General features: G+C 40.6%; 1 protein-coding gene and 1 long non-coding RNA gene across 2 annotated transcripts; one reads left to right on the forward strand and one right to left on the reverse strand.

The window, feature by feature from the left end:
* Positions 1–99: 99 nt before the first annotated feature.
* On the forward strand, positions 100–3,756 carry LOC117555335. Its single transcript, XR_004570385.1, has 4 exons — positions 100–819; positions 955–1,111; positions 1,336–1,428; positions 2,752–3,756. It is a non-coding gene; the product is annotated as an uncharacterized LOC117555335 (long non-coding RNA).
* A 12,120-nt stretch (positions 3,757–15,876) lies between these two features.
* On the reverse strand, positions 15,877–22,169 carry LOC117555334 (neuropeptide Y receptor type 4-like). Its single transcript, XM_034230198.1, has 4 exons — positions 21,877–22,169; positions 21,318–21,397; positions 20,092–20,954; positions 15,877–18,927 (listed from the first exon to the last, which is right to left on the reverse strand). Exons 3-4 carry the CDS (start codon positions 20,946–20,948, stop codon positions 17,931–17,933), a joined length of 1,854 nt encoding a protein of 617 aa, XP_034086089.1. The 5' UTR covers positions 20,949–20,954; positions 21,318–21,397; positions 21,877–22,169; the 3' UTR covers positions 15,877–17,930.
* Between the last annotated feature and the right edge of the window lie 49,920 nt (positions 22,170–72,089).

Genomic DNA, 72,089 nt, shown 5'->3' on the forward strand with positions numbered 1-72,089 from the left:
ACAATTCAGTGAAAAGACGGACATTATAACGGCGGGGGGCGGGGGGTTTGTGTCTACAGAAGGTCCAGTTGTGATAGACACGGTTCGCCACTGGGTTTGATAAATCATTGTTAAAATTCTAGCTCAGTTACAGTATGTTTGCTAACCCCGCATCCATCCCCTGAAGCTCAGGCCTCACAATTGTTATCCTGGCCCACAGTTTTTGTGGTTCCTAAGCTCACCTACGAGGCTGAATTTGAGCTTCATCTAAAGAATGCAGAGTTTGAGACAACTGGTACATACTTCCAGCCTGGCCTAAAGCTGAAAGGAGTCATTCTTGATGGCCTAGCCGAAGAAATGATCAAATTCACAAAATATCCAAAAGACTATCAGTGTGAAGAGGTAGCTGCAGCGTTGACGAGGGCCCACCCTTGTTTGGGGCAGCTAGGATCCAAGATAGGATTTGGGGGGTGGAAACAGTCTCTTAAGTACAAAATGCAAAACTATCGTACAAAGCTTGGCCGTCTTGGACATCCTGAAATCCTTGTGAACTCCTTAAAGCACAAGAAAACAGGCCAAGGCAAAGCTGCAGCAAACATAACAAAACCAAGAAAAGCTGAAGTAAACTACATTCCTCTGCACCCAAAAGGCGAAACCACAGAAAGCTTGGAGAACGAGAGAATTGCCTTATTGTCAGAACTGAAAAAGCGTGACAATGAAGTGGTGATAAAAGCAAAAATGGAAAAAACCTTCTCCCACAGACGCCTTGAGATTGTGGAGCAAAGGCCTTTGATAGGGGACTTCAAATGCAGATGGCCTGCTCTGTTTCAGCAGAGTGAAGTAAGTAAATATTTGTATTTGTTGACAGTCTTTTATTATTGTCCTTTGTGATTCATGTCTACATCCTTGCATGGTTGTGATTCTAATAAACAAGTAACAATTGGTTGTATTGTGCTTGTTAATAATATTTTTAAGGTGAATGCGGAGTTTTTGAGGATCACAACATCACCACTTCAATCAAAGTTCATGTGGCAGCTGGACCACTTCTCAGACAAGCTCTTGAAGATCTTCAAGATCAAAGGAGGACTAAAGGGCCAGAAAAATCAAGGAAGCCCTTGCAATATCAGATTTGGTTAGTATAAATGCAGAGAACCTCGTTTTTCACTGTATTGTTTTTGTCCATGCTCATATGAACACATTTAAGAAATTGTCTGCTTTTATAGTGTTTTTAAGGATGTAGGGGTAAGGAGTCCTGCTTAGGGACACACACGACAGATACAGCCCTCTACTTTGTAGACCTGCTCTGTTGCACATGCATTGTGCTTAATTGTCTTTGATTTATCGCCCCTGCTTTAGTTTGAAAACATCCACATCAAGAGGGGGTGCATCCTGCGAAGCATCGCGATCTACCTCAACGAGGATCCAGACTCTTTTTTTAAGGAGTATCAGGTATGTTTATCACAATATGTTTTCAATGTATTGGTTAACAGTGTTACCCACAATTATAACCACCATTACTTACATTTATAATAAGAATATTCTATGGCACATAACCCTATCCCTGCTTACATCTAGATATCTTATCACATATCATAAATACATGCAGAAATAAATAAATGTATACATTAATATAGGAATGAATATATGTAAGAATGAATAAATACAGAAATAAAAAAATAATAATAAATAGATACAGAAGTAATTTCATCGGGCAAGTGTTAAAATAAATATAGAAAAAAGTGAATTAATACATGTATACAGATATAAATACATCTATAAATTAACATAGGAATACAATTGATAAATACAAATGTGAATTAAAACATGAATATATCTGGAAATAAATACAAATAATAAATGAATGCTGAAATAAATATTTACATTTATATATAAATACATCTATAAATGAATAAATAAATATGGACATGAATACATATGTAAGAACTTATAAATAATTGAATAAATACATAAATAAAATAATAAATAAATGCTGAAATACAGAAATATATTAATCAATAGATTCATGTTTAAAAAGGTATGTGAATGCAGCAATTACTAAATTGTTAAAAGAATAATTACATAATCACATAAATCAAGGAAATAAATTATTAAATAATAAATAATCAAATACATATCAAAATAAGTAGGTAAATGCATAATTAACTACAGGAATAACAACAAATTACATGATTAAGTAGGGATGTAAACAAATAACTTAATACCTGAATTAATAAATAAGATAAAGTTGATAATCAAACAGAACATACAGGAATATATCTTTATAATTTATTTATGTAAACATTTTCTTACAAGCTTAATTGAGTTCTGTGTTGGAGGTCCTAACCTTCTCTGGTATCACTCAGGACATTTTTGTGCAAATTGGTAATTTTTCACATCAGATTTGGCTATAATGATTTTGTGTTTTTTCTAGATACTTTTTGGAATTTCAATTTTTCTAATCGGTCTCGAATACACTGTGTACAAATTACCCTAATTGTCCATTTAAAAAATGTCCCCACACTTCCCAAAAAGTGTGGGGGAAAAATATTTAAATATAATATTGTTATCATATCATTTTATCATTCAAGTTTTTGAAAGTGGACATTTTTATATTGAGTGGCCAGATTGGGAGTACATTTGAGTGATACCAGAGGGTTAGTCTAAAACTGTTTTGATCAATGAGGAGAGCCACATAAGTAAATCTGCTTCTATAAAATGTAGTAATTCAGGTTTTAGTTAACACATGTGTTGTATGTTTGTGTCTTTGTTCAGGCCTCTGCCTCTGAAGATGCCAAGAGGGACATGGCAAACACAGTCATGGGCATATACACACTTCAAAGAGATGTGGATGGGCAGCCAGAGGACGTGGGAATTGTCATCGAAGGCAATATAGTCATGGACAACTTGGGCAGCATGATTGTGGGGTTTGTCATGCTATTGGGACTTATTTATGCCCTGGATTTGAGCTTTCCGGACAACCTCAAACACACCTTCGAGTTCATGCAGAAGGTAGTGATGAATCTGGATGGGCACAAGCTGAATGGTAAAATCGAAAGTCTGAAGATCAAGTTGTTCGATTGAAATGTGAAAAAGAAGTGACTCATGAGTTCATTGTTGTCATTTTATTCACGAGTTTCCTAATCAGAGCAGATTGAGCCGTTATATCAATCATTTGTTCTGTGCTTTTCTGTATTTGTTTCAACACACTGTAACACTATTTCCATATGTTGGTGTTTGCAGTGCACTCTTCATGTTATGTGTTATTGTCCTGTTAGAAGAGCAGTGCATACCCCTGTTATATTGTATTCATTGTATTTGGCAAAGGGAGATTTGTAAGTTAATTATAGGAGTTCCATTTCTCTGCCATTTTAAAAATGGTATTATCTTTCAGAAATGTTTTTCATCTTTCAGTGTGAATTCATTCATTTTTAAAACACTGTATTGAATGGAATGGAGGATTGTTTTGAATAATGTGAATTTAAAAATAAAAAAAACTAAACCATGTTTTCTATCATGTGTAACACATTTTTATTAAATTATATTTAACCTCATTATTTCATTTTCAATTAATTAAATAGGATTTAGGTGGACTAGCATTATCTAAATTCATAAAGGTAATGTTATCATTTTACTTAAACTCTATTTGAAAAATTTGAGTTGGACTAACTCATTTACATTATACTGCATGGATGCCATTAGTTTGAGTTTGTGCCACATATATTTATTGGATGGAAAACCTGCCAACAATAAAATTGAGTTAATCCAATGAGTTATTTCTTTGAGTGTACAGCAGAAAAGTGCAAGGTCGAACAAACTTAAAGCCGCTTACTAATCACTTTTCTTACTTAAAAGAAAAAATAGAAACCATCACAGCCTGGAAGCCAGAACATAAAAAGTTTAGATGGCACAATAAACTGTATTTTAGTTGGAGACACATTATCTGCTATTGGCCTGCTAATGTTTTCTTCTGCCACCCTGTTTTCTCAAAATAAAACACCTAAACTAGAGACACAGCTTGGGTTGCGACACAATCAAAGGAGGATGTATTTTACAGCTTGCTCTCAGAGGTCCCATAGCAGCCATGCTATTAGTGCGGCTCTAGGGGTGAGCTTTTTGTTTACCACTTTACAGACCAAAATACCTCAACAACTATGAGATGGATGCCATGACTTCCGAAACAGATATTAATGGTGCCCAGAGGTAAATTAATGTTGTTATTCCCTGATTGTTCCTGAAGCACTTTGAAATATCACAACTGAAAGGCCTGCCTCTCATCTTTAACTGTAGCCCATTGACTGTTTGTTAATTAGCAATAAGCATGCTAATATGCTAAAATAAGATTATGAACACTGCTAAACATCAGCATGTTAGTATTGTCCTTGCTAAATTAAGACGATAAACATGGTAAACATACCTGCTATACAGCATGTTAGCATTGCCAGTTTTAGTATGTTAGCATGCTGACATTAGCATTAGGCTCACTGCCATAGCTAAGTTTAGCCTCATAGTGCTGTTAGCGGCTAGGTTGTACTAGAGTAGGCATTTTGTTGGTATTTCTGGATATGCTCACATGTTGACAACTTAGTTACCAAAAAGAGGGATTTACTGAGCTGATTTGTCACTGGATTAGTATCGGCTTTGCTAATCAGTTCGAAAGTTAGCTCCAAAACTTTTTAAAGTTGGAAAAATATGTTAATATACAACCACCATGTTTTTTTGCATCAGCTTTTTCAGACTAAGCAATTATTCGTTTTTGAGGATTTCTTTTTAACTTCAAAGATGAAATAATTATAGAAGCAGCAGGGAATATCTGATGATGGTCGATTCACCTACACAGGCTAGCATCATTATGATATTCAGATCCTGAGCTATGATTGCATTTCATTTAACAATCCATTTCTTGAGGGTGATAGATTACATGCAAAGCTGCCAACTGGCGAATGCTATTTTCACAAGCTGCAATTAAAGCCCAGCTTTCTAAGAGCTGGCTGCACGGCTGAGCCAACAGAATGCTCTCCATATTTGAATCGTTTGTAATTACACTCGTAATAGTCCTGTGTAATTACAACCTATTTTTCAGCAGTGACAAAATTGTTAAACACATCATACACTCTGATCGCTCTTTACACACAAATACAAATAAAAGGGATTCAACAATTGACTCTGATTCAACAATTGACTCTGATTCAACAATTGACTCTGATTCAACAATTGACTCTGATTCAACAATTGACTCTGATTCAACAATTGACTGATTCAACAATTGAGCCATGAATAAAAATGTTTTAATAAAATGAACATTTTATCTCTGCCAGACTACGAGGCTTTTTGAATTAACCCTCCTGTTATCCTTGGGGTCAATTTGACCCCATTCAATGTTTAATGTATCAAAAAAGATGGTTCACATTATTTTTTTGCTTAGTATTTCATGACTTTTCCTAATGTAGTGAGGACTAATGGTTAAGCATAAAATGAACATGAAGATGTTTTTGAAATGTCCTGTACGCACTTTGTACGCATCGGTGTTCCTTGGGGTCAATTTGATCCCAGGCTGTTTTACGGCCCGTCCACACAGCGGCGTGCGTTGAAGCTTCCAACGCTTCTGCCCATTCACTTTGAATGGGGTGACGTCACTTTTAGCCGAACTGCATTTTGGGAAGCGACGTGGAGCGTTGCTGGCTTCAAAAGTTGAGCAATGTTCAACTTTTGACGCCTCGACGGAGGCGTCAGCCAATGAAATCCCGTTTATGCAAATCTGCCAGTACAAGCGCTAGCCAATCAAACCGCGTGTATGCTGGGAGAGACTACGCAGGTCATTTCCTCATATTCCAAAAAATGGAGGGAAAATTCATTATAGCGGTAGTGAATCACCCGGTGCTGTATGATCAGTCTCTGTTCATCTACCGGGATACAAACCGGAGGAGCGAGGCATGGAGGGAGGTGGCAGAGACAGTGGGTGAAACTGGTAGGTTTTCGCCTGTTTGGGGATTTTATATCCAGTTTACTTCGTTTTAACATTGCTATTGCTTTGTATGTCGGGGGCGGGAGATTCATGTGATTGGTTGTTGGTCGCGTTGCTCGCAAAAAATCCCCAAGCTTCAGACACGCCCACCGCCAAGCATCAACGCACGCCGCTGTGTGGACGGGCCGTAAGTAGTTTAAAACATATACAAATTTCAATATTTTGCACATATTTGTGTTGATTGTGTAGGATGATATTGAGGTGACTATTACATGCAAATGTATCATTGTAAAAAAGAATACCCTCTGCTTTAGTTATTGGTCCTTTAACAACATCAAAAAGATCTTACTTTAACATTTTATTTCAATCAGTGAGATTTGATGGTGATTTATATATTTTTCGATAGTCACATTCTGGATGTATAAAGGGGTCTGTGGGGGGAAGGTTGGGGTAATGTTTTATTTAAATGGTTATTTAGGTAGTCAACTAAGATACCTAAAGCACCAGAGACATACATGTTGGTTAACATTTGGAATATGATCATTGTCTTGAGTTTTAAACTACTGGTGTCAAATTGACTCCAGAGGATAAAGGGTGTAAAGTAAATCTGAGGATAACAGGAGGGTTAAGAAAGATTATGTCGTCTGCTTTTTTGCTAAATTACATTTTGAAGAACAGTGACCTCCTGCTCGTCTGGTCAGATCTGGAGTGTCTCGGTCGTGGCTGATTAAATCTGGAGATGATATGATTGTGGAAAGACAGTACAGAGTTAGATTTTTTAAGAAAGTATTTTCCTGTGGATGTTATCGGCCTGCTGTGAGCCTCCCAGGGTTTGATGAAGTTCTCGTTAAATCTGGTGAGCTGATTCACTCACTATGCACTGCTGTTTTTGTTTATGCATTGGACTGAATCAATATCACAGCAGTACTTCCTTTATCTAAGAGAGAGTGTGCAAAAACACTTCAGAAAAAGAAACACAACCAAACAAATCAAAGGCAGTTGACATTATCTTCAGTTGGCCAGGGAAACTGAGTTCCCATGAATAACAAAGTCTGAATATGTTCTGCATTTGGCAAAAAGGCAGCAATTGTATTTATAAAAAGCAAACGTTCTGGCTTCTTTATACTTTAGCACTGCAAAACAGTTGGTCATTAATTTATTTTACAGAACTTTTATAAACAACTATCTTTTGTAGGTTGGACTAAAAAAGGGTATTTTAGAGCCAATGATTATCAAGGAAAGAATCAGCAGAAATAATCAGTCAGTTTTAGAGAGGCACTCTGATGGCTTGTGGTTTACGGTGCGGACCATTAACTTTGAGGCTGTCCAGGGACCTTTTAGATGCCCCTAAAATGTATGCTTGGGTCAAATAGGCTTTAACATATCTGCAGACAATGATTGCCGTGTATAAATGTGCATTAAATGAAAATGTGGCCTTGAATAAACAGGCAGACATCTTTAATTAGATGGTCTTCTCTTAAGAAGAAACTGTGGAGAGGAACATCATTTCACTGACTCTTATCAATGTTTGATGTGTTAGGGAATAGCAAATTGAAGTTGTCAATATCACAGTTGAACAAAAAGCAATTTCCCTTCTGAAAACCACCTTGTAAAATATAAGCTATGTTTTATTCTTTACAACAGAGATCTCATTATTCTTCACACTATTTTTCAGCTTTTTCAGGTCACGCTTTCCGTGCCTTTAGATTGCATTGCACATCACTCTGCTCTTGAGTCAAGTTTCTGTTGTCTCATTGCAAAAATGAATAATAGAAATATGAAGATGCTAGAGAAGGAGGAAGGGAAAAGAAAGGACAGGATATTGTTAAAAAATAAATGTGTGACAGTGATATAGCAGTGACGCAAGAAGAAAGGAGATGGCCAAAATCAGAGGAAAGGAAAGAGTGGTAAGGAGAAAGAGTACAATACAGATTGATGAGACGATGCGGGAAAAAAAGATCTGGGATTAGAAAAAGGACTAAATATCTGGAACATTTAAAGCAATCATGAGGTGAAGTGTCTCTGTCACGGCTAGGCAAACCAGTATGAACCCAAAAGCACGACTCGACAAACAAAGTACAAATGAAAGTCTTTACTGAAAAAATAGTGACACTGTGAGCTCTCTGTAGAGGTACAGGTTTCGATAACAAAAAACACTCTTACGAGGAAAAGGTTAACATAGTATCAAAAGTCAAAAAGATAAAGTAAATTCCAAAACCTCGGTTCTTAGCTCTTAGCAGATAACATGGACTTTACGCTGGCAGTCAGGCACATGGAACGAAACGAACTGGCAACAAGACAAGGGAGACAGAAACTATATATGGCAGGCTAAGGGGGAACAGGTGCAGACAATTAGGGCGGAGTCGACAATCACAGTGGAGGGAAAACACACAAGGGGAGGAAGTGAGGTAATCTGCAAAAAGAAGGAAAGGTTATTACAAAATAAAACAGAATACAAGACTGAACTTAAAACATTAACTTAACAGATTTTACGAGATATAACAGTCCCAGCATGAGACCTCAGGGCATTTGAAATTGTGTAATGAAGATGAGTTTGCACATTCATCACATCCCTGTGAGTGCTGAAAGAACCAGATGGCAGTTCACAAACAGGTTTGTCTAAAATCAATGATGGCTGAAATGCATTTATTTTCCTCAGCTTAAGGATCCTGTTATCGCTCAGGCCGGTTCACTGTCACACCGTCATGGCTCACGGGTAAACACTCGGATAGTGCAGGGCTATCATTACTGTCACTGGTAACATCTCAACTTTTTTTTTTCAAGTAAAAAAACTGTCTTTATTTCTGATGTCAAAAATACCTATCACCTCCTCCAAACCTCACAAATTAAAACACAAAGTAAAAACTGCGACAGTTTATAAACACTGAAACAGCATTTATGCACTGCAAAAATGTAAAATCTTGCCAAGTATATTTGTCAAATTTCTAGCCAGAATATGTCGTTACACTTGATATAAGTCTTGTTTTTAGACAAAGCATCTTAAGCATCTTTTTAAGTCAAAGTCTCATAAAAACAACTTATTTTATAGGAAAATCTCCAACTAACATCAGAAAACAGAAAAGGTCTAAGCATTTCTGGCTTTTTTTGTGAAGCCCCTGTCACACTGTTCCGAAATTGACACCAGATGGACACACGAATATGGAATTGTGAATTTCGCACGAAGATGGCCCCGAACCACACACGAAGGCAACATTTACATTACATTCAAGACATACAACTGCAACGAAAGTAACAAAACCATTTATGTTAAAGTATTATGATACTGCACTGATATTTTCAGACTTTGTTCTTTACTTTCTCCGTCTTTATATGTAGAAGATATTAAGTTTTCTCCGTCACGTTATTTCCATAGCAACAACAACTTCCTGTCAATTTGCCTTCAAAATAAAAGCATCTAAATAAACCAGGAAGTTAACCTAAATTACATTTAAGACATACAACTGTAACGAAAGTAACAAAAACAATGTAATATCCTTTTCAGTTTCACAGAACACAAATTGGGTTATTTACATAATATGTTTACATGATTTTGTTGTGCAATAAAACAACCAGATGGACACACGACACGATAAAGGAAATGTTCAAATTCGGCTCTGATCATAACAACATCAGGCCATTCGTGAGGGCATCTTAGCCATCGTATGACCGCCGGTGGAGGTTCTCAGGCTCCGGCGGCAACTTCGCGAGCGGTGGCAAAATCTTTGGCATGCCAAAAGATTGCCGAAGGACGTTGCGAAGGTTCATTTTCGTGTTGAATGTGTGTGTCCATTTTGCCCTTCGTAAGGCCCCCGTGAGGGCATCTTGTCAAATCGTGTCATCTTCGTCTGATCATTGGTTCCATCGGGCATTGTTCGCCCCGATGGAACCGTTGATCGGGCGAAGATGACTTGACAAGATTTCGGGACAGTGTGACAGGGACTTTACAAATTCCCTAATTCTGGTCAAATATATTTCAAAATAAGTTTTCCCAGCTAAATACAAGATCTCATCTAATTATCTTTACTTCAAGAAATGTTACCAAGCCATTTTGTACTTGTTCTATGGAAGATTTGTTCACTTAAAAAACACCTTTTTTATTATATATTTACTCCTTTTTGGAGCAGCATTTCTTCCTGTGTGTCAATGTTCTATTCTGTAGAATAGGCTACATTAATCAGGGCTGAACATTGTAAATGAAAACCTAGCGAGCCAGATAACAGTTAAATCAGGAGAGACTTCATTTCGGCGGGGCGTGTGGCGTAGTGGGTTGTCCTTAAGTGTTCGGATCAGGGGGTCACAGCAGGTTCAAACCCCACTGCAGTCAGCATGTCGTTGTGTCCCTGGGCAAGACACTTCACCCCAAATTGCTCCTGTGGGGATTGTCCACAGTATTGAGTATGTAAGTCGCTTTGGATAAAAGCGTCTAACAAATAACATGTCATGTAATGATGTGCAAATTCATGGGCTTGTCTGGAGGAACGGGCTGACGACAACGAGGGGGAAGAGAAGAGCTGCAGGAGAAGGGTGATTCTCAAACACAACATAGCCTGGTGTACAACTTAAATTACATACTTAAAGGTTATAATATAATTTTTTTTGCCCCACATGCCCAAAATAAACTGCCTCCTCCAGAGGAAGATGTGGCAAGAAAACATCATTGCACAGTCTGCTAAGTAAAAGCTGTTCAAGGTTATGTTGATGCAGAACATCGTTTCTGTGCAATCCATTTCTCTTCTGTAATTAACATCTTCAATAAAATATAAGTTGTGATTTGTGGTCTTGGCAGTTACCTCTTCATAATGCAGATCATTTCATAGCATTTTCGGTTCATGGTTTCTGTGCCTTTTGTGCATTTCACTAGACTGGATTCGCTCTCTTGTGTTAAATGGCCCTTGTCCTTTGCCAAAATAAGAAAAGATAAACAGGCTATTGTTAGCACATTATTCTGACACTGGAGCAGAATTACGCATGGAGTAAGGCCATGGCCAAAACACAAAGGAACTAGAAGGGAAGAGGCAGAGAATTGGGGTGAGTGCAAAGAAAAATACATTGATGAGAGGATTTGGCCAAAAAAAGACAGGAGAGAATCAAATAACCTGGATGTCTGAAGAAAGGAAAGCAATCATGAGGTAAAGTGCCTCATCATAAGTCCTCAGGATACCTCAAATCAAATTGTATTTATATAGCACATTTTTAAACGATTTTTGGTCGAGCCAAAGTGCTGTACATATAATAAAAATAGCCTATAGAGACACTTTACAGCAAATACAACAGCACAGATTGTTCAGAATATCAGTATGAGAAAAACGACACCCTACCTGAGATGAAGTGTGTGTGTGTGTGTGTGTGTGTGTGTGTGTGTGTGTGTGTGTGTGTGTGTGTGTGTGTGTGTGTGTGTGTGTGTGTGTGTGTGTGTGTGTGTGTGTGTGTGTGTGTGTTCACCAGATCGTTCTGAGTGCTTCAAAAACCAGATTGAAACTTCCAAACTGATGCAATGTCTGCGGTGCTCTCAGGTCCCTGCAAGTTATACATTACTGGCAAGCTGAATTGTCATCAAACAAGCTATTTGTTTTATTGTAAAAAAATAAATAGAGAGTTTGTATTATATGACAAATATAAATTGAATATTCTACAGAGGTAGAAACAAACAAAATCAAGCTCTTCGATACTGACTGGAGAAAGAGAAGATATTACCAAAAAAGGAATTTCTTTTAACCATAAATATTTGTCAACCCATGAAAGTGGCTGGACCGTGAATGCCCGATGTAAATGATCCACATCATTTCCACTGCATCAAACATTCAGTGTCCCCCAGGGATGAACATGTTGTTTAGAATAAAGTGACCAGTCGGAGAAACGTTGCATTGACTCATATCAACACCTCCGTATGGTGGGTCAAATGTGACACTGTTGCAAAAAGAGGATATTCTTAGCCTTCCAATGATATCCTTATTGTTGTTGTTCTTAAAATATTCAGCAAAATATGTCACAAAATGCAATGACTGTTACCAAGACAAGATTTTAAGAGAAAGGCCTTAAACGTTTGCTGACAATTTTGTATCCAGTATTTAAAGAGGAGGATCCAGGCTTTTTTGTTTTGTAATGCCTCAGTAGTTAAGTTGCTCTGCTCACCACTCGTTAACGTTGTATTAATCATCTGAATTTGGGAATAATATTGTTATATTCTAAAAGCAAAGTAGTTTTATTTATTTTATTTTTTTAAGGTTAAATGGAAACCCCGCCCCAGACCCTGCCGTTTTAATTAGAGCCTGTCATCCATTATTTCAGGGAGGCGTTTGGAGCAAGGTGATCAGACTGAGAGGAGAAGGTGAACTCTGAAGGGGACACCTTGTCTTTCACAGCTTCAAACATGCAATCATCGTCTGAACAAGACAAATTGTTATTCGTAAAGCAATTTGATTAAAATCAACGAAAACCCTAAAATGACCAAAACACAGAAAGTTTGTGACATAAATCCACGTCTATCTAGGGATGAGCTGTTGCGATCCGACTGATTCTGATAAAGCGGAACTCTTTGTGCCAATGACGCGCAACGACTTCCCAAGAAAATGGCAGCTTCAGTGATTTGCTCAATAAAAACATATGTTTATGTTCAAATCGCTAACCTTGTTATTGTTGTTCCAGAACCTACCTTTCCAAAGCCATATCGGAATATTTTTTTGGAGTTGACTGTTACCAAATTCTCTTCACCAAAGTTAGGGTTAGGGTTTTCCTTCTGTGATGTCCATTTCATAAACTCGATGAGACTGGCTTGGAACTGCTCCCTCCTCCAACCTCTTTGAAACTTTTATCTGTCTATTTCACGCCTTTCACCCTTAATTAAGATCTTATTAGCAAAGGACCAATTCTAAAATCCTCAAGCTGAATTTATATAATATTAAAGGGGACCTATCATGCAAAATGCACTTTGTGATGTCTTTTATACATACATATGTGTCCCCGGTGTGTCAGGGAACTCACGCAGCGTCAGAAAATAAAACCCTCTCTCTTTTCCTCCGTACCCAAATCTTTTAAAAACGGGTGTACAACGAGCGGATACAGATTCCATCCGAACTGACGTCAAATCGGCGGCGGACCCACAGAAAGTTGCTATCAGAAACAATGCCTGACGTGTTTTGGACGTAATCTCATCTTTGTTTACATCAGCAAGCCTGGCTAACACTCAGAACTAACCTGTACTGGAGAGCACATGTGTTTAAAAAGCAGGAAATAAAAAAATAACTTACATTGTAATAAACCTGCAAGAGAAAAATCATTTGAGCTCCATACTGTTTCAGAAATAATCCTTGATGTGGTTTAGAACAGGATGGCGTTTTATCACAGCAGAATTTAACTTTATCTCCGGTAGAATTCTGATCAGGCATTAGCTCCGCCTCCTCTTCTTTCTTTTTTTCAAGTTAAGGACCCAAGATCCACGTTTTTCTAACAGGGCTGCAAAAGAGGGGTATGAGCAGTATGAGGCATGGCTACAATGGGTGATCTGTTTGGTATTTTGAAAAAAAAACTTCACAGACATGTTTTGTATAGGTATGGCCCTACAATATATGTTTCAAATATAGCATGATAGGTCCACTTTAAGTAAAGTTTTGTTCTTGCTCATGTTCTTTAAAAATATGGGTTAGGGTTAGCACATGATTCTGATCCTGGAGCAGCAATGACGCATGGAGTAAGGCCATGGCCAAAACACAAAGGAACTAGAAGGGAAGAGGCAGATAATTGAGGTGAGTGCAATGAAAAATACATTGATGAGAGGATTTGGCCAAAAAAAGACCTGAGAGAACAAATAACCTGGATGCCTGAAGAAAGGAAAGCAATCATGAGGTAAAGTGCCTCATCATAAGTCCTCAGGATACCTGAGATGAAGTGTGTGTGTGTACAAAATGTCCTAATATGATATTTTTGGTATTACTCCATTTTCAAAAACAGGTTTGTTGCTTAAAATATCCCACCATGTCTTTGAGGATGAAAGAGACGGAGATGAAGAAATATCAGAGAAATATGAAAAGCCTTGTGTGATAGCTCGACCTATCTCACATAAAAGGCCTCTAACATTAGCAGAGGGGTGTGTGTGTGTGTGTGTGTGTGTGTGTGTGTGTGTGTGTGTGTGTGTGTGTGTGTGTGTGTGTGTGTGTGTGTGTGTGTGTGTGTGTGTGTGTGTGTGTGTGTGTGTGTGTGTGTGTGTTCACCAGATCGTTCTGAGTGCTTCAAAAACCAGATTGAAACTTACAAACTGATGCAATGTCTGCGGTGCTCTCAGGTCCCTGCAAGTTTACTGGCATCCTGAATTGTCATCAAACAAGCTATTTGTTTTATTGTAAAAAAAAATAGAGAGTTTGAATTATATGACAAATATAAATTGAATATTCTACAGAGGTAGAAACAAACAAAATCAAGCTCTTCGATACTGACTGGAGAAAGAGAAGACATTACCAAAAAAGGAGTTTCTTTTAACCATAAATATTTGTCAACCCATGAAATTGGCTGGACTGTGAATGCCCGATGTAAATGATCCACATCATTTCCACTGCATCAAACATTCAGTGTCCCCCAGGGATGAACATGTTGTTTAGAATAAAGTGACCAGTCGGAGAAACGTTGCATTGACTCATATCAACACCTCCGTATGGTGGGTCAAATGTGACAGTTGCAAAAAGAGGATATTCTTAGCCTTCCAATGATATCCTTATTGTTGTTGTTCTTAAAATATTCAGTAAAATATGTCACAAAATGCAATGACTGTTACCAAGACAAGATTTTGAGGAAGATGCCTTTACATTTTGCTGATTTTTTTTTTTCATAGGTATTTAAAAAGGGAGGATCCAGGCTTAATACTATGGGGGCGTATATAGCACAGTAGCACCACCTGTTGTAATGCCTCACCAGTTAAGTTGCTCCGGTCGCCACTCGTCAACGTTGTATTAATCATCTGAATTTGGCAATACAATTTTAATATTCTAAAAGCAAAGACTTCATTTTTATTTTAAGGTTAGATAGAAACCCTGTCCTGTAATTAGAGCCTAACATCCATTATTTCGAGAGGCGTAGGGAGGAAGGGGGAGCAAGGTGATCAGACTGAGAGGAGAAGGTGAACTCTGAAGGGGACACCTTGTCTTTTACAGCTTCAGACATGCAATCATCGTCTGAACAAGACAAAAAAAGTTTTAAGCAATTTGTTTAAAATCAACGAAAACACAGAACGTTTTTTTTCATAAATCCACCTTTTATCTCGAGATGCGCCGTTGCGATCCGACTGATTCCGATAAAGCGGAACTCTTTGTGTCAATCACACGCAAAAGAAAATGGCAGCTTCAGTCATTTACTCAGAAAAAACACATGTTTATGTTCAAATCGCTAACCTTGTTATTGTTGTTCCTGAACCTACCTTTCCAAAGCCATATCAGAATAATTTTTTGCAGATGTGATTTTTAACAGAAGTATCGGACACATAATGTCACCCTGCGGAGAGTAGCGTCCAATCAGGAAACCCCTTTTAATATGTTTTTCTGATACAATGTTGTTGTTTGCTTGAAGATAGAATAGAAACGGTTGACTGTTGCCAAATTCTCTTCATCAAAGTTAGGGTTAGGGTTTTCCTTCTGTGATGTCCATTTCATAAACTCGATGAGACTGGCTCTGAACTGCTCCCTCCTCCAACCTCTTTGAAATGTTTCTCATAAAGCAATGAGAGCTACTAATAACTTAATTCAGATCCCATTAAGATTTAATCAAGGCTGGCGGAAGAGAAGATTTGACAAAATAACTGTGCCGAAAACTTGTATTCGTCTATTTCAGGCCTATTAGCAAAGGACCAATTATAAGATCATCAAGCTGAATTCTGAAGTAAAGCTTTGTTCTTGCTCATGTTCTGCATATGAGAAAATTAATCGCAGTTAAACGGACAAAATGTTAGCTTTTTTAATGAAACACCAAATGCACAATTTTAATTACACATGTCCTCAGTCAACAAAGTGCAAAACTGATAAAGAGAGAGGTAGATGAAAGTAAAGCGAGAAGGAGAGATGAAAGACACGGTCACAGATTATGGCATAGAGATGTTCTAAGGTACAAAGCAACGTTATCCAATGACATAAATAGGACAGTCTCAACACAATTTGCTGCCTTAAGTGTTGCACCGCTTCACTTTTGCTGTGATTAGCAGCTTGATGTCACAGCAGTTCATGCTATTCACCACCTCTGTCCTGCAAACAACTGGAAGCAGCCTGAGGGCAGATGGTGTTGTCCGTGTATATGTGTGTGTGTGTGTGTTTGTTGTATTTCTTTAACCTTTAAAGCTATTACTGCGTGTCAGTCCTTTACTCAACAAGGCATTTACCGGTGTAACAGGCAGCGAATCCAGCGAGCCGACCACTATCCACTATGTTATTAATTCCTAAAACTGTTATACGGATATTCATGGTACAGCCAGTTTGATATATCACATTTCAAGGTCAGCTCCCTTACATTGCAACCATGTTTGACTAACCTTTAGTGGTATCTAGACATGTTTAATTTGTCTTGGTTTTGAGATTTCTTTTTCGTGTGTGTCTCACAGGTTTACACTGATTTACGGTTAGCATAACACACCTAAACACACATCAACGTGCAGGTTTTATCAAGAAAGAAAAAGACCACTGGGACACTGCGGTAACTCCTGTGGTAGATTGCATGCATGCTGATAAAGCAGAAATGGCAGAATATATTTTCAAAGAAACAGTGTGCTAGTAAATAAACGTGGATGTAAACAATGTAGGATCTGGTTTGCAGATGGATTTTATAAGCCAATTTGTAAGGCTTCAAAAAGACAGTGTTTTTTGGGGGGACTTTAAAGTGGCATACTTCTTAAATCCGCATGAAAACAACTTCTTCCTGCAAACACTACTCCACTGCTGACTGCAGGACAGATATCTAATTATCAACTGATTAGTTTGGGTAAAATTATCCCCAGACACAGCAGGCAGAAAAAGACTATTATGAACAGTGTCAGACTGAATGATGAGGTGAAATTGAGACAGGACACTGATTTTGGAAATGATTAAATCCTCTGAGAACCATAACGACAATTGCATTCATCAAAATTAGAGAAACGTTATCTCAACACCAGGTCAAATGAATCCTCATGATTAGAAACCACTTGAGGCGAAGGAGACATTTAGTTGTTTTGGTTTACTAGGGTTAACTGACCCTTAAAACTTCCTTTGAATTATGAAAACTAGCTTGTCATCTAGCTTTGGAAATCCGTTGCACGTTTTTTTATACCCTCCTGCCTATAATAGCAATATCACAGTTCATAAGAAAATAAAAACACACATTATAAGGTAGGTTTAAGATGATCTGATTAATATACTATTTCATTCAAATCGCCTGTATGACTGCACGCATGAACAACTGCTGCTAAAGAACACATCATCACAGACTGCAGAAGATGATGGTGACAGTATCCTGCAAAGACGAGAATTGTCAGAATCTCCGATACAGTATTTTCCTTCTTTATCATTAAGAAAGACAGAGAAGCAAATAAACTCCTTACACTGATATGTCCTGCTGGGTTATGGTCTTGAGCCAATGTTAGACACGACTGTGACTTGCAGCTCAATCATTTATGGTATGACTTGTGTGTAATGACGCACTGCTTCAATTATATATGTTTAATGATAACCTGCTTCCCAGCCGGAGGCTATTAAAACATGGCTCTTCCCCCGGAGGCTTCTCTCGTTCCACCTGCCATCGTCAGCATGAGCTCATTGGTCGAAGCATTGATCCTAAAGCCCCTGTGCTTTGGTGGTACGAGGAGAATACTGCACAATGAAAGAAGTAGTGTGCAGACCAGATCAGTTTATTCACCATACAAACAGTGGCTTTTGCAAGGGATTAACCAACACGGTCTACTGCAGAATGAATCAGAAGTTGTGTGTGTTTTGCATCCTACAGGACGGACAAATCAATCATATTTCCCTGCTGATACTAGCCTTCAAAGGTTGGTCATAGTGGTTGTTTCATCCTCCCTTTCTTCGACTTGAAAGTAGGTTTGTGATGTTTTGCTTCTGTGATGCCCAGAAAAACCGAGAACGTCCCTGTCCATGGTAATGATGTCTTTGTTATCAGCTGACGGACCATATATTCTCTCACCCGAATGCCTCCTCAAAGGCAGGAAACCTATTTCCACAGACTCGATTCCCAAAGGTAATGATCCTGCGTTCTCATTCACGGAGTGTCTTCTTGTGGGCAGGAAGTCCGCTCTTTCTACAGAGAGATGTGGTATTTGGAGCTGACACGGGAACAAGGAGCTGTCACACACGGTGGGACTGGAGCGACACCAGTCTGAGATGCTGTGGTCAGATCCCGCTCGGCTGTCTGAACTGTCTCCGACCCTCTGCCCGAGCCCTTGGCCTCGAGCCAAGCTCAACATCCTTGGGATCGCAACAATGGATGCAGACGCCGCCACAGCAGCAGCGGCAATATGGCGGCGCTCAGCAGAAGTCCCTTTAGAGTCTGTGATCACCGTGGAAGGAGACGCCACCGCCGCTGAGCTGGAGAACGTGGAGGAGCCGAAGAAAGACGCCACTTTCTGGTAGTACCGCGTCCGCATCCCTTTGGCCGAGCGGTACAGATCCCCGATGAAACAGTAGCAGATGGGGTTCAGGCTGGAGTTTGTCAGGCCGAGCCACTGGGCAAACGGCCGCGTCTGCAGGAGCCAAGATGGTGGCTTTTGTTCGCAGTCGATCCAAAGGTCAGCCAAGTAGAGCGGCAGCCACGACACGGCGAATAACAGCACCAGACACACCACCATCTTGGCGATCTTCTGGCGCATCTTGAGGCGTGAGGCGTGCAGAGCTTTGCTGCGAGGATCCAGATCAGCGAACGTGGATTTTTTTCCTCCCCAAAGTCGCCTGCCAGTCAGGAAGCCTATAGTGAGGTTAAATGTCACAGGCAGACAGTAGAGCATCACGAACAGCAGCACGTTGTATCTGAGGAAGAAAAGTAAAAAAAAATGTAGGGAAAGCTCTTTAAAAACATAAATATTCATAAATGAAGTCGGTTCTCTCTATTTCTACTTATAAGATCTATCTGTATGTGGTAAAACACTTAAGGTGTAGTTATTTTCCGTTGCTGAATATGCTCTTCTCTACTGTTTAGAAATGCATGATGAGTCAAGAATATTTAATTCAACATCCTTCCTCTGAAGTTATGGATGGATCGCAGCTTAAACTCATTAGTGTTTTTGAAAGGAGCTCATTCATTGACATAACAATGAGCTCCTTTCAGAACCATGCATGTGCTTCTCTTTTCACCAACAAAATACAAGGTCAATATGACAGTATTGAAAACAACAGCATTGTCTTGAAACTCCCATAAGGTTCAAGGGTATCTGTGGATAATCAACACTATACCCACAGTTGCCAGCACACAGTTGCAAAGTGAGTGGCAGACAATGAAGCTGGAATGGCATATGAAGAAAAAGCTGAGTTCACACAATAGAGATGACTCATAATTAGGGAAAACAACACGGGAACATTCTGACAAAAGGTCTCTAAACCTGTTTTAATTCAAATAGCACTGAAAAGCAAAGAAAATTGGTTGTGGACCAAACTGATTACATATTGACATTAAGTTACTTTAAGTTGGAAAGACTAAAAACAGCTGACAGCCAAACTCCACGTATCACGTTTGTGATCCAAAAAACTATCACAGAAAACATCTACTTGATAAAAGTCTAATAGTATCCTCAAAACACCAAGGAACATATTGCTGGGTAAAAGTTGCATCTAGCTGAGTAAAGTCAAAATATCTTTGCTTTGGTTTCGATGAAGAAAAGGAATGAGAAAAAATATGTAATGCGACAGATCACTGATTTATTTTTACGGAGCAGCTCATCAGTGAGCACTCTCTTAGTGACAGCGGTCCTCAGATTCCACATGCTAAATTGGCCATTGAGAGAACTGCTGGACACACAAGAATTGCTAATGCTTGATGAAGTAACTTTAGCCAAGTAGCATCTAATGACTCACTGTAAACTGAGTGTGTCAGGCTGCATCATGGTTTGTAAGTACACAAAAGATCTAAAATTCGTTGGAGGCCAGAGCGGCTGAGATTAGATCACAGACTAGATTTGAGTCTGTTGGAGAACCTACCCTTGTTTAAGGCGATGCTGAGGCCACTTCTCCTCACAGACCAAGATGGCAAACGTCTCAAAGCTGATCTCCCGGCGCCGGTTCATCACGGCAATAGGAGCGCACATGATCGAAGACACCGTCCACACCACGGCGACGGTTGCCAAGATTCGACAGCGGGTAAACATGGAACGAGCTCTCAGTGGAGAGCGAACACTGTAGTAGCGATTCACGCTGATCACAGTTAGCGTTAACACACTAGCAGAGACCGAAACAGCCTGCGTGAAGGGCACCGCCCGGCAGAGCAGATCCCCGTAGACCCAGACCGAGTAGATCTGGCTCCCCAGGGTGATGGGCATGCAGACCAGCACCACAGCCAGGTCGCACACCGCCAGGTTCACCAGGAGGCTGCGCGTGGCGCTGACGCCCGCCAGCTGCCGGCTGCGCCTGTTGGTGAGGACGCGCAGGGACATCAAATTCCCAACAAATCCCAGAATGAAAGACAGGCAGTACATGACAGTCAGAGCGATGGTGCTGGGCTCGTGCAGAGTCCAGAGGAACATGCTCTCCAGATTAGCCAAGTCCTTCAAATAAAAGGTGGAGGACAAGGGATCATGGTCAAAAGTGGGCGTCTGTTGAGAGGATGAGAGTAAAGGGGTGAGGATTAAAGCGGGGTTGAGGAGAGAGGAGGGCAGCAGAGAGGGGAGAGGTGGATTGAGGGAGGCAGTGGGGGAATTTAAAGTGGAGGGAAGCATTATTGAGCTGTGGAAGCTGAAGGTGTGGTTGAGTACTTCCCGAGACTCGTCGTACTGCAGCAGCGGAGAGAAGCTGGGCTGGACTGAGCTCCAGTCTGTCGGCTGGACCCGGGACAGATCCATGCTGCCCTGCCCGTGGAGAAAAAGGTTTGAGAAGTATGAAAATCCCTCGTCTGTAAGGCTTACTGTAGTGGCTTCCCTTGGTCCTCATTCAAATCCATTCAGAGACACAGCAGAGGAGAACAAAATCCAAAAAGGCCTTATGTCAAAATAAATAAATACAGGTTCCAGTCATGTGGTACGCAGGTCCGTATGTTCTGTGAGGATAAACATATTTGTAAAAGGATGGAAATCATGGTCCCCCATCTTTTGTTGCATCCTATGAGTCAGCTGGAGTCGTGCAGTCTGCATGTAACATATGTACATTCAATCCTCCAGGGAGTGGCTGTCTGAACCAGATAGTCCCTCTCCAGTTGGTAATAGACTTCTCACCTTCAAGAAAACAAAGATCCCTTTCTCTCTTGTCGTCCTCCTCCTCGCACCTTTAGTCCTTCACAGGTCTGCAATCAGATCTGTTTAGAGAAAACATCACATCAATCAGAGGATGGTTTACACCCTTCAGCTGTATTAATATCTCTGTAGCAGCGCAGACAACAGATAACAACACATTCCTGGATAGAAAAACACTGAAAAGCTTTTAACATCTCCTCATAGTGTGTTTGTATCACATGCCTCTCCCAGTAGGTGGTAGAAAACACTCAGTAAGGGACAAAGTGAGAAAGGAAAGGATTGTATATTTTATAAGGGCACATGGTAAAGCAACTGGTTTGCAGCATTGAATTAATGTGAATTATTCATTGAATAAGCGCATCTAGCAGGATGTTAAGTCTCATTTTGCATATGGACAAAGAGAGCCAGCCAAGATAAAATGATTGCCATTAAAAGGAGGTTTAAGTACAACATGGCAGGACAGAAACTTAAATATGTCATGCTATATTATATTTTAAGTAAATTAAAGGGAAAGAGCTGCTTGTTAAAATGATGATCTTACCCTCAGAGAAAAGCAAATCCAGTTACTGTTTACTGCTCGATCCTCTTCAAAGCTGACAGCCTGGAGATGTTGAATAAAGCAGCCAGGTGCTGCCTGGGGATCTGCACCAAAAAGATTAATAAAAGTTGTTGCCCGTGAATCGCTCACAGCAGCAGATACACGCGCTGCTAATAATCCACCTCTGAGTCTCACAGCTACAGAGGGGTTTGTTGTCGGAAGAGCTCTTTGTGTTTCCGACAGCTTTTATTTTTCTCTAATGGGGTCCTCACATGTCTGCGCTCCTGCCAACGGGATCTCCGAGCCTCCGCAGGACTGAGATGGGAGAGGTGTAAAGTGAGGGAGGGAGGGAGGGAGGGAGGGAGGGAGGGAGGGAGGCAGGCAGCAGCTGCCACACACACACAAACACACACACACACACACACACACACACACACACACACACACACACACACACACACACACAAACACACACACATACACAGTCGCATACACACACAGTCAGTCGCATACGCACACACACACACACACACACACACACACACACACACACACACACACACACACACACACACACGGTCAGTCGCATACACACACACGCTCTGCCGCGCAGCTCCTTTGGCACTCTTTATAAACCTCTAATCAATCAAAAAAGTGTGTCACTCCGCAGGCTTCCCCCTATTTCTTCATGTTTCCGCTACAACATATTGTAATTGACGTTTTTCTCCTTTCTTGATGATCAGAAATAAGAGGATAAGTGGATTCCCTCTCCTCTGATTGATTATAGCAGACAAATAGCTTATTGATTGGTGCTTATTTCCCTGTCTTCTCTTTCACAACAACGACAAGTTATGACAACATCGATGGAGTATACAATATTATATCACAGTAGAAATATTCCTATCTGGTCTCAGTGAACACATCCCTTTATGAATAAATGATGGGGTAGGAAAATAAATGTTGTAGGAAAGACACAAACATGTGTATAAAAGTATGTTTTATGTATTGACAATGATATTTACTCACTGCAGCCTATAACTTTGCTTGAGTACGTGCTATTTCTTCATCGTTATACCTCGACATAACATCTCAGTATAACCTGCTGTCGGGGCCCCATAGGGCAAAGATGGTGCCTGGCCCCTATTGACTCACTTTAAATATGACACTTCATTATTTCCCAAGACACAGTCAGTGTCAGAGTCACAGAGAGGAGACTTACTCGATGCTGGAGTAATAGTCTTGCCCTATTTCTTTCTGTGTCTATGTTTATGTGTCTACTCAATGGCCGGGGCTTATTTATTGTGAAGGACATGTGGAATTATTTTTATTTTCTTCCACTTATGAAAAAATGCCCACCCGCATTTATGTCCTTCATAAGAGGTTCGGGTCAATCTGACCCGGATACAATACGAGGACAGACAGACAGAGAAAAACACACAGAAACACAGAAACTAAAGACACACACACACACACACACACACACACACACACACACACACACACACACACACACACACACACACCACACACACACACACACACACCACACACACCACACACACACACACACACACACACACACACACACACACACCACACACACACACACACACACACACACACACACCACACACCACACACACACACACACACCACACACACACACACACACACCACACACCACACCCACCACAACACACACACACACACACACACCACACACCCACACACACCCACACACACACACACACACACAATTGTATGCATAGAGAAGCTGTTTTGATCCTTTTCCCCTTGATCTTTACCCTTTGTAGTGTTGAACACAAAACTATCCTAGAACATTATAAACATTTTAGATCTTCCAGAAATGTATAAACATTTTACATTTTCTCGCACTGTCCCCCCTCGCACCTGCACGCCGGAGGAGGGACTAAACAGAGACATAACCTCAGTGTAGTAACAGTGTAGTGCAGAACTACAATTATCTACCAACAAAATGGCCAAAAGATATTCTGCTCAGAGCCTTGGAGCTAATAATGGATGAGAGTGAGTGGAATGCATTAGAGGAACACGGTGAAGTGGAACAGGAAGACATTTCTGAAGATGAGGATAATGTGGAGGTAAACTCAGAATTTGACAGCAAATTGGAAGATGAACTTGACTCAGAGCCAGCTGCTGGAAGACCCCCACAGCCAGCCGCAAGAAGACCCCCACAGTCAGCTGTGAGGTCTGTGGACCCTCAAAGGACTCCAAGACACAGACTACATGCAGCAACTGCAACAAGTACATCTGTGCTATACACACAAAGAAGTTCTGCACATCATGTGTTTCCTAAACGGACTTGCCCATTGATCACATGATGTTCTGCAGCGTCACTTCATCAATATGTTTTTCGGATATACTGTATTTTATGAATAGTGACTGTTAATTGTTTTTATTTGCTTTGTGTTTATATCTGTTCTATGTCATTTATATGGATGTTTCATTCTCTCTATATTTCACAGCCAAATACTTTTGGATGTGTGGTTCTTGTGTTCCAATTGCAGCTAAATTGCTTTATTTCCTTCAGGGCTTTGATTATTATATGACAGATTAAAAATAATAAACATTAATGAAAAAATGTTTCATTTACATTAATCAGAAAAGCATGAGAAAAATGTAAACCTAGTTTTTATTAGTGTATTTTTTTTTAACATAAATTACATTTTTATCACAAAAAACGATGGACACTTCCATTGTTACATTTGATCTAGCAAAGAGTATTTTCAAAAACTAATCATATATTTCATTTATATTGTTGGGGAATGAGTTAAAGACAATATATATAAAGAATTGTGCATGTTGAATTTAGTTCTGTATTTTTTTTAAACCCTTAAATATGTCCCGGGTCAATTTGACCCGAACATTACCAAAGGGTGCGAAATGTGAACATAACACAAGGGATAAAGCAATATATTAAACCCAACTTAATTGAGGAATATATGAGCAGAATATAAAGTGAAATAATAAAGATATTAAAGGTATATTTTGACTTCCGAAATACACAGGGAAAAGATGAAAAGATCAGTATTAAAAATTGAAAAAAGCTTGTCCTAGTTGGTATTGTACTGAAAAATAAAATGAATTTTTTTTATAACATACTATGTTTTAAAAAATACATTAAAACTAACTCAATCAAACTCACTCACCCATCAGCATGAAATGCTGCAATGGTAATTAGATGAATTAGTAAAAAATAAGTAAATATGTATTTATTTTATTCACTTCAGTGTATACTTCCAATTCAAACCAATGTAATTATAATATAGTATAACTTTTGTTTTTGGTACTTTCAGTTGATCTAATACTTTTGTACGTCCTCTTACATGCTAAATAATGAATTGCAGGACTTTGATATGTGTCAGGTATTGCTTGATTATAGTGTTTCTGTTTCTACATTAAAGGTCACCTATTGTGCAAAATCCACTTTTCCATGTCTTTTGTACATCAACATGTGTCCCCTCTGTGTTTAGAGATTCTGAAAGTTTCAGGAAAAAAGATTCTCTCACTTTTTGTTCTGATCCATTTATATAAAAACCTGTCTGAAAATGAGCTGATCAGATCTTGGCCACTTTATGATGTCATAACGATTTTTTTGGCTTGTGTAACCATTAGCCAATCAGCAACCAAGGTAACCCCCCCCCCCCCCCCCACCTTATCACCTGAATCTCCTCCTAGAGCACCATTGAGTTCTTTTTAACCAAATATCTCTCAGAGGGGCGTGGGGAGGGGCTCCTTATTTTCATCTAAAGTAACAGACAGAGAATCAGCACTTTAGAAACAGGGCTGAAACAGAGGGGATTATGGGATGCTGCAATGATTGGTATTTCGATGCCAAACACTTCAGGGACATGTTTGTATATATCTGAGAACTTTAATATATTGAGGAAAAACAGTATAATAGGTGACCTTTAAAATCACTGGGCTCTGCTTCTGTACATTGCATTCAAAACTCACCTCTTTGAAAGTCAACACACAGTTGGCACTCCTTATTCTCATAATAATCGAGTAAATGGATTACAAAATAAACCTCATTCAGAACCAGAAAGGTCTTTTAACAAAAGCTAGGGCTCCATTAGCTAACAATAGTCATGATGAAACACTTCCTATCTGAAGGGCAAGCAGTACAATGTGCTTCAAAAAAGTACACTGTAAGAAACGCACCGTGAAATTCACAGTATTTAACTGGCAGCAATTGACAAGTTACTTACTGTAGTTCATTTTACAGTAAGTAACTTGTCAATTGCTGCCAGTTAAATACTGTAAAGGTAATCACAGTATTTACAAGTTTTTATTTACAGTAACAGTGTAAAATGAAACACAGTAACTTCCAAGTACTGTATTTGTGTTTACGGTAATATTGTTTTAACTGTAAAATTAAACACCGTAAATAGCATTTACTTTATTTGGTATTACAGTAGTAGTATTATAGCTGTAAAATGAAACACAGTAACTTCCAAGTACTGTATTTGTGTTTACGGTAATAGTGTTTTAACTGTAAAATGAAACACAGTAATATTGAATTACTTTATTTTTTGTTACAGCAGTAGTGTTATAGCTGTAAAATAAAACAGTAATTTCCAAGCATTGTATTTTTGTTTATGGTAATAGAATTTTAACTATAAAATAAAACACTGCCATTTAAAAAGTACTGTATTTTTGTTTACGGTAATAGTGTTTCAATTGTAAAATAGAAACTTTAATGCTATAATTTTAAGTTACAGTATCAGTATTGTAAAACTATTTATTATAGTATATGTCATGCTGGTAATTTACAGATTACCAGAGATTCTTGACACAATTTTAAAGCTCACCAATAACTGCAGGGAGACAGCAAACAATACATTTTAACAATGTATTCTTAATTGTTGAATGATATCAAGACCATGTATTTTCTTATGCTAAATGATAAATATTTTCCTCCATAAAACAATCGATATTATAGGTGGGGTAGGTAAGTTTCAGAAACCGGCTCGAGATACACTTTCTGTTATATTCCATGGAATGCTCTTAACATCCCGATAGCAATGAATATCTTAAGTGCTTTGACAAAAAATCCATTAAAAAATGTCATCTGTGGAAGCCGTAGTACTGTAAAAAGTACAACCAATTGGATTGCCGCCCTGTCTGTCAGCCTTCCATCTCGTGCACGCACAAATGTATCTCGTGCCGTCATTGGGCGTGCATTGCAGCAGTACTTCAATGACTCGCCAGCAACAGGCGGCCACTTTCACCAGTCTGCTGACGTCATGTGCGCGTTCATGTGTGTTGGAGGAGGTGCTCTGTAAGGAAGTCTGAAGGAAGGGGCAGATTCTTTTCGGCTGTGTACTTTCAAATTTGAGTGCACTCGAGCCGGTTTCTGAAACTTACCTACCCCACCTTTAATATCCAAACACATGGAGATTGCATTTTTAAAACAGTGGCGATAACAAAACACAAAGAATATGAAGCCATTTAGAGACGTGCTTTAGTTGAAAAGGTGTCACGACCTCGACACAAACTGGAGAACCCAAATGCATGACCCAGGGACACAGTCTTGAATGTAACAAATATTTTCTTTTTAATGTCATTGAACAGAAAATCCCTCTAAAATAAACTTAAACTAACAAAACAACAAAACCTGACAAGACTGGAAACGATCCTCTCTTTGCTGAGGCCTGGTACGACCACACGTGGGAACAAACATGAACTGACACAGGACAGGGGGGAGACAGGACTATTCAAACATGAGGTGAGTGGGAACAGGTGGAAACAATCAGGGGTGGGGCTGACGATGGCGGGAAAACACACAAAGGAAGGAAGTAACAGGGCCGGAAATGAGAAACAAGAGGGAAAATGAAACAGGAAATGGAAAAGGAGACACAACATGAAACACAGGGACTTAACTAGAGATGAATGACATAAATAGACATACCTGTCATGACGTGAATAAACATGAAAACCTTACTAAACATAAAATGACAGACATAATACATAAACATAACTAACACATTTGACGAGACACAACAAAAGGCACTGTTTGGCAAATACATTATCACTATTCTTAGATAATACACAATATTTGAAAACACTTTGAATACAAACAACCAAATGCATGCAGGAATGGACCCTGTACTGAACTTACAAACCTTACACATGTAAGACATTTTGATAAGCTTGCCGAGTACAGTTAGCTTAACTTGCTTTTTCATTAAGCGGCCTGACGTCGGACTGTCACACTTTGGCAAGGGTTACATAAATTAACTGACAAAATTATTTGTATTAATTACTTTCTTTGTCTCTTGAGTTACCATGTCCATTGGGGGAGTTTACTTCCTGGTTCAGCAAAGGGCGTGGCCTAGCGCTGAGGACTAAATACTGCAAGGAGCCAATTGGGACAAACCAACTGCTTCCATGTTAAAGGGGGAATTTGGGTTTTGTCAGTGTCCTTTGTGTATTCTGTTACTATTAATTATCCCTTGGTTTCAACTTGGTTTGGCCAAGCCACTATATAGGTTCCTTGGTTTTTCATTGTAGCAGGTCAGTTTGTTGAGTTAACACCTAAGTGTTAAGTTGATGCCATGTTTCTTTGAGGCAGTGGCGGCCGGCCCCCACCTCTTCCCACATTAAAAAAAAAAGATTAAAAAAAAGATTCAATTAAAACATTTTATTTTTTTTTTTTTTTTTAAATATATATATTTTATATTTTTATTTGTAATGAACAAGGTAAATATCATACAATTGGTATCAGTAAAATGTATAATCTACAATAAAATCTCGTTTCAAATTATGTTACGATGTCTAAAGTTACTGATAAGTCACATGTTTCCTGCTTGGCCTTGCCCATGGCATTAGTTTATCATTACCGGGCGGAGCCCCCGAGCCAAACAGCAGCAACCAGCACGTTGCAAAAGTCTCAATAGTAAACTGTGCCGCCGAAACATAATTTCAGCCAATCAGCGCCGTCAAATATTTTGGTCACGAGGGCGCTCACGTTGGCGCCCACGTTGCTTATGTGACGTGAGTTGTTTTTTAGACTCGTGAGTGACCAAGGTGACGCAGTATTTAGAATGGTGTGCAGGTGGAGTCGCCGGACCTCGGTCCGCACCCAATTCCGTGCAAGAGCTACTCTCCAATCCTTTCCAAAGGAGAAGTTTGGGAGATAAATTGACACTTAAAGACCTTGGACCGGACCAACCCGATTTGTATATATCACAGCAAGCTCGTGAAAAAGACAAAACGTATCAACGAGGCTAGCTGGATGCAAACGATGCAAACAGGTAAATGCTATCTTTTGTTTCCCATACTAACCGGTATCAGTATGTTGTTACGTCGGCATAATTTAGAAACGTGTATTACAATTTAATCACGGTAAAATATGTTCATTTTGTTGTAGTTGTAGCTCCCGAGCCAGCGCGTCTTGTTTGAATGATGCGAGTAAACACAGCTGGCAGCCGCGGTGAAACTCGAGCGACTAGAGCGGTGCGATAGGAGCGTTTAGAGCGAAGCGAATATTCGCATCGCGTCCGGTCTGAACGCAGCATTAAAGCGAGCTCCGCGCTGCACTGGAAACGCGCCATTACATCACCAGAAGTCCTAATTTAAGGGGTCATTTCTCCCAAAAAAAAATTGTTTACTCACTATATCAAAAGCCCCACCAAAAATATTTTCCACCAGCCGCCACTGCTTTGAGGTATTCTCTAGTGATGGCAAAATGAAGCTTTGAATGAAGCATCGAACCACTTGGACAATTGTGTCGGAAATAGGTTCATTTCTCGAAGCTTCAGTTACAGCGACCTCTCCTGGCGAAGTGCAAGTTCATACGTTAAGAGTTTAACGTATCTTTGCCTTGAAAAATATTCGATGCACACACACACTAAGACTGAATATCATGTTTTATTTGCAATTAAAGATTGATAATTGTGTGTATTGGGTTATTGAGAAGAGACTAGAGAGTGCTGGAAAAAAATGTGGGTGGAGAGGGCCTTTTATCAGTTAAAGTATTAAAGTTGAAAAGCAATGATTAAAAGTTTAACTATTCCGGGCTTTGAACCAGCTGCGCGGAGGACATCTCCGCATCCTGGCCGCCGGATCCATCAACTGGGCTATCTATTCCTTAAAGGGATAGTGGAAATCCGCGGATTTTGGGTTTAACTTATGTATTTTTATTAAAAATAAGCATAATAAACAATTTTTTTTTATTTCATGCGCCTAGTTTCATTTTATTTTCAATTTTACTGCGCCCTCTCAATGAAACGAAATACTTCAGGAATCGTCGGGAATCTTCGGGTGATGACGAGAGCATAGGAAGACGGGCACAAACAATGGCGGACATTCAATAGCATTTGCATGTGAATAGCCGACCTTTATTATGGTGAATAGATGTGTTTTGTATGGCTGTAGTGCGACAGAAAAATTCTACGTGACACAACGACATTGGATTAACCTTGAGATGCGTTTTTATTCCGTTGAACACAACTTTTGATCACAAATCAAAAAAGGTAAGACGTAATTATTGTAATATTTTTGGAACCGGATGTTGTTTACTTTCTCTTTTCTGGCTAATAGCTCCAGGAATTCGAGGTCTTACAGTGATGATTACATGTGTGGAATCTGTGGAGTCTCAGCTTTAAATCGTATATCTTGTTTGTGCAGTTAAGATAGTAATAAGGGCATTTCTACCGTGTGTTGTGTGTAAAAAAGCGTTAGCATTAGTTAGCATTGTTTCGCTCAATGCTAATTCAAAGGCTTGGTATTACTCTTGGGTTTTTTCTAGCTAACAATTGTTCTTATTGTCAGTTAGCGGAGTTTCTTACCTTTAAAAGGGTATGAAACATTAATAGTTTCATAAATGTTAAGAAGCCCTGAGACATGTGAGAGAAAAAAAACTGTGGGAGGGGTCCACTGGGGGGACCTTCGGGCTTAACTGGTTAACAATGATTAATATTTGTAAAGGCTACAGGTGATCTTAAGATGCGTGAGCTATGCATAGGGACCTACCAGTCAAGATTATTTGTGCGTAGGGGTGCATCATCTGGCGCCTGGTCCTGGTCATCCTCGCCATTGCCCATGCCGTGAACCATCACCTCGGGCTCGGGCTCGAACAAATAAGGACGTAATGGTCCATCGTCTGGCTCAATATTGTCACCATCGTCGCTTACTGAACCGGATTCAGATTCAGTTACTAAAACGACATTTTCGTAGGAAAGCCGAGAGGATGTTTCTGACTCGCTATCATCACTGGATACCTCGTACAATCCTTCTTCTTTGTCTGGTATATTTGCCCTTCCACGTTCATTCTGCATAGACGCCATGGTTTGTTATCGTATCGTCTTCCTACGTTTTCGTCACTTCCGGTTTGGCTGAGTCGAACATTTCGTTTCTAAAAAACTTCGGGGAAGCTGCAATAAAGTGCTTCTAACATGCGTAAGGCAATTATTATATATTTTTAATCAGGTGTGATTGTTTTGGTACGTAATTATGCTTTTATATAAGTTAAAACGAAACTATTTGAGGTTCCATTTCCACTATCCCTTTAAACTATTGAAGTGTTTTTATTAGTGCTGTCAAAATTATCCCGTTAACGGCGGTAATTAATTTTTTGAATTAATTGCGTTAAAATATTTAAACGCATGTGCAGAATGGCCCGCCCCATACCAGTGGCAGCGCCAGGGTATGGCTGGGGTAGGCTACACCCTTTATATATACAGTCTATGGCAGGCCTATTCAAATGGCGGCCCGCGGGCCAGATGCGGCCCAGAACCAACTCCCGAGTGGCCCAGCCTCCCGTGGCAAATTCCTACACTAGTACAGACGATGAACGCAACACTCCGCGTTGCATAGAAACCACCAAACCACAACGCAACACGTTTTTTGAAAGTGCATCTAGTGGTGCTTATAACGGTGGTCCTATGATGGCAACTCCAAAACATGTCTCTCTCAACTCTGAAGCGTAAACAGAGACAAAACGGTCATTGATCTTGTGGAGCAGATGCGCGAATTCCAAGTCAAGCTGGACCTTTTCGCGACCGACTTGAGTACGGGTCGGATACTGCATTTTCCGACGCTCCTCAAACACATCACATCCCCGGCACAAATGACGGATGTGATGACAGATTTCATTGCGAGGTTGAAAGAGAACTTTTGCCGGTCGATTGGATGGACTTGCTCTGCCCACAGAGGTGATGGGCTTTGCCAGAGACCCCTTCACTGTTGCAATAGAGGGGGACGTATCAACCAGAGCAAAGGAAGTGGTCCCCTCCACCGACGAGGGGAAATGTACCCTGGAACTTATGCATTCATCCGTAACCATGGCACAAGAGCAGCGCGAAGTTTTGGAGTGATGTCAAAAAACAGCAGTTCCCTAACGTTCAGAAAGTAGCGATCTGTGTGCTCAGTATGTTTGGATCAACATACAAATGTGAATCAAGCTTTTCACACATGAACTCAATAAAAAGTAGCACTCGCTGCTCCCTGACTGACAGCACTCTTCACCAATGTCTTAGGATTGCATTGGCATCCTATGAGCCAAAAATCACTGCTCTTGTTCAAAACAAAACATTTCACTTCTCCCATTGAGAAAGTCAGCGATGACAAATCACAAATGAGGTGATAGTAAGCACCTAGTTTACTATACTTAGACGTGTAGTCACTGTAGTGTAGTATTCATTTATATGTTAGTTACCCTTATCCCTTGTTATGGCTTTGTGCACTGAAGGGTTTGACAGTTTTTTTTGTATTCATTTAAATGCACTTTGTAATGTGTCTGGGTCAAATGTGATCAGAACAATGTGATTTTTGTTTTTACTTGAAAAGTGAAAAAATAGTATTGCTAGAGTACTACCTCTTTGTGTTACATTGGAGCTCTTTAACTGTTTGTTAATGCACTTTTTGATGTGCATGTGTCATATGTATCCAATTTTATTTTGTAAGTGAGGACATTTATTAAGACTGCTATTATTGTATTCAGTTAAATGCACTTTGTGATGTGCCTGGTTAAAAAAAAATAACCTGAATATTTGACTTCTAAAGCAAACAAATGTAATGCTACAACTGTGCACTTTTTTTTAATGCACTTTGAGATGCCTCAGATTCTGTTAAATTAATGCAAATTTGTTGTGTTTTTATGCACTTTTTGACGTACCTTTGTTAGATGAACAATTAATACAAATTGCATGTTTTTCATCGCAGTAATATGTGTTGGTTTACAATTTGTCATTTACAGAATAATTCTGTCTTTACTCCTAAATATTTAAACATTTTCTGTGTGTTGACATTTACGATCAGCCCTGCTCCTTATCTTCCGTAAGGAATGTGATAATGCAGTCGTATGTTGATACTATAAGTTGTATGGCTTGACCTAGCGGACATAGGGGGTTTTGCGACTGTGAGAACGCTGGCTTTCTAAGCTCCACAGATGTGAGAGACATCTACTGTGTCTGCAGATGTTTACGCCCATCCCCAATATGTGGATTTGACTCTCTGTAAACTAGTTATAAGGTCTACCAAAATGCGAGGCTGATCAGAATTGACATGACAACCCACCCGTGCAGTCAGAATATTTTGCTGCTGTGACTTGTGATATGAATTCTCCGGCCGTTGACTTGTAATAAACTATCATTGTTTGACATCAAAGCTCCAACTCTCCTCGTGTCTCTCTGAGTCCTGACTCTCCATTGCTGCAGAAGTTTCCCTTACAGTCATTAACCGCTTTTTACAGGCCGCTGAATGTCTGGCCCAGCTGAATTTTTTAGTTATAAAATCTGGCCCAACTGAATGTGTAATTGAATAGCCCTGGTCTATGGCTACACCCATACCAAGAAATGGCTTAGCCCCACCATGAAAAATGATGTTAAAGTAAGCAAAATAAAGTCTGCCAACTCGCGCGGAGTAAATTGCACAAACAGCAGTTAGTAAGATTGATTTCAGTAGCCACGGTTTTGAAAACTTTCGTCACGTAGTGATCGTCTTCTCAATAGAACATCTTTGATAACGGCGTGGTGTTGTTGCAGGAAGTCCCGACGGAGAATACTTTTGCTGTAGTACAGGGGTGCACATAACTGGTACGCAGGTTATGTATGGCGTTATATTTGTGCCTCTATCCTGAGCACGCAATGAAACATGTTGAGCATAGAAAATGCTATTGAGCGCGCACTTGAACATTTTTGAGCACAGAGAAATATATTTTCTCTCATAAAACTCCTGCTCCGTGCGCAAGCAGACCGCTACACGCGCTCTCTCTCCCTCGCTCGCTCGACCTCTCCAGCCTGCGCGCGCTCAGCTTTGCCTGCGCTCGCTCAAGTTGTCACAGCGTTACAAATGTGCCACAAAACCAACCAATCGGAGAACTCGAGAAGGTCAATTCTGATTGGCTGGTCGTCTCCAATCATATCTTCTATGTGAGATGAGAGAGGGATTTTCGGTTGCCATCAGGCTGTTGACGTTCTTATTACACATCCATCGTTGACATTTACAGGAGTATTGACGAGATCGATAAGATCAACTAGATCGACTAGATACTGCTAATCCTATCACCACTACAAGCAACAGTTACAAGCTACAACACAGCCACAAGCTACGCTACAAGCCACAAGCTACGCTAGCCGCAAGCTAGTCTGCACAAGCTACGCTGAAAGCTATAAGTAAGCCACAGAACACCAAGAGAAAACACCATGCCTGGAGATCAGCTGTGGCCAGGGGCGGATCTACCGGGGTGGCATGGGGTGGCAACTGCCACCCTAAACAATAGCCTTGCCACCCCAGCTGCCACCCCAGTTGGCATCTTTGTTTTGAAAGAAAAGTTGTGGGTCATCGGACATTTATGAGAGAAAGTCTCTAATGTCCCAGTGCAAGTGAATGCAGCACAAGATGCACGTCATGTAACCCCTCCCCCGGTCCTGGCGCGAGAGTGGAAATATGATTGGTGGCGAATTCACTTGAACGTGGGAACGGCGCAAAACGAGAAGCCTTTCGGACCCAAGTACTGAAGGAATGAGGTAGTTGCGGTCTACAATGACAGAGAAGAGAATGTCAAGTTTGGCTGTACTCAGCATTGAATCAAAACGCACTACAGCTGTTGATCTTAATACGTTTGTGAGGCGTTTTGCTGAATAAAATAGTAATCGCCGCATTAGACAATAGACAATAGACATGCCAACTTGATGCTCTGCTCACGGATGACTCGATGAGAATAACAAACTGTTAAGATGATGACCTTGTATGCGTGTATATATATTTTTCTTTGAGGAGGTCTGCCCCCAAAAAAACAGTTTTAAGTCCTGAGAAAGTAAAATAAGACGGTGTGTAAAACTACACTGCCCAGCCAACAGAAAGTAACCACTTTGATTTAACTAGGCCAGTAGGTAAGGACCTTCCACTGGATAATAACTGCAGCGATGTTTATGTTTTAGCTGAATACACGTTTTTTAACCCTAACTGATGCAGTTAGTCACTTCTTTAATGTTTGTTCTTTCTGATGTAAAGGCAAGGTTGTAACTGTATATCAATAATGATATAATTACTTGTTTTTCAAATTTGAAGGAGGGTGAGCAAGCATCTTGATGAACATTCATCATTAACTCCTCCAAAAAATATAGTTTATTCAATACTAAATGAATATGTGAATCATAACAGTTCTTCACTATATCTGTAAAGCGTCTTTGAGCACCTGTAAAAACGCTAACAAATTAAATCTATTATTATTATTATTTATTAACAGTGATTGACAGCTGATAGGAATAATATGATTGTTAATAGTATCATATTCATTCAGACAAACATCGATGAGACAGTTAATTAATGTACTTATTGCAGCAGTCTGCATATTGGTACCCCTACTGGTCTAAGAGTGAAACAAACTCATTCAGTTATTGTTCAGTTAAAATTCATTAAATTACGTCTGCCACCTTGTAAGGCTTTACTGATGTGCCACAATAATATCACCTATGTGATTGAGTTAAAATATTAATATTGTGGCTTTCCAAGTTAACATTGATTGTAGGAGTGTAACGGTTCACAAACATTTCGGTTCGGTACGTACCTCGGTTTTTAGGTCACGGTTCGGTTCGGTACGTTTTCGGTACAGCAGAAAAAATTATCACAAAACATTAAATATATATTTTTAATTATTATTAAACTGTGACTAATGTATTCAAATAAATACAAAATATAGTAAAATAAACATTAAGGTGAAGCATTTCGATGAACTGAAATAATCTGTATTTGAACTGTACTAGTACCTAAGCAGCCAGCTTGACATTAGGACTTGCTTGTCATTGTATTTTCATGTTGTTTAAAGAAAGATGAACTTGTCCATATTGCTTGCTGAAAGGGCAGATCTGCTGGCACTAACAATGTCTCCTGCTGTGGAGAACACCCTCTCTAGGGACAGTGGCAGCAGATACAGCCAGGTAGCGCTTTGCTAACATGGCAACATAAGGATATTTGGCGTTTGTAATAGCTTTGGCTCGGTCTGAACTCTTTGCGAGTGGTGGAGGCTTACATGCTAGTGGGAGTTGGGTTTGCACTTCAGTCTTTTTTCTTTTGGTACCGGTAATATTCACATTCGGGTGATGCCTTTTCAAATGAGTGTGATGTATTGCCAGCCGCGTAACCAATGTTAGTTGAACAATGCCGACAAACAGCTTTGGTTCGGTCCACCTGTCTTTGTCCGTCATCCTTGTACGTAACTGCGAAACCAAAATGTTCCCAAACCGGAGACCTCAATGATGCCGGAGGATTTTCGAGCTCAACTTTATCTGCGTTCGCCATTTCGACAGTTCCTCAAATTACTGACTACATTTGAACGCATCCCTGTGACCAGCTCTCATAGTATGCCTCTCGTCCAATGAAATGACTTGGTCGCTCTATGATATAGATTACTTCCAGAAAGTTGTTCATGTTCTCAATTTTTTACGTTTAACGCTATATTCGTTCGGTACACACGTGTACCGAACCGAAGGGCCCGTACCGAATAATTTCAGTACGGGTACGTGTACCGTTACACCCCTAATTGATTGATATGATTGCGATTTAAATCAGCATATACTTCTGTCAGGGGATGCCACCCCTCAAAATCTCCTGCCACCCTCTTGCCACCCCATGAATATTTTTCTAGATCCGCCCCTGGCTGTGGCTGAACCACATCTAACCAAGCCCTGTAACTGACTGCCTTGTGGACACGATAAGAAGAAGATTTACAGGACATGACAGACTCGAATGAAGAGAATAGCACGCCACAGTGTCAGATGAGTTATACATTTCTAGCTTTCTGTTACGTTATTGTTTGCAATGCCTGAGTTTGCTAGCCGGCAACATAGCTATAGGGGTAGTTTAAACAAACAGCTAACAAACCGTAGCCTACATGTACATGAACCCTTCTGAGGTATTGATTACTTGCTGTAAGCATTAGAGGTGGCAGAATGACAAAACATGTTTTTCTCTCTATCACAATTTTGGGTTGACCAGAACCTGGACCAACTTCTGTTTCCTGTTCTACAATGGGCATAGAGCTTGCGTTAATTTTCAACCGGACAACTAAATAGATTAGGCTAGAATACCGGAAAAGTTAGCAACACACGTTATCCATGAACAGCCTATTAATCCAACGTTGTGGAATTAGAGAAAAGGGGCTTCTTAACGTGCTTTTATCCGGGGTGGAGGGAGTTACATATTAGTTAAATATAACATTGGGGCGTGTGATTGATATGGATTTAGAGTGGATATTTGAGACTTCTAAACAGTAAACAAAAACGTAACTTATGGGTGAGTGTTTTTATCACAGCTATATTGTCCTTGTGATTCTGTTGATTATTACCTCTGTATTATGTTGCAGCTCAGCTGATTTTGGATTGATGGCAAAGGGAGAGGGACTTAAGTGAGAGTGAAAACACAAGGTAAGTTTAAAATAGGTCAGCAATTTCCCATCCTATAGGTTGCTAGATGTATATAACCATTTCTCCTGTCTTTGTCTCCCTCTTTCAGCACAAGAACCCCAGGGGGATTCAATGGAGCCTGAATACCCACTGAGACCCTCACCCTGCACCTGAGTCTCAGTTCTCAGAGCTTTGCAAGCCTCTCCCTGTTCCTTATTTTTGATTAAACAGACATTAAGCTTCCCAATGGTGTGGTCTTTGTTTAGTGAAAAATATGATTTCCTCACATGTTGTTGCTGTTGTTGTCTTTTGTGATAGTTAAATTGCTCCTGCTGACTTGAGCCAGACATTCTTTCCTCCTCTCTGTCAGTGGGGAAACCTTACATTCATACTCCTTTCTCTGAGCATCCCCAGGTAGCACAGCAAACCATGGGGGAGACGATATGCCAGGACAACAGAGGAAAAGGCACAGACAAACTGCATTACAGCATGCTATTCAATGTTTATTGAATTCCATTTATTTACAATGGATGTTCCTAAAACAACACATCATCAAACATCATCATAACATCATCATGCTGCTGCTGCTGCTGCTAGCCCTTTGACTCATTGTGCTGTCAGTTGACAATCATTGATAGGCACCTGTGGGTCTCCTGTCCTTTCTGAAAGTCATAAAGATTACATTACTCATTTAGATTACTTATGTCCTCAATTACCAGGGGATTACTGAAACCACCATGAATTAAAGAAATGGTAGAAATTATTCTAATCTGAATTTTGAAACCTTCCTTCCCTCTCTCTAAATATATCAATAAACATTAGAAAGTGATGCTCCTGACTACCATATATGTTTAAGAAGATAATATTTGTTTTAAAGAATTCAAAGCAATAAACAACAGCAACAGGCTCTGTAACCAAGGCAACGTTAGCCTAACATGTATATGTTAACAGGTAAAATAGCTGCTCACACTATGTATATTTTCTACTTTTTGTAATGCTATGTTATTTCCATTTAAGATGTTTACATTTTCGATTGTTTAATTCTAGTCTTTTAACTGTCTAATGTACAATGCCTCCTTGTCTTTTGCTGCTGCTGCAGCGTAAACATTTCCCCAATTGGTATCAATAAAGTACTTCTTATTTTATCTTAATCCTCAAATATTAGCACATTTTACTTTAAAAAAAAACAAAACACATTGATGTAACTACATACACATATCGATATGTTGTATACATATTGCAAATCAAAACCTTTATTGACCACTAATTAGCAAAAATTGCATTTCTATCCTATTATTAATGCATTCAAATCGTGATTCAAATGGCCCGCCACGAACTTCCGGGAACTTTCTGAGTCTCTCTGAACCACGTGACGATCAAGCATTTTGGACTTCCGCTGTCGCAACTCTTCTCTCTCCATGGTGCTGGACCAGCCAATCAGAATTGACCTTCTCGAGTTCACCGATTGATTGGTTTTGTGGCACATTTGTAACGCTGTGACAACTTGAGCGCGCGCAGGCAAAGCTGAGCGCGCGCAGGCTGGAGAGGTCGAGGGAGAGAGAGCGCGTGCAGCGGTATGGTTGCGCACGGAGCAGGAGTTTTATGAGAGAAAATATATTTCTCTGTGCTCAAAAATGTTCAAGTGCGCGCTCAATAGCATTTTCTATGCCCAACATGTTTCATTGCGTGCTCAGGATAGAGGCACAAATATAACGCCATAGTTATGTGCGTAATCTGAAATGCGTACCGTCACTTGTGTCACAAAGCGCATTTGCGTACCGACGTACTTGTGAAGCTTTTCCAGAAGGCGGTTAGATCACCGGACGACAGAGTCGGTCTCCGTGTGCACAGGCAGGGCTGCTGTTAACGTCGGTCTGTACAACGGAATTGTGCCAAAACTACGCCAACCGGCTGCGGAGGGAGACTCCCCCCCTTCACTGGAGAACTGCGCTAAAACAGCTGATCACAACGTTCACACTCTGTGGTCACTCCACTAGCCGCCCCCCCCCCCCCTTCACTGGAGAACTGCGCTAAAACAGCTGATCACAACGTTCACATTCTGTGGTCACTAAGTACTCCACTAGCCGCCGCCCCCCCCTCTGTCGACTTTCCTGAATTACTCCCCCGTTGATAGAAATCAACACGTAATGAATTAAGACCCCACGGTTTGATGATTGATAGGTGTGTGGGTTGTCTTTCATTTTGACATGCAGAATTTTTTTATAATAAACATAGATACTGTATGTTAAATGGATATATCCGCCTTCTTTCATTTATCTTTCCATTCCCACAACAATATACATAAATAAATGGCATATTTTGGACATAGTTCGAATGGTGATTAATCATGATTAATTTTTAAGCTGTGATTAATCTGATTAAAAATGTTAATCGTTTGACAGCCCTAGTTGTTATATTACTCATTGTCTTTTTGTTCAATTCAAAACAATTCAATTCAAAACCTTTATTTATCCAGGTAAAATCCCATTGAGATCAATGATCTATTTTTCAAGGGAGACCTTTTTTTTTTTTCTTTTTTTTTTTAAACCTTCATTTATCCAGATAAATCCCATTGAGATCATTGAAGTCTTTTACAAGGGAGACCTGCTCAAGTAGGTTCCACATGAAACATACAAACATTAACAGAACAACAAAAGGACATCTTACATCATCATCACAGGGATTACAATTTACATAACTATCCACATGTACAGGTACCAACAGCTTCCGATTGAGTAGCATCCAACCGATCTTTAAAAACATTTAGTGGCACCAGATTGCTCAGTTTCCATTTCAGTTGCAGACTATTCCAAGACAGATGAGCTGCACATCTAAAAGCTGTCTTCCCTAAGACAGTCCTAGCAGTTGGCACATTTAATAAAACTACAGCATGCGATCTCAGGCAGTAGCCACTTACAATTCGCCGTGAGATCAGGGAGCAGATATAGGATGGAAGTTTCCCTAACATGGCTTTGTAAATAAAAATGTACCAGTGACTGAGCCTCCGTACAGTTAGTGAAAGCAAACCAGCCCTTGCATACAGGGTACAGTGATGCGTTAATGCTTTACAGTTTGTCACAAATCTTAGCGCGCTGTGATACGCAGCATCTAACTTGATCAGGCAATTGGCAGGTGCATTCATATACATCAAATCACCATAGTCCAGCACAGGTCAAAAGGTCACAGTGACTAGCCTTTTCCTGGCCTCAAGCGAGAAACAGGACTTATTTCTGTAAAAGAAACCTAGCCTAACCCTCAGCTTTTTAAGCAGGTTATTGACATGAAGTTTAAAAGTGAGACAATCATCAAGCCAGATACCAAGGTATTTGTAACAGGCAACAACTTCAAGTTTTGTTCCTTGTGTAGTTACAATATCTAAAACATGCTCTGGTGTCTTTTTAGCTTTAGAAAAGAGCATTACCTTGGTTTTCTCAATATTTAAAAGAAGCTTTAATTCAGAGAGCTGAGTCTGAATAATGTTAAAAAACAGCCTGTAATTTAACACCAGCCTCCTTAATGGAGGGACCTGCACAGTACATCACGGTATCATCCGCATAAAAATGAAAAGTAGCTTCATCCACATTTTCACCTAAACTATTGATGTAGATGGAGAATAAAAGTGGACCTAAAACAGAACCTTGAGGAACACCATTAGCAATATTTAACCACTCAGAAGACAGCCCATCAAAGTGAACACATTGGGACCTTTCAGAGAGGTAGTTTTCAAACCACCCCACTGCATGGCTGGACATGCCTATACTGGCTAGCCTCTGCTTTAAAATGCGATGATCGACGGTATCAAACGCTTTGGACCTTGTTCACGACTTCTCCACATTTCGAAGTGTTTCACGAGCCAGAACGACCTATCTTTCTTCCTGGCTTGCTCTCTAATGATACTACAATTCAAATGCAATACCAACAACAACTCAACAGCAACAACGCAAACTACGACAACAACCCACACATTGCGCATTGTTTAAAGCGGTCATAAAGTGTTGAAGCGCTCAAATTCGAAACTGTTTAAACCGTTTAAACCTGTCACCTGTCAGAATCGAGACGAGGCAGTGCATTGAATCGCGTGAATGGACCGCAAACCAGTCAAGTGATTCATTCAGCAAATGAAGCAGTTGCTGGTTCGGACGTCACATGTCACGTGATTTGAAACAGTTGCTGCTTCTGACGTCATATGTCACGTGATTTGAAGCAAGCTTCGAAGCAGTGATGGGAATTCCGGCTCTTCTTGGTGAGCCGGATCATTTGGCTCGGCTCACCAAGAAGAGCCGGCTCTTTCGGCTCCCAAACGGCTCTTCAGTTGACCACATATTATACCTTTTAATTCAATCAAATGTAGCCCTGCTTTGACTAATGAATGATTTATATGTGTACACATAGGCCTATCACTTAAATTATTCAATACATCAAAAGTATTCAAAAGTAAAAATTACATGTTTAATATAAATGATTTGCTGTGGCCAAATGTTTTCATTGCATTTACAGACCCCAACTCTCTGATCCCACCCAATGAATGCACTGACTTGCTTGTAGAACCACGCTACACAAAGCAGATAGCAACACCTATACAAACTATTTTAAAAAAGGGGCTACTGTATGGACATTTTAAAATTATATTTAAAGAAAAGGCCCTGACAAAACAACAGGGCTCTATTTCAGTATTAAACTATAGAAAAAAAGACAGCAACAGCTGACATCAAATCTTTGCTGAGCCTAAGGATAATCATAAATAAATAACATAGTGAAAATAAATATATTGCAGTGCTCAAAACAGCAGCATCCAACCGTCTCTAATCCTTGGATATTACATGTCACTGCATGCATGCACGGAGCAGCTGTAGCGCGGAGATCATCATATCATTCTGTCTTGTATTACCTATCATGCTATATTTGAACAATATATTGTAGGGCCATATCTATATAAAGTATATAGGCCTATATGATTCTGTGAGCTGCAGCTGACCACGCCCCCCTGCAGGAGAGGGAAACGTGCTCTGAGATCAGCTGCTGGGCTCTCAGAAGAGGGGGAGAAAAAGAGATCTCCGTCCTCCGTGTTTTATTCTTATAGAAGTAAGAAGAGAAGTAATGGGGCAGAAACCCTCCTTTTTACGCAGCGGTCCAGACATAGACATCAAACGGCGACACATATTCAGTTGCTAGTTACTTTGGCATTAGGGCAGGGATATCTAGATACTTTCCAAGGTTTGACATAATTAATTGGTCTACTTTTAAAGCAAGCAACGATGTTTTCAAATCTGTAATCAAAAAGCTCCTCAAAAATACTATTGAAGCAGTTCCTGCCGTTGCTACGTTAGTTCAAACAGTAACAACGGACTATTTTTCTTAGCGGATGCATGTCAATTTAAATCAATACATACTATTTTTTAAATCAATAAAATCATTTTCTAAATCCATAAAAGCATTTCAATTAATATTGGGAGTCATGTCGTTACTTTGTTGAGAATGTGGCCGTGTAATAAGCGGGATAATGTACACATTGCATAATGTGCCTTCATGCCGATCTAGATCCCTCCGCAAAAAAAAACAACCGGCTCGTTCGCGGGCGCGAGCCGGCTCCCGTCGTTTGCGACCGACACATCACTACGAAGCACTGCTTCTATGGAATAGGAAGTCCAGGGTTGAAGCTCCGTTCGAAGCTTCAGTGTCAAACTGCCATCACTAGTGTTTCTCTGTTGACCTCTTTTATCGGCCTAGTTATTAGAAATTATTGATTTATGATGTTTTCTGTGGACTTTTGGGTAAATAAAAAACCCAGTTTATTTAAACCACTCCTGTGTCCTGTTGTTCATACCCCTCACTGTTTATTCATCTTTCAATTCATTCTAAATGTTATTCTGTAGATTGTGTACATTACTTTTCACTTTACTGCTTTTTGCACTACTGGTTAGAAGCTAGAAGTGTTGGTTGTTGACGGCAGTGTGTGCCCCCCCTTGGTAAATGATTGCCCCCCCATTCGATTTGTTCTAGAGCCGACCCTGGGTTACTGTGATTATCTACAGTACATTGATGGTTACTGTGATTATCTACAGTACATTGTAGGTTTCTGTGATTATCTACAGTACATTGTTGGTTACTGTGAATATCTACAGTACATTAATGGTTACTGTGATTATCTACAGTACATTGATGGTTACTGTGAATATCTACAGTACATTGATGGTTACTGTGATTATCTACAGTACATTGATGGTTACTGTGAATATCTACAGTACATTAATGGTTGTTGTGATTATCTACAGTACATTGATGGTTACTGTGAATATCTACAGTACATTGATGGTTACTGTGATTATCTACAGTACATTGTAGGTTGCTGTGAATATCTACAGTACATTGTAGGTTACTGTGATTATCTACAGTACATTGTAGGTTACTGTGATTATCTACAGTACATTGATGATTACTGTGAATATCTACAGTACATTGTAGGTTACTGTGATTATCTACAGTACATTGTTGATTACTGTGATCTTCTACAGTACATTGATGGTTACTGTGAATATCTACAGTACATTGATGGTTACTGTGATCTTCTACAGTACATTGATGGTTACTGTGATATTCTACAGTACATTGATGGTTACTGTGATTATCTACAGTACATTGATGGTTACTGTGATCTTCTACAGTACATTGATGGTTACTGTGATATTCTACAGTACATTGATGGTTACTGTGATTATCTACAGTACATTGATGGTTACTGTGATATTCTACAGTACATTGATGGTTACTGTGATTATCTACAGTACATTGATGGTTACTGTGATCTTCTACAGTACATTGTTGGTTACTGTGATTTTACAGTACATTGTTGGTTACTGTGATTTTACAGTACATTGTTGGTTACTGTGATTTTATACAGTACATTGTTGGTTACAGTTGGGACGTTACTACTGCTATTTCTACAGTAACTGCAGAGTTGCTGTAATTTTTGGTTGGAAACACGGTATTATACTCTAAAATGGTATACAATAATTTACTGTGCACAAACACTGTAAATAACTGTGGATTTCACAGCCATTTTTTACAGTGTAGAAAAATACACGTACTGTAAAATAAATTTTTGAAATGAAAAGAAGATACATTTTAACAATTTAAATTACTTATGAATAAATTACATTAATGCCTTATGTCAGTCCCAAAAACCTCTTCCACCACTGTGTCTTGAAGGCTTACGGTTACTTTTACGTATAAATAATCAAATATAGATTAGGCTGATCAAACTTTAATAACTGTAAGAGAGTCGTGTGGCGCAGTGCGTAGGTGTTGGGATCAGGGGGTCACAGGTTCAAACCCCACTGCAGTCAGCATGTCGTTGTGTCCCTGAGACACTTCACCCCAAATTGCTCCTGTGGGGATTGCCCACAGTATTTAGTATGTAAGTCGCTTTGGATAAAAACGTCTAACATGTAATGTAATGAGAGCAACACTACGAATCACACTACAGAGTAGACACCGTTCCTTTATTATTTTAGCATGTATAAAAATGATAAGGAACAAAAGAACAACTCCCAAACACAATGCAGGATTTTTTTCCAGGAACTGACTGAGTGCATCCGTTCCTTCGAGGTTAGACAAAGGTGAACTGTGACCTGTAAAGCCTGCTGAAGGAAACACATGTTTGAATATGTCCGTTATACAAGCTTCAAAAGAATTCAACAGAGGATGGAGTGAATATTTCTAAAGCTGAAGATGCATTTTTATACAATATGAGACAAGATATACAACAAATGCATAATGTATGAGGATTTCTTATAAGAACCCTGGGAGGCAAAACATACATGATATGATGATATAAAACCACAAACATTCATCCTGTATTCATCAAAATGTATTTAAATGAATCAGAAAGGTAATAATAGTTGAAAAGGCCCCCAGTGTTGAAGCAAATAACACTGCTTTATTAATATTCCCCCAATAGCAACAACCTTGGAGGAATATTTTATCACCAGAGCTCAGATATCTTTCTGATGGCTGCAGCACTCAGACCCAGTGGCGCCAGCAGGGGGGGGGGGGCAGGGGGGGCCATGGCCACCCTGATATATTTGTTGTTTCTGGAGGCGCCACTGCTCAGACCGAGGAACAAAAGCTTTGTCCCTGGAGCAAATAGAGGAAAATGCCTTTTCTATTTATTAACTTGAGAGGTTCAATTGAAATGGCATGGACCTGAATCTCTGGGCTCCCTCTCTTAAACCCAATTTACATTATGCATGGTCAGTTTCTCCTCAGTGGACTCATTTATTTTGCCCCAGGTTGACAGGTTCTGTCATCGTCCATTAATAGCAGTGAGTGCATGGCTCCTGGCAAAACACCCAGCCCTCACATATTTAATGTGAGCTAAACAAGCAGCACGTTTTCTTTAGCATGTCTGAGCAACACAGATGGTAAATCTAACATTAAATTGTGATTTTAACCTTTGTTTAGAGTAGTCCAGCATCATAAAATAATGCCTCAGTAATGTGGCCGTGCTACAATGGCCCAAACACTTCCATTAGGAGAAACGCTGTGGCTCAGTGCATAGTGTGCTGGACTTCGAATCAGGGGGAAGCAAGTTTGAGTCCCACTGCAGTCAGCCTGTCGTTGTGTCCCTGGGCAAGACTCTTCACCTCAAATTCCTCCTATGGGGATTGTCCACAGTACTGAATGTATGTCAGTCGCTTTGGATAAAAGCGACTGACAAATGACATGTAATGTACAAACGCGCTGCAGTTTCAGAAACAATGAAAATAAAAGCTTGAGCATAAACGAAATGCCGCAAATTGAAAACGCTGCAGCTACATAACACTTCAAGAAGTTCAAGACACAACAGAGGGGACACTTATAACCAAGACCAACTTTATAATTCCCCGAACGTCAACAAGCTCTCTGGTCCCTTTTTAGTGTACCCAATTTCCGTTGTGTTATGAGCTTCGTCCAGCGTTTTTGTATTTGCAGCGTTTCATTTATGCAGCATGTTTAGGTAAATACTTCACATGTGTTGTCAAGTTGGTGAAGATGTTCATAATTTGCTTGTGTGTTTTTTGGCACGGTCGGGTTTATTTATTTGCATCGTCTTTTAAACTGCATCGCATTTATCCTATGGAAGTGTTTTGGACCTTGGTAGCACATTTGCACCTGTCGGCCCCCGTAGTTCAGCTTTGAAACTGATGCATTATGTTTTTTAATAATTTTCACCTTTCGCAGTAAGGGATGTTTAATTCAACGTAAAAAAAATAATGATATATTTGAGGTCTCCGCAGTTAGACACCCATTATGGGAAAGGGAAAGAAGAAGACACACTCTGCAATTTGACTGCTGACACAAAAGTTGGTGTTTAAGTCACGAATCAGCTCAAAATATATATTATGTATAACTTTAAAGATTGAATAATTTATGTTTTTTCCCCCATATTCCCCTGGAGCATCGCAGATCTGTATCCAAACAGACAGATGCATGCACCCTTTTGTAATCAAACCAGCTTTTTGAGAGGTACTTTTCCACATGGTTTATTGGTTTCCCCATTTATCCACTAGATTTTGACATGTTTTTCTGTTTCTACAATTCCTTTGGAAAACAATTGTGTCTGCTTTCAAGAGCCAAAGTACAGTAAACATATGGTTGATGATAAACAAAATTAAAACAATGATGCAGATTTCAAAAGAATGTGGGTTTAAGCTGTTGCCAGCTGTGGCAGTTTTTTTCCATTCAAATGAGCTGCAGGTCTTTTTTTCACAAGAAAAAGGTGCATGTTCTTGTTTTTCCATTTTTGTGACCTTGAATTGCTGACTAATGAGAAGAGAAGTGTGTGCAAGGTTTGAATACACTTAACAGAAGAGATGTGTGCGTTGGTGTTCGGATCAGGGGGTCACAGGTTCAAACCTATGGTTCAAACCCCACTGCAGTCAGCATGTCGTTGTGTCCCTGGGCAAGACACTTCACCCCAAATTGCTCTTGTGGTGATTGCCCACAGTATTGAGTATGTTAGTCACTTTGAATAAAAGCGTCTAACAAGTGAAATGTAATGTAATATTATAGAGCAGGGGTGTCAAACTCAATTTCATCGCGGGCCACAGCATTAAGGTTGCACTCAAAGAGCCGGTTGTAACTTTAAGACTATATAAATATGTATAAATATGTATCAAAATAATGTTTTATATTACATTATTGCCTCTGCATTGGATTATTATCGGATAGGGTAATAACTTCATAATTAACTACGAGAGCAGAAGTCTAGGGCAAATATTTTCAAATAATTGCAAGTCTCTTCAGTGTGCAAAATGAGATGCATTGTGGGACATGTAGTTTATGGACATCGTGCTTCTGTAAAGTGGAATGAAACCGTATAATAAACGTATAATATTTTTTGCAACTCTTGCGGGCCAAATAAAATGAAGTCGGGGCCAGATTTGGCCCACGGGCCTTGAGTTTGACACCCGTTATAGAGTAAAAGCCAATTGGACTCTTTAAGCACCTCCGAGGATGGATGTGAGCGGCACCTTGTTCAGAAACTGTGAGGGTTTCAGCAGTGGCGAACCGTCGGGGCCTTCAAGGTATTCAGAGAATACCCTGGAACACTCAGATAAAACAAACAAAAAATCGATTTAATTATATAAATAAAATGTAATAAAATGTATATAAAATGAATAAATGAGAATCGTATCTGTGTTGTTGATCTGTAATATTACAGTGTTACGTTGATTTGTTTGTCCTTCTCGGACCATGCACTACGCATTTCAGTGGTTTTGTGTTAGAAAAGAAAGCAACCAATCAGATCTGTTTCTGGGTCTCTGGGTAGAATATCCTTCAACAAGGTATTCTACATCCTTGATCGAATGCCCTGGCCGTTGCACTGAATGAGAGCGTACGTTTGGACTGACAGTTTGATCAACCAATCATATATTGATTTGTAGCCAATGGGTGTGTTCTTTCAGAGTTTCCCTCGGTTCTGGGGTATTCTAGAAGGCCCGCTAGTTAACTGGCTCGAGACAGAGGATCTAGAATGCGACGAAGCAATTCATGCCGTTTTATTGTTTTTAACGTTGAAATGACAAGTGCAACAGGTGAAGATGAAGTTGTTGCGGAATTGTTGTGAGTACCCTTTTCAAGATGACAATTCAGTGAAAAGACGGACATTATAATGCCGCGGAGGGGGGCGGCGGCGGCGGCGGGGTGTGTGTGTGTGTGTCTACAGAAGGTCCAGTTATGATAGACACGGTTCGCCACTGGGTTTCAGTCTGTAAAGGGCAGCAAAGCAAAAGGGCAGCAGCGTCCCCCCCCCCCTCAGTATGCAGACCTGCGAAATCAAGTAATTGTTTGTGGTGACGCACACACCTTCGAAAATCAGCACAAGTCGGAATGAAATCAAAGCATGAGCAAGGTCACATGGAAATGTTTTTGCTACTGATTGTATCTAATAAAGAGGCTTGATACCGCTTCCAAAAGGTCATTTTTGCAGCTCTGTTTGTCTGTCAGCAGGATTATGGTAAATCACTGAACTTTGTGGGAAGGTGGGGCATGGGTTAAGGAAGAACTGATAACATTTTGGACAGTTTCACACAAAGGCAACAAGATCTATGCACAAATGATGTCCACTGTGCTGCATTCATGTGTTCCAGACGAGGAAATTCATGTTTACACCTCCTTACGTCTGAACTACAACTAAAAAAACAGCTACATTATGCTACCAAGCAATAATATACACTTACACACACATTTTCTCTTTATGATGTTTTGAATATACAACTTGAAGCTTGTTCACATTTAGAATTTGGAAGAACCACTTCTGAGACACATGTAAAGGCACCATTGGCCTAGGGCTCCCCTAGCAACAATTATGTGTTTTTTTAATCTAATCTTTCAAATTATTCAAACGTGTTTTATAGAGAATAACGTGATGGCATTTTTTTCTCTTGTCTGTTTGTTACTTTTAGCTCATTCTTTTTATTTTTACAGGTTTGATCCTGTTTGAACTTAGGTCCAAGTTCTGCACAGGGTCTTAAAATGGTCAGTTTACTCAAATTACTAAACAACATTTCTTTCTCCTTTGGTGTTACATTACATTACATTTCATTTAGCTGACGCTTTTATCCAAAGCGACTTACAATTACCGATTACAGGGACATTCTCCTTGGAGTAACTAAGGGCACACTAGTGGTGGTGTTCCTGGTGGGATTTGAACTCACAACCTTCCGATCTTCAGCCCACCTCACTATCCATTAGACCACCACTGAAAAAAATCGATTACGCTCTATGGAATCAAGTCAAGATACAAACAAAAAGTTGGCATTGAAAACCAACCCTACACTTTAATAAGGTTAATAGGAAACAAAGATTATAGGAGCATGGACACATGCCACATTTTCTTTTCAAGGCCAACAACTCTAGTCACTTTCTTGGCTCCATGTCAGGTGTCCCGGTTGACTAAGAGATTTCTTCCTTCCTCCTGTAATTTTCTTATAAATTGACTTTGTGACTTTGCTTACCTACAGATTTTAAATGCAACATTATCTTCTTAGTTCACAGTGACGCACAGAGTACATCTTGGTGATCGAAAGTAATGGATTAATTGTGTTACTGTGAGTCATTTGCCAACATATTCAGTATTTCTCAGCAGTGCTCAGAGTTCCATACCGTCAGATAAATGAAGGACAGCTTCGAGATTCTCTTGACAACAAGTCGTCTCACTTTGTGAAGCACCAGAAAACAGAGTGACTCACATAATGAGCCACTGTATTCATGCTATTACAATACAAATGGTTAGGAGCTTGCCTTCATCAACTAATAATGCAGGGGGGAAAGAACAACATTACATATAATGTAATTATAACTATTTATATCTAAATATATATTTATATATTGCTGGATCAGGGGTGTCCAAACTTTTTTCACCGAGGGCCACATGCAGAAAAACATACGAAGGGCTGGGCGACACACTAGAGGTATGTTGCCTCACAAGTTCAGTTATAAGTTAAAGGTAGGGTAGGTAAGAATGGATAAACCAGCTCGAGTGCGCAAGAATTTGAAAGTACGCAGCCGAAAAAAATCTGCCCCTTCCTTCAGACTTCCTTACAGAGCCCCTCCTCCAACACACACGAACGCGCACATGACCAAGGAGGGCACGAGATAAGTTTGTGCACAGATGGAAGGTAGGCCATCCAGTTATTTTAGCCGGCCCGGCTCAGATGATTGGTCGTGCTTTTTACAGCGCCACGGCTTCAACAGATTACATTTTTGTATGTATTTATTGTCAAAGCATTTCATATATTCATTGCTATCGGGATGTTAAGAGCATTCCATGGAATATAACAAAAAGTGTTTCTGAAGTGAATTACCTACCCCACCTTTAACAAAATCAATCAAATGTAGGTAAATTATGCTTGTGAGTGTTATCAGCTCATCCCTTACAGCAGAAGTCTCAGATTGATTATAATAAGGAGTAAGGAGTATTTCAAGCTTGTTATGTAAATAAGTCATTGGGCTTTTTTCTTATCAACTAAGCTAGAAAATGTTTCCAACTTGAATTGACTGAATTTATTTGAAAAGTGGTCTTATTAACACATGAATACTACTGTGTGATATATGTTTACATTTATAGTTAAGAAGTACAATATAAGACAAGCACAAGTTTCATTTGTGGGCCATATACCATTATACTGTTTTAAATTCATGTTTGAATCCATCCATGTTTGACTCGACATGTACCCAAATACTCGATTATGTTGCTCCTTTTACGCTTAGATGCACCAAAGCTCTCTCACAGCCATGGCTCAATGACTGTCCTCGTGCTCTTAGCGCTTGCAGGCGTGCAGAGAGAAAATGGAAAAAGGACAAACTCCATGTCTCCCTAGAAATCCTTCGTGCTTGCCTTGCTGACTACCAGACGGCAGTCAAAGCAGCCAAAACACAGCACATTTCTCTGTTAATCTCCAAAAACAGCCATAAACCTCAGGTTCTTTTTAATGTCCTTAACTCGATCATTAATCCCTGTGATGTTTCTCCAATTGTGCCATCGACTACTCTCTGTGATACATTTTACATCTTTTTATTTATTTTTTATTGAAAAGGTATCTGCACTTAGGCTAGCCCACACTAATGCTACCCCAGATTCTGCTCCTCAACTGTGCCCTGCTGTCCTCGACCACTTTGAGCCTGTATCCTTCTCTTCTCTCTCGGATGTAGTCATGCACCTGCGGCCGACAAACTGCACCTCAGACAGCATTCCCTCTCGCCTTCTCAGAGACGTTTTCGAATCAGTTGGAGCAAGTATTTTATTACTTATAAACACCTCTCTTAGCTCAGGATGTGTCCCAGCTGCCTTCAAACATGCCGTGGTTAAGCCACTACTTAAAAAGAAAAATCTTGACCCCTCCATTCTCGCACATTTTAGGCCCATTTCCCAGCTACCTTTTTTATCTAAAGCCCTGGAGCGAGTAGTCTATGTCCAGCTGCAGTTGTTTTTAACCATGCATGGCATCCATGAAAAGTTTCAGTCTGGCTTTAAACCCATGCATAGTACTGAAACAGCCCTTTTAAGAGTTTTTAATGATCTGCTCCTAGCCGCCGACTCAGGTAGCCCAGCTGTCTTGGTGCTGTTAGACCTTACAGCTGCCTTTGACACTGTGGACCAAAGCATCCTGTTGTCACGGCTTGAACAGTCCGCAGGCATCACAGGCTCTGCCCTTGCATGGTTCAGGTCTTACCTGATAGACCGTAGCTTTTTAGTGCAGCTAGGTGCCTTCTCCTCTGCCAAAGCCCCTCTTACCTGTGGGGTCCCCCAAGGCTCATTTCTGGGCCCCATCCTCTTTTTACTGTACATACTGCCCCTAGGTTCAATTCTTACGAAACACAATATTCCCTTCCACTGCTACGCGGACGATGTACAGATCTATCTGCCTCTCAAAACAAATGTCAACTCACTACAGCAGTTGATGGACTGCTTAACAGAGATAAAATCCTGGCTGAGCAAAAACTTCCTCACCCTCAATGAGAGTAAGACCGAGGTAATCTTTTTTGGACCCCAACCTCCAGCCTCTCCGGTTGATATTCTGGGCTCCCTAAGTAAAAACATTCTCCCCTCTGTCATGAACCTTGGAGTGACCTTCAATAGCACTTTTAAATTCGACAAGCAGGTCAGCACCGTAGTAAAATCCTGCTTTTTTAAAATAAGACTATTGGCCAAAACCAAGTCGTATTTATCTTTTAAAGACCTGGAAACAGTTATTAACGCCTTTGTGACCTCAAGACTGGACTATTGTAATGCTCTGTATGTGGGTATGGACCAGGCATCAATTAAACGCCTGCAGCTAGTCCAAAACGCAGCTGCACGTCTCCTGACACACCCCAATTCTGGCCTCACTACACTGGCTTCCAGTCCGGTTCAGAATTGATTTTAAAATCCTTTTATTTGTTTTTAAAGCACTAAATGGGTTGGCTCCGGCCTATATAGCTGAACTCCTCCAGCGCTACACCCCAGGCAGAGCCTTAAGATCTGCTGACCAGCTGCTGCTGGTAGTGCCTAAGACTAGGCTCAAAACCCGAGGGCACCGAGCCTTCGCAGCAGCTGGCCCCAGGCTCTGGAACACTCTGCCCCTCCATGTGAGGTCGGCCCAGACCCTAGGGGCTTTTAAATCCACACTGAAGACACACTACTTCTCTCTGGCCTTCTAGTTAGAGTGGGGTCACGACTCCTGACTGTTTCATGTGTTGCTTTATCTGTTGTGATTTATTGTCTTTTATTGTGATGTAATGTGTTTTTATGTGTTTAAATTACATGTACAGCACTTTGGCTCACCAAAATCGTTTTTAAATGTGCTCTACAAATAAAATTTGATTTGATTTGATTTGAAATTGCTGAGGGCCGATTCAAAATGGTCCGTGAGCCGCATTTGGCCCCCGGGCCGTAGTTTGGACACCCCTGTGTACCTTAAAGTGCCTCAAAGTGTTAGAATTAAAGACTCAGATAACCTTTCTAAATACAAGATACCACAGTTAATTAAAAAAAAAACAATAGACACAAATGTACCGTTATGTGCCAAGGTTTCCAGGACTTGAAATGCTACAGGGAATGAACTGTTTTCGAACCTCTCTGATTTAAAACAGAGTTGAATAAAAGCTCCAGAGGGCATTTCCTCAAAGGAATCCTCCCACACAACGATCAGAGCCTGTTGGTGAAGGGGAAAACTGTAGGAAGTGACCGGTGATATCGGATACAGGACATATTGTTTGTCCTATAACATGGATTTATGCATTTAAACCGTCTTAACATACTTTGCAGGTATGAACGACTGCTTCATAACTTGTTCAACCCTTAATAGCACCACAGAAACACCACATGAAAGTAGCCTTTGTTATGTGGACGGCCTGTATTGTTTTTTGTTTTGCTTTTCTGAGATTGTATTGCGCATTGCTACTATATCTAAAGTTACATCAAGGAAACTTTTATTTCATCTTATCCCATAGCTAAAAAATAAAAAACTGCTTTGCATTGAGCAGAGGGTTTGCAGCTTTCAATGGGAAGTCATTGAAAAGATTCAAGGGGAGAAACTGAAGCAAAGACATGTTCGACAGTTGAAAAAGAGTGAGAAATTTTTACTTTGGGCTTTATGTATCTAGCTTTACTTCATAAGAGGCAAAGATACAGCATGAAAATGGAGACAGACTGAAGGGAAATAACAAAAAATCGCTGTCAGTCAGAGGCTGATCTGACTCACAAACACACACAAAAAGCACCCATCCATCTAGATTAAAGCTAATGCTGAACACAGGCTGCACAAAACTCAGTCTTTCTGAGAAAATCTTGAAATCTCTAGTTTAGGGAAACTTGTAATGAGGAACTACAAAGCAATCACAACTCTTGGTCTTACCAACTCCATAAGCCTTATGAGAACTGAGAACCACAGATGATCCACCACCATGTGCACCATGACATCTCACACTCTTGAAATAGTGATGTAATTGATTTGACACCATTAATGGGGTATAGCACAAGTTTTCCCCAAATGTAAACAAGACAAATTTCCCCTCAGTTTGAAAGTCAAACTCCTGCTGACAGCGCTCCTCCTGAATCTGAAAGTCTAATCCATCACTTAATGGATGACTTAGTGTTCCCTGCAAAGCTCACACCATCAGACTGCTTCAGTCAATAACTTTCACCCAAAAAGCAAGTGTGGCGGGGCTGAATTGTAAATGGGTTTTTTTTTTTTAGAGCTGCAGATTTGCTTATGTGGACTATGGATTTATTGAAAGACAGAAGTAATTAATAAAACACGGCAGAAGAATAAATTGAAATCATTCCTTAAGCAACACATTTCAATTTTACATGCCTTTCAACTTGCCAAAGGAAAGGATGAATGTGTGCATCCACCCACTAAAAAACAAACACACACAAATATGTAAATTCCATCATCAGTTTGTCTGATTAGCAGGAAGCCAAATGATTGCAGAACGTGATGTTCAAGTGTTACTTTCACTAAGTCAGACTGCAGGCAAATCAGATTTGTTTTGCACATGTATGTCAGTGAGACAGTGAAGGCACCGTAAATAACACAAATCCAGCTAGATATTTAGTCCTAAATCAGTTACAGATCACAAAAGGATCATCGTAAGGAAGCATGAGTGGGGATATTTAATTGTTGATAGGCCATGCCCCCTTTCCGGGACGTCCACAGACATTTTGGGGGGCGGGAGCTCAAGTGAGGAAAAGGGCACTTCCCATATTCATTTATAAAAAACATTTTAAAACAAAAAATGAAATATAGTTGCACATTGCTGACTTACTGACCATCCATCCATCCATCTATCCATCCATCTTCTCCCGCTTATCCGTGGTCGGGTCGCAGAGGTAGCAGTTCCAGCAGAGAGCCCCAAACTTCCCTTTCCCTGGCCACATCAACCAGCTCTGACTGGGGGATCCCAAGGCGCTCCCAGGCCAGCGAAGAGATATAATCCCTCCACCTGGTCCTAGGTCTACCCCTTGGTCTCTTCCCAGCTGGACGTGCCTGGAACACCTCCCTAGGGAGGCGCCCAGGTGGCATCCTTAATAGGTGCCTGAACCACCTCAACTGGCTCTTTTCGACGCTTGTATCCGCGATCTCGTTCTTTCGGTCATGACCCATCCTTCATGACCATAGGTGAGGGTAGGAACGAAAATGGCCCGGTAGACAGAGAGCTTTGCCTTCTGGCTCAGCTCTTTTTTCGTCACAACGGTGCGGTAAAGCGACTGCAGTACCGCTCCTGCTGCTCCGATTCTCCGGCCCATCTCACGCTCCATTGTTCCCTCACTCGAGAACAAGACCCTGAGATACTTGAACTCCTTCCCTTGGGGTAAGGACTCATTCCCTACTTGGAGTGGACAGTCCATCGGTTTCCTGCTGAGAACCATGGCCTCAGCTTTGGAGGTGCTGATCCTCATCCCAGCTTCACACTCGGTTGCGAACAGATCCAGTGAGTGCTGAAGGTGGCAGACCGATGAAGCCATTAGAACCACATCATCTGCAAAAAGCAGTGGTGCAATCCTTAGTCCACTGAACTGCAGACCCCCTCCCCCATGACTACGCCTCGAAATCTGATCCATGTATATTACAAACAGGATTGGTGACAAAGCGCAGCCCTGGCGGAGGCCAACCCTCACCGGAAATGGGTCCGACTTACTGCCGAGGACCCGGACACAGCTCTCGCTTTGGGAGTACAGAGATTGGATGGCCCTGAGTAGAGACCCCCTCACCCCATACTCCCGCAGCACCTCCCACAGTAAATCCCTGGGAACTCGGTCATACGCCTTCTCCAAGTCTATAAAACACATGTAGACCGGATAAGCGTACTCCCAGGCCCCCTCCAGGATCCTTGCGAGGGTAAAAAGCTGATCCATCGTTCCACGACCAGGACGGAATCCGCATTGTTCCTCCTCAATCTGTGGTTCGACAATCGGCCTGACCCTCCTTTCGAGTACCTTAGAGTAAACTTTCCCGGGGAGGCTGAGTAGTGTGATGCCTCTGTAATTGGCACACACCCTCTGATCCCCCTTTTTGAAAAGGGGAACCACCACCCCGGTCTGCCACTCCTTTGGTACTGTTTCCGACTTCCACGCAACGTTGATGAGACGTGTCAACCATGACAGTCCCTCAACACCCAGAGCCTTCAGCATTTCTGGGCGGATCTCATCCACCCCCGGGGCTTTGCCACTGTGGAGTTGTTTGACGACCTCAGTGACCTCCCCCCGGGAGATTGGTGTTGATCCCCCGTCATACTCCAGCTCTGCCTCTAACATAGAGGGCGGAGTTGTCGGGTTCAGGAGTTCCTCAAAGTGTTCCTTCCAACACAGCTTGGATGGTTCCCTGCTTCCCCCTCCTGAGGTGTCGGACAATTTTCCAGAACAACTTTAGTGCCGTGACTTACTGCCCAATTTATTTGAATACCCTCACACTGACGCAATTGTTTAATACTCAACAGAATTCTACAAAATAATCAGCTAACCTTCTTTAGTATTCACAATGCACAAGAGCAGACAACAAACTAGTACAATTAATAGTTATTAAATGAGCAGCCAACAATCAAAATTATGAAGTTACTGTTTAAGATGATAGTTTTTTCACGTACTATACATTTTGTTATTTTGGTCTATTTTGCTTCCATGTTTTCTTTCACTCAAAACACATATAAATGGTGTATACCATGTCTGAATTCATCTATAGATTTAAAGCTAATCTGCATTTAAACATAACATTTCAGGGGACAATACTGACTATCTGGGGAAGTTGTGAGGTGATATGTTTTTATGTTTGTTTTTTGTTGTATCCTTTTCACCCGCAATGCCTTAGTAACTGCATGCAAATTAGCGCATTTTAATTAGGCCTATTTTAACGCCTAATTTGCATATCAATGTGACGATTGTGATGACGTTATTAAATACACATTTGACTGTATTCACCTTTAGTGTCTCCCTTAAGTACAGTACATTACCCAGTATGCCCATGATAACTTGCCATAGCTAATCCTTGAGATAACTTATCCATTAGCTATAGCCTACCTTAGTTAACTATATTTGTTTTTGTCTTCTGGCTAATTAGCTGTAAACTCGAGGCACTGGAAGTTTAGTCATTTGTTCATCACCACTCACCTTCAAACAAGCCAAGAAAAGCCGGCATAACATAGGACAGTAAAGTGGGAGGTGCTGCTAGCTGTCGGTCTGAAGCATGGTCTGAAGTGACTGCCGATGTCGGCACCGCTGTGCGCGAGATGTGGAGGGAGGGAGGGAGGGTAGAGAGAACATCGGAACTTCACAGTCTAATCTCCCGACCTGATGTTTTTATTTTGTATTCAATCAATATATTTTTGGAAAGGGAAACTGTGTGCAAACAGCAGTATATATTCATTTAAAAAAAAAAAAGGGCACTTTCTCTGGAGGAAGAAAAAGGGCAGGGGCTCAAGCCCACTTTGATGTCTATGTGTGCACATGCCTGCCCCCTTTTATGTTAGAGTTTGCTGGCTCGTAGAAAGCAGGAGGCAGTTCAGTCTCAAATTTCCAAGCAAGTTATGAGTTTGTTATTTAAAAATTGTAGTTTCCATACGCCATATACATGCACTAAACACCTATACAACCCAATACAGGAAAGGGGAAAAAAAAACAAAAGCCTAATAGGGTCCCTTTAAAAGGGAGATTCAAGATTCAAAGGTTTTATTGTCATATGCACAAAGCTACAGTGTAGAAATGGCAATGAAAATCTTATGACCTGAGATCGCTATATTCTATGTCCTCATTTCAGAGGTCTATTGTTTTGCAATGCAATTGCAGTCTTAACAGTTATATTGGAAATAAAATGACATTACACTCGAGATTGACATTTACACCATTCAGCTTTCGCAAGAGTAACCTGGTGAATACAGACATGGAAGTCAGTGGAGGGACATTGGTCGATTTCACCTTCTCATCAATTCACTGGCTTCCACTGCACTTCAACTTATAATTGAAACGGTAAATGCTGACTACTCTTGATGATTACTTCTGTAAGACTGCGTGTGTCCTCTTTGTTCCTCCATGCATGCCGTCGGCTAGGAACCAAAACCAGTTCACATAGGAACAGCCAATTTTAAGAAATAAAAACAAGATGTGAGCAATAAATCAAATTCAGGTTTGTAATGTAAATGTAGCTTTAGTGTACAAACTGTTGGGTTGAAAGATGTCCATACATGCTAATGAAATGCAAAATGCAATGTAGAATAGATGTGTTTTTTGATGAATCCCTATGAGGAAATGAGTTAACAAAAATATATTCCTCCTGTTGGTTTATTCATTAAATCTTTCAATCCTGTCAATCTGGCTGATCTGAAGCTCTCACACAGCTCAAACTAAACATCAAAAATATGGAGCGCAAACATTGATTTCCATCTGCACATAGTAAACATGCTTACCGAAAGCTCCCTCACGCCACAAACACAATAACTGAGTTATTGACAAGATGTCTCTGGGATTATAAATGGGAACACGTCAGAAATCTCTGAACTCCGTCTGTTGGATGCAAAACACTTCAGAAAACCTTCCACTGTGAACCCATTTCCTGAGGCAGCACAACTAAGAGTGAGTGTGTGGGCTCAACAATTAACAGTGTAATGATTTAAATCCTCTGGAAGCACTTTTTGGTTTGGATTTGATTCAATTATAATTGTATAATTATAATAAGTTGTTTCTTATCACTTTAAGGACACCTATTGCACGTTGGGTAAAGTTAACTTCCACTAAGAAACAGCAGTAGACCTAATCTCACCTCAAGGTTTGTTTACCTTCAGGGTTGTTTCAGGTACATAAACATGCACACGTTTATAAAACAACATTATAACGCAGCGTTCACACGGTGGCGTGTGTTAAAGCTTGCCGGTGAGCTTGTCTAAAACTCGACCAACAGCCAATCACATGAATCTCCCGCCCCGGACACACAAGCACGCGGTTTGATTGGCTAGAGCTTGTACTGGCATATGATTTGATTGGCTGACGCTTCCGCCGAAGCTTCAAAAGTTGAACATTGCTCAACTTTTGAAGCGAGCAATGCGAGCAAAGCGAAGCAACACTCCCACAATGCAGTTCGGCAAAGCGTGACGTCACCCCATTCAAAGTGAATGGGCAGAAGCAGCTCCATATAGATAGAAGAGTTACGACAACGGAAGTCCAAAAACGGTTATCGTCACGTGGTTCATGTAGACGAGGATCGTTCCCCGGAAGTTCATGGCGGGCAATGTGAATGCATTGATAACAGGAGATAGAACTACGATTTTTGGTAATTATTAGTGAATAAAGGTTTTGATTTGCAATATTTATACAACAAATCGATATAAATTTGCTAATATTAAGTGATAATATTAGGATTAGTGTGAACAACTAGTTTACATGTTAGGCTAACAGTGCCTTGGTTAAAGAGCCTGTTGCTGTTTATTTATAGCTTTGAATTCTTTAAAACCAATATTATCTTCTTAAACTTGTATGGTAGTCAGGAGCATCACTTTCTAATGTTTATTGATATATTTAGAGGGAGGGGATCTAAAGTAATGCTTTAAAATTCAGATTAGATTAATTTCTAACATTTTCTTAAATTCAGGGTAGTTTCAGTAATCCCATGGTAATTGAGGACACAAGTTATCTAAATGACTAATGTCATCTTTATGGCTTTCAGAAAGGACAGGTGACTGTCAAAGGACTAGCAGCAGCAGCATGATGATGATTATGTTAAATGTGTTGTTTTAGGAACATCCATTGCAAATACATGGGATTCAATAAACATTGAATAGCATATCATGCAGTTTGTCGGTGCCTTTTCCTCCGTGTTGTCCTGGTTTGCTGTGCTGCCTCCCAGTCGCCACCATGGTTTGCTGTGCTGCCTGGGGATGCTCCAATCGCTCTGAGAAAGGAGTACGAATGTACGGCTTCCCCACTGACACAGAGCGGCGGAAAAAATGGCTGGCTCAAGTCAGCAGGAGCAATTTCACGACCAACAGCAAAAAAATATGTGATGTAATTATATACAAACACTGTATTTGCACTTTTTCACAAAACGAAAACCACACCATTGGGAAAGCTTAATATTTTTGTTTAATACAAAAAAACAGGGAAAGGCTTGAAAAACACTGAGAGTTGAGACTCAGGGTGCAGGGTGAGGGTCTCAGTGCAGGTATTCAGGCTCCATTGAATCCCCCTCTGGTTCTTGTGCTGAAAGAGGGAGTAACAGACAGGAGAAAGGGTTATACACACCTATAGCACACCTATTGGATGGGAAATTGCCTTGGGGAGATAAGGTGTTTACTTATATAAAACAGTAGTATTACATTTACCTTGTGTTTTCACTCTCACTTAAGTCCCTCTCCCTTTGCCATCAATCCAAAATCAGCTGAGCTGCAACATTATACAGACAGGTAATAATCAACATAATCACAAGGACACAATATGGCTCTGCTAAAAACACTCACTCTTACACGCACCAAAGTTATATTTATCTAATATTTAACTCCCTCCACCCCCGCATACAATCCCGTTTAGAAGCCCCTCTTCTCTAATTCAACAACGTTGGACCAAATAGACATTAAGAGAACGGAATTTACAATTAAAAGGCTGTTCAACGTGTGTTGCTAACTTGCTTCGGTATCCTAGCTTGATCTGTTATCTGTAAACGTTCCCTAAATCTACTAATTTAGGGATAATCCACTGACATCCTTTAATACACATGTTAATTTGAATCAGATGTACTGATAATATCCGCAATATAAATCTTTAAACTTCTTCTTACCTTTAAAAGTCCGTCACGAACGGTCTATTATGCTGCAACTCTATAGCTCTGCTAGCCTTGGCGCTAACTTCCGGGGAACGATTGAGAGAGGCTTCACGATCCGCCATTGCTGTAAAAAAGTGGTCCATTGGAGTGAACGGAGATGACATAACTCTCACCCCTAGTTTCCACCGGGTCCGTCTGCGTCGCGTAACGGCTGCGCCGCGGTTTTGGTCCGGCCTCCTCCGGCGTCATACCCTACCGGGCGCGTTTCAGAAGCATTTCAGAAGCGGAGCGTCTTGCCTGCCGGCTCGCAGTTTCAGTTGATTTGAGCATATTTCCTGGACAGACTACTTTGTACAGACAAAGTTAATAATAATTGTAATATCCCAGTTATAAACGACATGAATCAAAGATGTGTTGCTGTATTTTAGTGGTAAAATCATCATAATTATTCTATATATTGTGGTGACCACCTATTTAACCACTGGGACATAATTCAAACTTGGAACTACAGTTGCGGTTATTGTTCCCACACGGACATGTTATGGGTTACCTATAAATAGTGTGTGCCCTCTTGGCTCTCTCTCTTGTCGACCCGGGCTGCGACCCGACAACATGTCCTTTGCAGCTTGTGAATAAATTACTATTCTTGCACCTTCCTTGCACCGCCTCTGACTCCATATCTCTCGGCACTACAATATATAATTTACACAGTGCCTGTAAACCGGAGGAGAACGCTGGCATTTCTCCTCCTACTTGAACGACTACGGAGGGATAGGGTCTGCAAAATGAGTTTGTGTGTATATATATATAAATATATATATATGCTATATATGCTCTGAACGTTCCACTTCCTGCCTGCCCGACATTACCTTACGGCTGCGTCGCGTCGAAAAATAGACTTCAATCCTATTTCGAGTGGAGCCCAGCGGCGAGACGCTTCTGAGCCGTAAGCGGCGCGTCTGGTGGAATAGCACCCATTGACTAGAGTAGCCGCGATCCCTGCGGACGCCGCGGCGCAGCCGCAACGCGGCCGTAACGCGCCGCAGACGGACCCGGTGGAAACTAGGTGTTAACGGAGCCTACACACGGCGGCGTGCGTTGCCGCTTGGCGGTGGGCGTGTCTTGAGCTTGGGGAGTCAACGCGAGCAACGCGACCAACAACTAATCACATGAATGTCCCGCCCCGGACATACAAAGCAAAGCATTCATGCTACATCCATGCTGGCTAAATATACTGTCTATGCTTGCTAGCTGTCCATTCAAACGAAGTACACTGGATATAAACTCTCCAAACAGGCGAAAACCTACCAGTTTCACCCACTGTCTCTGCCACCTCCCCCCATGCCTGGCTCCTCCGGTTTGTATCCCTGTATGTAAAGAGGGACTGGTCATATAGTACCGCCACGATAATTTTCTCCTCCATTTTTTGACATATGGGAAATAACTGCGGTCTGGCTCTCCCAACATACACGCGGTTTGATTGGCTATCGCTTGTAATGTCAGATTTGCATACGCGGGATTTGATTGGCTGACGCCTCCGTCAAGGCGGTAAAAGTAGAACATTGCTCTACTTTTGCAGCGAGCACCGCGAGAGAAGCTACGCTTTGCTCCCACAATGCAGTTCGGCGAATCGTGACGTCACCCCATTCAAAGTGAATGGGCAGAAGCGTTGAAGCGGCAACGCACGCCGCCCTGTGTAGGGGCCGTAAGTCTATATGGCGCTGGGCAGAAGGGTTGAAGCTTCAACGCACGCCGCCTTGTGGACGCTGATGCAACGCATGTATTTCCTAATCCTTAACATTATATCCCTATCGTCCTCACCAAAAACCTTAACGCAACTCTTAACTAAATCCTTGAACTGTATCAAAGGTCCATGAACTGGTTCTGTTAAACAAAGATGTACAAATGGTTATTAATTAAATAAAATGAGTTGTGTTGCCTATTGAGTTTTTGTGTCTATAGTGTTTACATTTGTGTTTGACTGTTTGTGAGGACCCAAGAAAGAATAGCCAATTCAATAAACAAAATACAGTTGGGGGTAACAAATAGGGATCGCATCCAATAATGGCCGTCTTTACCAAATATCTCTCTCTCTCTTTCCCGTTTAAATGCACTGTGTTTGCTGCCATGAGGAGTGGAAACAAACTGTCAGTCGGTCACAAAGATGGCGGCGGACATTCCGGAAATGACGTACTTGGTACCCATGAATTGTTCCACTACATTTCATAATGAGAATTGCTACAATGATGGGGAGTTGTCTTTTATCTTACTGTGCCACAGAACAACACAAAAACTTGTATTTGTATTGTTATTATTTTTAAAGTAAAGTAACTTGTTACTAGTTACTTTTATAATTGAGTTACTAATAAAGTAACTAGTTACTTTTTGAGAGCAGTAACTATAACTATTACTAGTTACTTTTTTTAAGTAACTTGCCCAACACTCGTCTTACCTCATTCACACCAACGGTGTTTCAGGGCCGGATCGGAGCTGGATCTTGAAGAGCACCGGGTTTTCCTGTTCACACCGCAGCGGAGCAGCCTCTTAGCTCCGGAATCCGGTTCATTTCAAGCACCAAAAATTGTCCGGCTGGAGCAAAAGCACCACATACGTCACGCTTACGTCGAGGCGGGGGCAGGGGCGGGATCAACTCCTGAACAACAACAAAAAGCTGGCATTTTATCCAGTTTGTATACAACGATGGAGAAACTTAACAAGCAGCAGTGGTCCACTGAAGAGACCAGCTACCTACTGCATGGGAATCTGGTCTTCCGAAGAGGTACAGAGGAAGCTGGAGCACAATCGGCCATTGTTGTTGTTGTCGGTGTGAGCTGTGAGGGGTTTCCGCGTAGTTTGGCTTTATGAAGCAGGCACGCAAACGGTTACATCATGACGCAAACGATGACGCAATGACGCAGCACCAGTCGGACTCTGGGCTGTGTGAAAAGAGCCGCAGCTCAACCGAAGAACCGGTTCTGAACCTGAAAAGCTATAGCATGGAGCTTGAACCGGAGTTACGTTGGTGTGAATTAGGTATCTGAGGTGCTTTCCTGTAAATGAAACTTCTTATGTTTTTGCCCTAATTCCTTTTTTGGTATTATTTGAGATATACCACAGGTTCTGCGACAGACTCATAGAAAGTATAAGAAGTGGACATAGTCAATAAATAGGCACGTTCACACCGGAGTACTTTTCCCCGTACTTTTCCCTTTTAGTTCCGTTAGTACTTATGTCGCGTTCAGACCAAAAAAAGTATTTAGGCTGGGCGAATTGCAAACCACGCCCCGTAAAAAAAAAAAATGTGTGAAGCCGCCATTGTATTTGTGGCATTAGCATTAGCCCCGCGCACCAACGGAGAGAGAATAACTTATGGCAACACAAAAAAAAACATGGGAGCGGTGGAGTGATGAGGAGGTGTCGGCATTCCGGCGATTTACTCGGAAGACTTAAATCTAGCATTTCAGACCAATCACTTGAAAATGTTCACTAGGGTATTAAACCATTTTTCAGAGTTTGCTGTTTGGGTAATCTACCACTTGCTTTGTGAATATGGTCACAACAGCTGGTTGAAAGCTACTTTAATTGAAAATAAATATTTGTATTATTGTCTCCACTAGGATTTGCAGATTTCCATTGCTTGCGGCAGTTGCATTCAAATTATTTTCCAATTATCCTTGTGTTGTGCTGACCGAGTCTTGGGCGAAATGCCAACTTAATCAAACAAAAGTTAATTAATCAGGGAGTGCTGTTCACTTAAATAAATACATAAGATAAGATTAAAATGATGACACACATTATGAAATAAATAACATCCGTTTCTGTCAGTTTCTCCTTTTCTCCCTCTGACATCATATTTAATGATGCTCTTCCTTTAGGGACAGGAAGTCATTATCATAAATCATTTGTGTTTCTCCGCTTGTGGAAATGCTGGGATCCCGCTGAAGGCACATATGAATCATGTCCTACACACACACACACACACACACACACACACACACACACACACACACACACACACACACACACACACACACACACACACACACACACACACACACACACACACACACACACACACACACACACACACACACACACACACACACACACACACAAACACACACATAGCACCAACATACACATATATGCACATGCACACAGAGTGATCTAATTCCTGCTATTAATTTAATCTTAGAAAGCGTTCAACAAACCACCTCAGCCATGAAGATGTGTATGAAGGGACAATCAATTTCCAGAGGCATTGCTTAACCTCTACATACTACCCCCCCTCGCCATCTCTGTCTGTGCATGCAGTTTCTTTCACTGATCTGAGTGACCTTTTACAGCCGCCTCCAAGACCATTTCATTTTCTCATCCCACACACATTTTTCCAGCACATTTTTCCACTACTGTTTACACCAAAGGGAATGTAAACTAGAAAAATTACCTTAAATTATAAGTTTATCGACAAGCAACAATTATTATAGGCGGCACATCCCCGGAAACCTGTCCGCTCCTCGCAGCAGCGAGCCTCGCAACGAGCCTCGCAACGTTCCAACCAATCAGAGCACACTGGACCCACAGGGGGGGCAGGAGCTCCAACAAGCCGTTTAGGACAGAGAGTGAATACACATACTATACAGAGATGCTGTTTGAGAAACCAATATGAGTTTGGAACATTGCACAATATAAATCTATTCTAGTAGACCTCAACAATGGAATTATGATCAGTAGAAATGGCCATGACATGGGACCTTTAAAATAGTCTTTTGGTTAGATGCGGGCTCACAAACAAAACTGAAAATGTAACAAAGATTAAGAGGTTATTCTAATAAATTATTTTTGCAGTTATGTTAATGTTTTTATAATAAGATGGAGTAGTGAAGGGCAAATGGTAAACCAACTGCATATAAATGGCACATTTCCAATCTTTTGTGACCACTCAAAGCTCTTTTACAACACAAGTCAGCATTCACCCATGCATGGGTGGCGCCAGGATTGTTTTGCTGCAGTAGCTTAGCAGTTGCTATATGACAGCACGGCGTTGCTAGTTAATTTTCAAAATAAATAAACAAACAATACCAGTGGGCCAAGCACGAGCCTGTTCAGCGTTCACGGCTATTCAAAATCACAGATCACTCGAGCCTTCAATGTCGAAAACGTTCTCTTTATTTTCTGGTATTGACGGCCACAGAACCAATCAATAGTATAACACTCATTATGACTTTTCCCCACACTCGAACACAACTCCTACCGTCTCGTACTCCCTCCACACACACCGAAAACGCACACACACACACCTGGAAGGGGCGGTCTCTCCCTAACTCCCACCAACAACATTGCCTAAATAACTTTACAAATGTACTAAACTGTGCACATCTGATAACTGACATAACTATTAACTTGGACACGCTACAATATTATCCTTAATATTTACATTAACACATTCCTTTGACACTTATAACATTACTTTGCAAGGTAAGCACAACCAAAATAAGTTTGTAAAAGCAGAATTTGAACACTGCTTCTGTGCTCCCACAATATTTTTGTATAATACCATTACACCCTGAGCGTACAAGTACACAATAGCGATCACACACACACACACACACACACACACACACACACACACACACACACACACACACACACACACACACACACACACACACACACACACACACACACACACACACACACACACACGGTTGTCCGGCTGGACCGGCTCCGTTGGAGATCGCGGTCGTTTACGCTGACTTGTGAAAAATCTTTCCATTTTTGATCTGTGTTCACATACTGATAATTATAACAACATTAGCCAAGTAACAGTTTGTGCTTTAACTTACAACGACCCCTGATAGATCTTGCAAGAATGTGTATAAATATATATAGATACATTTTCATAACAAAACAATGGGGTTGCTAAGCCGTTGCTAGGCCAATTGTTGGAGTTGCTGTAACAACTCCAAGCTACCCCCTGTCGCCGCCCCTGCACCCATGTATAAGAGAGGCTGCCACACAAGGTCAGCAGTGATATTACATTCTGCACACACTCACACACAAGTGGCTTTTATCTGGCACAGTATCTTGCTCAAGGACACTTTGACAAGTTGACCAATGTTCCCGCTTTTCATTATCCATGATTCTTATCAGACTGATGAATGACAATTATTGTGTATCACAGTTTTTTCTACAATCAAAGAATCAGATTTAAGCATCCAGAAAGAGAAGGAAGCTGGTTAGAAACCGATCAGTAACGGTTTGAGCTATATCTAATGCAAGCCATTTCAACATGTATCTCTTTAGTTATGCATTGAAAGGTTGCAGATAAGGTCCTCACTGAAACTGACTGATCTTTGAGCGCACAAGTATGTGAACAGGAAGGCAATGAAACTTTGCCGCAGGGCTTAGCTTCTCTTCATGGAAGAACATGGCTGCATCCGACTGGAAATGATACTGTGCATATGTTTTAGTCCTGCTAACTGCTTTATAATGTTCAAAGTACTACTAAATCATCATATAGTGAATATTTAAAGAAGAGCATCAATGCATGTTATACCGAATGCCGTAATGTGCTATGTGTAACATCTTGTACAAGATGTGCTCTGCTGTCAGTCATTTTGCATTCACTGTTTAATTTTCTGCCTTTATGAGCAAGTAAAGTGACCCCTTCTTCTCATTACAAATCCAATTTCCTGCAGAGACACCAAGTGAGTCCTCTTCATGGTTGATTGGTGGATGTGTGCGTGTAAGTATGTCCACCTGTGTTCACGAGAGAGTGTGTGGTTTTGTGCAGGTTACAGAGGAAGTGCAGCTACCCAGTGAGCCTGGAGCAATTCCTCGCTCCCAACCCTCTGCTTTGAATCATAAATATTTCATTTATTCCTAAATCATCTTTGTTCTCGCCCCCCTGCCTGTGCGTGTGGGAGTGGGAGATAGTATGACTCTTGGATTACCTTTTGCTTGTCCTAATTGGAGTACAGCGGGGAAAATATTCATATTCATTTTTTCCTCTGGAATTGATGTGAGGAAGGACTGCACTGACAGCTTTTGCACTCAAGCTAAAAGAAAAGGAGAGGCGACAAACGTGAGATGACAGATCCGCTCATATCACAGTCAAAACCCTGCGGCAGGCGTACAAGGCTGCGAAGTGACTTTCATACATCCAGTCCATAGTCAAGACATGGCAGACGCCCAGCTGTGTCTTCACTGTAACGTGGTAATCCCTCAGTTTATCCTTCTCCCTGGAGCAAAGTTACATCAGCAATAAAACTCAAGTAACCTTTCATTTCCTCATCTAACACTATCTTCTTCTGCGGTCACTTTGGAGTTCAGTTCAAGCCACAGACACAGGATGCAATTCAAAGCTTTTTGACACAGATATAATAAAAACTGAAATATTGGCCAAAGCAAAGCCATGGTTCATTGCAGACAAGCGGATATTGAGCAGTGTGCAGTGTGCATTTGTAATAGTTACCCAGTTTATTCAGTTTACTCTGATAATAAATAATCAGTGCATGTTGATCTGCTCTGCAATAGTAGCCTTAATAATATGGATACACAAACTTCAAGCTAAACTTGGAAAAGCATAGGCTGAGCATCCCCATAAAGGCAACCACACATACAAGTGGAGACTATATTAAACCATGTTACACATTATGAAAAGTTCTGCATTTTTACGGCCCAGGAATCCATGTTAAAGAGGCCCTTTGATGCTATTTGGGGTTTTCCCTTTCTATTCCTGCAGTTTTCTATATAGGTTTTTATGCATGTAAATGATCTGCAAAGGCTAAAATCCCAAAGTGACCTCCAGAGTGAGTTTCACTCTCACACTCCCCCCTGCATGAAACACCTTGATTTACTTCCGTACCATAGTGACATCACTATGTAACACTTGCGCTCCAACAAATTGTACATGATAGGCTAAGGGGCGGGACATCTATAAGCAGTTAACCAATCACAACAGAGCCGACCAGCTAACCAATCAGAGCAGACTGGGCTCTGGTTTCAGACAGAGGGTGAAAAGAGGGGCTGCAGCTCAGGCCGTATGAGAAGAACAAAGAGCTTTTTGAACATCAAAGCATGGAGACATGTCACAGGAGAGACACAACATACAAATATAAATGAAATAAATGAGCAGAATAAGGCCCCTTTAAAATGAGGGTGTGATGTTTTATTCAGATTGTAACGCCAACCTGTAGGATGCAATCTAAAAGATAAACATGTGTCTTTGTGTTGTTTAAATTAAATTGACTTGGCCTGCAGCACGTCCCTTCTCTTCGGCAGAACTTGCTGACCAAAGTTGCTGGCCAGCATATTTATTTTTCTTTGTGGCTCGGCAAACAGGCTTACTCCTGGTCCTCTAATCTTTCACTCCTCAAAATCTACTCATGCGGGTAAAGTGAACTACTGTGGTTGAAAATGTGAAATAAACCTGAACAGAATATTTGTTTATCTTGTAATCACAAAAGCAACAGGGAAGATAGTGTTCCTTGTGGTAGGTTCCCAGGAAGTAGTGTGACTGTATTACAGAATGTTGTCCCGCTATTTGGTTTATGAGAAGGACTTCAAATTCACAGATATCTCAAACTGTATTTCCTGGGTCATGGTGTCCCGAGGGCATGAAGCAACACAGCCCCTTGGGTTGTTTTAAAGCAGCTCTGAGCCTCCATAACGATTCTCGATTTAGTTGTAAAAAAGAAAACCTTTTCAGAAAACAACCCTCTACCAGGAAAATGGAAAATAAACCACAGGAAGAGGAATAAGGGAGTGATTGTTCTTATACGTATAGATCACAGATGCCTTACATTAAGCCAATTGTAATGACAGTTTTCAGGTAAATAAAATGCAAACCCATGGATAAGAAGACGTTGAGAACATTGTGAATGTGGACCTGGGATTCAGAAGCTTTAGCTTGTGGAGACAATTCACGTGGGTGTTCAGTAAAAAAAAGAAAATAAAGTATGACAAGAATAATCAGTGACAATCCCTGCAGGGTGCTATCATGTTTCACTAAGATATCGCTATGGGAAAAGCCTGCTCCATTAACTGTTGGTACTGTGCATTTCTTTAAATGTTTGCATGTATGCTTAAAAGACTGTGTAAATGCTATCTTTCCCACAGCTCCCACAGAAAACAAGATGGTGTATTCTCAACAGTAGTTACAAGCAAACTAGGCAATGTAAACAAAACTTTGGCAGGCTAGAGGAAATGAATCAAATAGCTTGCAGTTTGGGGTGTTTGGAAAAAAGTTGATGACAAACAGACGACTATTTTTGAGAATGCTACAAGCCTCAAAACCAACCATCCTATGTTTATGCTTTTTGTTTAACATCATTCATACACAGACACATTTTTTAAACAATTGTATTTTTACTCGACTGAGAGTGCACGCAATCTATTAAAAAAAAAGTTATTATAGTTCATTTATTGTTAAAAGTTAGATGGTGGTTGCGAATTGTGTGTTTTGTTAATCTTATTGTCAGTGTTTGGCAGCTCACCTTGCTCCTGGCAAAAAGCTGACGAACAGCACCTGTTTATTTAAATCAACACTTAAAACTCACTTTTGCTCTCTGGCCTTCTAGGCTTCTCTTATCAAGAATAACTTTTATCCAAGACCTTTTCCCTCTCTAACCTCTCTAGGTTTTATTAGAGGGAAACGGTTTGTGGAGTGGCTTAGACAGGCCGGGGAGTGTTACGATTCGTAGACACAGCGTACCTCCCTATCTCTCATCAATTTCCAACTAAGGCTCCAGTGGGGACCTTGTTCCCTGAGTGTGCCTCTCCACCTATGTTTCTTACTCTCTTACTTGCTACCCTTTGCCCTCAACCTATTCTAAGGGAGTGCTTGTTCTTCCGTCTGTCTGTCTGTCTGTCTGTCTGTCTGTCTGTCTGTCTGTCTGTCTGTCTGTCTGTCTGTCTGTCTGTCTGTCTGTCTGTCTGTCTGTCTGTCTGTGTCTTCTCTTGTTCCGATTAACCCAGCCAAATCTTTTTTCTTGTTTTGTATCTATATCTACGCCGGGATCCGGAGTCGAGGCTGATCTTCTTGCTGTGGTCCTGTGTCCTGGATCCTCTATCCTGAGTTCTGGATTAAGTCGTGGACTTCGGGTCGTGGCTGAACCTGTCTCTGCGGTCCTGCCTTTGGTCTCGTCATGCTGCTTCCCTGATGGCTTCCACAGGATTGTAGCTGACATCCTCGTGGATTCATGGATTCATCTTCTCTTCTCTGGTCCCCTCCCCAATCTGATCAATGATGACATGTATAGCCGCATGTCATCATTTCAGCGCTGGTTGTCTTGGTGGTGCCCAGCAAACAATGTGGGCTTCGTAAATAATTGGACAGCCTTCTGGGGAAAACCTGGTCTGATTAAGAGAGACGGCATTCATCCTACTTTGGAAGGTGCAAATCTCATTTCGGCAAACATTTCAGGGCTTTGTGGACTTAATCCATGACAAACTGGAGTTGAGACCAGGAGGCGGAGTCGCAGTCTTACACGCTTCTCTGCGCTCTCTCCTAGGCAGTCATCCATAGGAATCCCGAACCCAATAAAATACCCAATAT

Source organism: Gymnodraco acuticeps, unplaced genomic scaffold (assembly GCF_902827175.1).
Source record: "Gymnodraco acuticeps unplaced genomic scaffold, fGymAcu1.1, whole genome shotgun sequence".
In the NCBI taxonomy this organism is placed as follows: Eukaryota; Metazoa; Chordata; class Actinopteri; order Perciformes; family Bathydraconidae; genus Gymnodraco; species Gymnodraco acuticeps.

Excerpts from the sequence above, each read along its gene's own strand:
- LOC117555334 (XM_034230198.1), bottom strand. The coding sequence starts at position 20,948 with ATGGATCTGTCCCGGGTCCAGCCGACAGACTGGAGCTCAGTCCAGCCC. Across the intron at positions 18,928-20,091 it reads CAGCATCGCCTTAAACAAGG|ATACAACGTGCTGCTGTTCG; the intron begins GTAGGTTCTCCA and ends TTTCTTCCTCAG.